Source organism: Euprymna scolopes, chromosome 46, assembly GCF_053919585.1.
Source record: "Euprymna scolopes isolate OS-2025 chromosome 46, ASM5391958v1, whole genome shotgun sequence".
NCBI classification, from domain to species: Eukaryota; Metazoa; Mollusca; class Cephalopoda; order Sepiida; family Sepiolidae; genus Euprymna; species Euprymna scolopes.
In genome coordinates this window covers 21010721-21082809 of record NC_136527.1, presented here as the reverse complement: position 1 = coordinate 21082809, position 72089 = coordinate 21010721, and the positions used below count along the sequence as shown (strand labels likewise).

Below are 72089 nucleotides of genomic sequence, written 5' to 3'. Positions count from 1 at the left end.
CTCTAGTTTTGACAAGCTTCTGGGCTTGACCTTTACTCCTCATCTTAAATGGAACACGTACATCAAATCTGTTGCCAAAGCCACTGGAAAAAATGGTCAGATCCTTCTATCGATTCAGTAAATATCTCACTGCTGATGCAATTCTTTATCTATACAAGAGCCGGGTACGTCCAAGGATGGAGTACTGTTGCCACATCTGGGCAGGAGCTGCTAGAAAGGACTTGTCCTGCCTAGATAGAGTTCAAAATAAACTTTGTAGCCCCGTAGGAGATGTCCTTTTCTCTTCGCTGCAACCTCTATCTCATAGAAGAGATGTTGCGAGTTTGTCTCTGCTTTATCGTAATTTTCATGGAAAGTGTTTGACTGAGCTTCAATCTATGGTCCCCCCTCTCCAAACTTTCACAAGAAACACTCGTCTAGCTAAAAACACTATCAATAATTTCCCCCACTCTTTATCTGTGCCTAAACCTAAACGTAGATTCCATGAACAAAGCTTCTTTCTTAGAACTGCACGCCTGTGGAATTGTCTTTCGTTTTCCTGCTTTCCAGCTGACTACAATATGGTTGTCTTCAAGTCCAACGTAAACAAGTTCTTGATGAGCCGTTCCACTTGTTAACAAATTTACCGAATTTCCACTACTAACGATTACTTTATTGTCCAACTGACTACTGTACACTCTTAACCCTTATCCTCGAGTGGTCTCTGGGCCTTGATAAGTGGTTATGCTTATGTAAAAAAAACGAAAAAAAAACAGAAAGATTTCTATGAAAGTATATTAAAATTAAAAAAGGTTAGATAGATTTCTGTGAGTCGTTCCATTTATAATTGTTTTTTTTTTTTTCAAAAAAAAAAAAACTTACAGCCATTGGATTATAAGTGGTTTGCCGTACTTATAGGCAAATGTGCACTGAACAGATACCATAATACTTAAAGTTAAATTCAAATTTTGATATATCTTTCTTAAATGAAATTGTTAGTTGAAATTGCAGAATTGTTACAAACACTCTCCCCATGTTAAGAATGGCTTTTTTTTTAAATAGAAAATGAACAAATGTAACTTTTTTTTCATTTATTTTAAACAAACATTCATAACCTATTAGGTCAAATATTTAATTTATATATTAATAATGTCAATAAAACTAAGTAAGACAATGTAGAAATAAACGATGTAAAAAAAAAAGCAGAAAGTATTAACAATTGTTTATTTGGATAATTTAAATGCAAAAAAAAAAACAATTGGGATGCTGAAAATGTACACAGTAAAACAATACGTTTTATTGTCACGTTGATTATTTATTTGTAACGCAAATTAAAAAAATATTTGCGAGTTGGTAGTGTAGAAGAAAATGTATGAACGTTTTTTAAGAAAGGTGTATTAAAAAATGGAGAGTAAATTTTTAAAAAAAGGAAGGCGGTGGGTAAATCGCCGTTGTAAAATGCTCTTATGGTTGTCAATGGGTTAAAGTAGATTTATTTGTAAGAAAATTCCGTTAAAATAACTTAAACATAATGCAGAAATAAATGATGTAAAAAAAAGCAGAAAGTATTAACAATTGTTTATTTGGTTGATTTAAATGTGAAAAAAAAACAATTGGGATACTGAAAACATACACAGTAAAACAATACGTTTTATTGTCGCATTGATTATTTGTTTATGTATGCATTTACAGAGGAAAATCAAATTTTAATAAGATCGATTGCGTTGTGACCATCTTGCCTATTTTGCAGACGAAGAAGGGAGGTGCCTTTAAACAAAATGAAAAAGGGATTTTAAAAAAAGACAAAGAAACTCTGTAAAGTAAGTTAAAAAAACTAAAATATTTATCTACATATTTTTTCTGTGCATGTTTCAAAATATTAAAAAAAAATGTTTTTTTTACATGGTAGTCACCACTTATCAAGGCCCGGAAGCCACTCAAGAATAAGGGTTATTGCGTGTACAGTAGTCAATGTGATAATATTTTTAGAAATAGAAAGTTATATTAGCATTTTTTGATTTCACATCAGCGGGGGTCACAAAAGGTTAGGTTTGACAGGTTCAACCTAGAGAGAATACACCTGAAATTAGGGGTGACAGGAATTGTGGTTGAGGCCTTCCGGTTGACACCCACATGGGGGAGGGTTGGTTTTGGGCAGCAGAGAATGCAGATGGGGAATCTCGGGTCTCCGACAATCAGGGTTCGAGATGATAGGCTTGCCTTGAAATAAAAAGATTGAAGCTTCAAATCCATCTTGTGTTCATTAATGCATCTGTCTGCAGCAGCAGTGTCCCCACGAGATGGCAAACCAGCGACCAGAAGATACCATCCGCTGGCCAAGGCAAGCAGGTATGTACGATTATACATTTGCACATACATGTCTTGGAACCGTCCAAGGCAAGAAACGGTGTAAGGATAGAACGCACACGCACACACACACACACACACATATAACAGTGAACTGCACGAAAGATACGTAAGAACATACACACGCCCATATATGCAAGTACACAGACTCTTAAAAGTACCCATAAAAGTAAACTTAAAAGTAAAAGTAACAAGAAATATTAATTTGAGCTGCCAAGGGGACAAAGGTCAAAAGATTTGACCTTTTTTTTTTTTTTTACATAGGCATCACCACATTATCAAGGCCAAGAGGCCACTCAAGGATAAGGGTTAAAGAGTATACAGTAGAAATTGGACAATATAGTAATCATTAGTAATGAAAATTTGTTAAATTTGATAACTTATATGGAACGGCTCATCAAGAACTTGTTTACGTTAGACTTGAACACAACCATATTGTAGTCAGCCGGAAAGCAGGAAAACGGAAGACAATTCCACAGGCGTGCAGTTCTAAGAAAGAAGCTTTGTTCATGGAATCTACGTTTAGGTTTAGGTACAGATAAAAAATGGGGGGGGGATTATTGATAGTGTTTACAGCTAGACGAGTGTTTCTTGTGAAAGTTTGGCAAGGGGGGACCATAGATTGAAGCTCAGTCGAACACTTTCCATGAAAATAACGATACATCAGAGACAAACTCGCAACATCTCTTCTGTGAGATAGAGGTTGCAGGGAAGAGAAAAGGACATCTCCTAGGAGGCTACGAAGTCTATTTTGAACTCTATCAAGGCAGGACAAGTCCTTTCTAGCAGCTCCTGCCCAGATGTGGCAACAGTACTCCATCCTTGGACATACCTGGCTTTTTGCGGTTTCTAGCAAACTAGTTGGCAAGGGTATTTAACCCATACCTAGAGGAGTTTGCTAGATGGCTGTTGGCACTTGGTGCTCATCCGCCCTTAAATAGGTTTTGTTTTCAGTCCTGCTAGGTTTCTAGTCACCCTCCTCAGAAAGTAAGCTTGATGAGGGGTGCCAGTTTAGTCGCTGAGAACCTGACCATGGACAGGTGGCACTGGTTTACATGCTACCAGTAGCATTTTCATGAATGACGTGACGGCATGATATATTTCCTATATTATTTTACAAATGAATAAACATAAAAATCAGACGAAGACAAATTCCAAGTTAGTGCTAAAAATGGCCGTATTTTTTTTTTTTTTACATGGAGGTCACCATTTATCGAGGCCTGGAAGCCACATGGGGATAAAGGTGATTGCGTGTACAGTAATCAAAGGGATAGTATCGTAGTAATCGTGAGTATTGGAGATTTGATAAAGTGTCTTACTTAAGGGGGCGATTCATCAGGAATTTGTTTTTTTTTTGTTTTTTTTACAAAGGCATCACCACATTATCAAGGCCCAGAGGCCACTCAAGGATAAGGGTTAAAGAGTGTACAGTAGAAATTGGACAATATAGTAATCATTAGTAATGAAAATTTGGTAAATTTAATAACTTATATGGAATGGCTCATCAAGAACTTATTTACTTTAGACTTGAACACAACCATATTGTAGTCAGCCGGAAAGCAGGAAAACGGAAGACAATTCCACAGGCGTGCAGTTCTAAGAAAGAAGCTTTGTTCATGGAATCTACGTTTAGGTTTAGGCACAGATAAAGAGTGGGGGGAAATTATTGATAGTGTTTTCAGCTAGACGAGTGTTTCTTGTGAAAGTTTGGCGAGGGGGGACCATAGATTGAAGCTCAGTTGAACACTTTCCATGAAAATAACGATACATCAGAGACAAACTCGCAACATCCCTTCTGTGAGATAGAGGTTGCAAGGAGGAGAAAAGGACATCTCCTAGGAGGCTACGAAGTCTATTTTGAACTCTATCAAGGCAGGACAAGTCCTTTCTAGCAGCTCCTGCCCAGATGTGGCAACAGTATTCCATCCTTGGACGTACCTGGCTCTTATATAGATAGAGAATAGCATCAGCAGTGAGATATCTACCGGATCGATAGAAAGATCCCACCATTTTTCCAGCGGCCTTGGCAAACAGATTTGATATACGTGTTCCATTTAAGATCAGGAGTAATGGTCAAGCCCAGAAGCTTGTCAAAACTTGTAGTCAGGTGGGAAACAGGTAAACGGAAGAGAGTTCCAAAGGCGTGCACTTCTAAGGACGAAGCTTTGTTCATGGAATCTAAATTTTGGTTTAGGCACAGATAACGAGTGGGGAAAATTACTGACAGTAATTTCAGCTAGACGGATATTTTTTGTGAAAGATTGGTGAGGGGGGGACCAGAGATTGGAGCTCAGATGAGCACTTTCCATCGAAATAATGATACAACAAAGACAGGCTCGCAACGTCTCTGTTTGACAAACTTTACGCAGTGATTAGAGTTTTTTCCCCCTGCCCCCCCCCTCTCCTCGTCCATGAAATCAACAAGATGGTGCAACACGATCAATCTCATTAACATTTGATTTTCCTCAGTAAAAAAAAAAACTGTTCGATCAAATGAAGTGATTTTTTTTTTATAATAACTTAATTTTATAACAGGTACGTACAATATAGTTTTTTTTTTCAATATTTTCATTTTTTAATGTCTTGATTAAACTAAACAAGTACCCTTATCGTAGCCTCGCCGTCGTCACGGCAAACGACAGCAAGATCTACTCAAACAGAATAATGGTGCGCAGATGTGCGCTCTCCAACTGTAAAACCCAGTTGTGCGCACAGCTGTATGGAGATCGTTCCAGCTACGCTTACATTTCCTTTCTACATGCACGCAAATTCTGTGAGCATAAAAACTAAGATTCTGTTTTTTCGCACCGACATAGTTGTAAGCACCCCACGTGACACAGGCCCTGACTTTTTGTCCAATCATTATTCGAAAATAAACACATTTTTGTAAATGTTTTTTTTTGACGGTTTCAGGTGTCGGTTGGGATCTTTAAAAAAAACTTATTACACCCCAAAAGAGTCAGTCGAGCCACATGTGGTAAACAAACAATGCCGATTCCGTCGACAGGACGTTAAACACGTGCGCACCCGATATCTAATTCTCCACGTCGAAATGGACTTTTTATCCTTTTCTTATTCTTTGCTAAAGTAAGCAATTCACTTTTATGTTAATTATTTCTAAAAATGACAGGTTATTTTTAACCAAGGATTTGACTTTTTTTTTTTACTTCATTTAATTTTATTACCAGGAACATTTTCTACTTCATTACATAAAGAACATTTTATTACCTCAACCTTGATCGCCTTTCGGGGCCCGTGGCGCAGTTGATAGAGACGTTGAATCTCTACGGTTCCAGATGAGCATTGTCTGAAGATAGCGGTTTCAATCCCACCCAAAGCGTGCCAGAGGTTAATTAGTCAAAATGTGGTGAGACGACAACAACTACGGATGGCAGTGATGGCTGAGAATGCAGTTAGGAGATTCGAAGTTCCTATCCGTCGCGGTTACCACCTGACGAAGGCCAGAGGAAGTTGGCCGAAACGTTGTGCACCAATAAAAAGATAAGATGAGACTAATAGTCCGAAATAAAATAAAAAACTAACATACACTGCTCATCTCAAAAATAAAAAATTCCAATAAGGAATAATATATATATACCAATCGGTACGGACCCGACTATGTAAGATCAGATAATAAATAAATGTGGATTTATAAGATCAAAGAATCCAACCTTGATCGCCCTTCGGGGCCCGTGGCGCAGTTGATAGAGACGTTGAATCTCTACGGTTCCAGATGAGCATTGTCTGAAGATAGCGGTTTCAATCCCACCCAAAGCGTGCCAGAGGTAATTGGTCAAAAATGTGGTGAGACGACAATAACTACGGATGGCAGTGATGGCTGAGAATGCAGTTAGGAGATTCGAAGTTCCTATCCGTCGCAGTTACCACCTGACGAAGGCCAGAGGAAGTTGGCCGAAACGTTGTGCACCAATAAAAAGATAAGATGAGACTAATAGTCCGAAATAAAATAAAAAACTAACATACACTGCTCATCTCAAAAATAAAAAATTCCAATAAGGAATAATATATATATACCAATCGGTACGGACCCGACTATGGAAGATCAGATAATAAATAAATGTGGATTTATAAGATCAAAGAATCCAACCTTGATCGCCCTTCGGGGCCCGTGGCGCAGTTGATAGAGACGTTGAATCTCTACGGTTCCAGATGAGCATTGTCTGAAGATAGCGGTTTCAATCCCACCCAAAGCGTGCCAGAGGTAATTGGTAAAAAATGTGGTGAGACGACAATAACTACGGATGGCAGTGATGGCTGAGAATGCAGTTAGGAGATTCGAAGTTCCTATCCGTCGCGGTTACCACCTGACGAAGGCCAGAGGAAGTTGGCCGAAACGTTGTGCACCAATAAAAAGATAAGATGAGACTAATAGTCCGAAATAAAATAAAAAACTAACATACACTGCTCATCTCAAAAATAAAAAATTCCAATAAGGAATAATATATATTTTATTACCTCAGTCGCAGAAAGAGACTCTCAATTAAGAAGAAACTTTCTGGTCTTCTCTTTCCACTTATTTACCATTTTGAGAAAATAAATTTTGTATAAAATTTATACTCCGCCTCGTCATCTTTGTTTTGGTTGTTCGACCCCATTTATACATTTTATTTTAATTTTTTTTAATTTCCAGGACGAACATCCACACCCATAGTCCTGCAACAAGTGATTTACCCCGGTGTGAGTTGTTCAATCAATCAAAATGGCTAGCAACAACACCAACTACAATCCCTCCATCAGTGTCGCTGTTCCCCTGATTTTTTTTTTTTTTTTTTTACACAGTGATCACCACTTATCAAGGCCCGGAAGCCACTCAGGGATAAGGGTTATTGCAAGTACATTACGTTAGTGAGGAGATTTGCTAAAATGTTTACTTAAGGGGGCGGTTCATTAGGAATTTGTTAACATTGGACTTGAAGACATCCAAGTTGTAGTCCGGAGGGAAGCATGCAGCCGGAACAGAGTTCCACAGGCGTGCAGTTCTAAGAAAGAAGCTTTGTTCATGGAATCTGCGTTTTGATTTAGGCACAGATATAGAGTGGGGGAAATTTTTCACAGTGGATTCAGCTAGACGGGTGTTTTTCGTGAAAGATTGGCGAGGGGGGACCAGAGATTGGAGTTCAGACGAGCATCTGCCATGGAAATAACGATAAAACAAGGACAGGCTCGCAACGTCTCTTCTGTGGGAGAGAGGTTGCAGGGTAGAGAAAAGGGCATCCCCCACTAAGCCACGAAGTCTATTTTGTACTCTGTCAAGGCAGGATAGGCTGTTTTTAGCAGCTCCTGCCCAGATATGGCAACAGTATTCCATCCTTGGACGTACTTGGCTTTTATATAGATAGAGAATTGCATCCGTAGTGAGATATCTTCTGGAGCGGTAGAAGGATCCCACCATCTTTCCAGCGACCTTATCAACAGACTTGATGTACGTGTTCCATTTCAGATCAGGAGTAAAGGTCAAACCCAGAAGCTTGTCAAAACACGGGGCCTCACCCAAACGAGAGCCATCCATCACAATTGATGCCAGATGGGGATCAGAGCGTTGATGATGTAAGGATAGCAGTTTGGTTTTGGATGCATTAAAGGTTACCAGCCACATCTTCCCCCACTGAACCACGCGCTCGAGATCAGAGGAGATAGAATCAGAGAGAACTTTGTCATTTACAGCCTTTGATGTGTTGCCGTAGATGGTCGTGTCATCAGCATAGATGTCAGCGAATGATTTAAGTATGTGTTTAGGGAGGTCATTGATGTAGATGCACTTACCAACGTTCAGTCAACGTGGTCCAAGCATTACCTCCCGCTGTTGTCGCCGAAGTGGCTGACACATTTGAACACGTCCCTGAATATGAACCGACACAGAGCTCTTGACTTTATATGAGACTATTAGAACGATACAAAAGTATGATGCAAGGGGAGTAATTCTTTACTTCTATGGGTAAAGTTGCCTCCCTTGTCCGAGTCTTAAACTTTAAATTCTTGCGACTTCTTGCACGATCAATGACCGGAAGCAGAGAGAGTGGAGCGAAAACAGAGTGACTTTCAAAATGAAGAAATGAATATTGTTCGCGTTTATCCCAGTTATCATACTTAAACTTCTAACCTTTCATGTACTACGTTTGAATTGTTGTTACCGACATTCATTTAAACTTTGACTTTTTCTACTTCATCTTATTTTATTACCTCAGCCGCAGGAACTTTTTCTACTTCGTTACATAAAGAACATTTTATTACCTCAGTCGCAGGAAGAGACTCTCAATTAAGAAGAAACTTTCTGGTCTTCTCTTTCCACTTATTTACCATTTTGAGAAAATAAATTTTGTATAAAATTTATTCTCCGCCTCGGTCATCTTTGCTTTGTTTGTTTGACTCCATCTTACATTTTATTTTTTTTTTTTTGAGTTTGCGGGACTTACATCGAAACCCACAGTCCCGCAACACGCATGCGCAATTTAAAAAAGAAAAGATTAAAACGGAACGAAATTTAAATTTCCGTTCCACCTTTTAACACAACTGTAAAACAAAGCTTGTTTTATCCAAGTGCTTGCAGTTCGTCAGAGCATTCACCATTAAAGTACTTGTAGAACAGGCAGAGGGATGCAACATTTTGTCGATGGGACAGAGGCTGAAGTTTAGATGACAGTTCAGGGTCTATCAGATTGGCGACTCTCTTTTGAACCTTGTCTAGGAGCGAGAGACAAATAGCAGATGCACCAGCCCAAATATGACAACAATACTCCATACATGGGCGAATGGTGGCCTTTTAGAGGTACAGGATACTTTCGGGCGTTAGTAGCTTTCTAGCACGGTAGAGAGAACCTACCTGTTTCACAGCGGTTCTGGCAATGCTCTCAATGTAATTTTTCCAACTCATGTTTCCTGTGGACGTTAGGCCGAGGAGTTTAAAAGATGTACTTTCAGATAAAGAGTCATTGGCCATTGCTATTGGTGGTAGAGAAGGTTTCTTTAAATTGTTGTAGACCCTTGAAAATTCAGAATGTTATTGCTATTGATGCCTACCCAGTTTTTATGATTTTAGGTTGAACTGAACAGTTAGAGCATTAATTGGAATACACCCTACTAAAGCCTGATTGCCATAGTTGGTGAATTTCAGAAATGCAATCTCGACGCGAGGACACTTTAGAAGAACGACATGCAATAAGATATGGTTTTAAACTTTGAAAAATGCCACAGAAACGTATGAAATATCTCAGACTGCTTTTAGATAATTTTCCATGGATTATTGCAATTTATTTATTGTTAATGGCGTTTGTCCCTTTTATGCTCTGTGGATTAACTAGCAGTGAAATTTCCATTCCACTTGATCTTGAGCACGTAGTACAATGGGGTAAGGAGTGGCTGGTTACTTTTAATGCATCTAAAACCAAGCTTCTCTCTTTACATCATCAACATTCTGATCCACATCTGGCATCAATTGAAATGAATGGCTCTCGTCTTCAGGAGGCCTCAAGTTTTGACAAGCTTCTTGGCTTGACCATTACTCCTGATCTTAAATGGAACACGTACATCAAATCTGTTGCCAAGGCCGCTGGAAAAATGGTGGGATCTTTCTATCGATCCGGTAGATATCTCACTGCTGATGCTATTCTCTATCTATATAAGAGCCAGGTACGTCCAAGGATAGAATACTGTTGCGACATATGGGCAGAAGCTGCTAGAAAGGACTTGTCCTGCCTTGATAGAGTTCAAAATAGACTTCGTAGCCTATTAGGAGATGTCCTTTTCTCTTCCTTGCAACCTCTATCTCACAGAAGAGATGTTGCGAGTTTGTCTCTGATGTATCGTTATTTTCATGGAAAGTGTTCGACTGAGCTTCAATCTATGGTCCCCCCTTGCCAAAGTTTCACAAGAAACACTCGTCTAGCTGTAAACACTATCAATAATCCCCCCCATTTTTTATCTGTACCTAAACCTAAACGTAGATTCCATGAACAAAGCTTCTTTCTTAGAACTGCACGCCTGTGGAATTGTCTTCCGTTTTCCTGCTTTCCGGCTGACTACAATATGGTTGTGTTCAAGTCTAACGTAAACAAGTTCTTGATGAGCCGTTCCATATAAGTTATCAAATTTACCAAATTTTCATTACTAATGATTACTATATTGTCCAATTTCTACTGTACACTCTTTAACCCTTATCCTTGAGTGGCCTCTTGGCCTTGATAATGTGGTGATGCCTATGTAAAAAAAAAAAAAAAAAAAAGCAACCGTAAAACAGAGCCTTCTCCGCATGTTTTATCTAATAAATATTTTAGTTTTTAAAGATTCTTATGCTCAAGAAATAAACGTTATTTGTTATTTATTTGTTATATTATTTGTTTTATCGTTATTTCCATGGCAGGTGCTCGTCTGAACTCCAATCTCTGGTCCCCCCTTGCCAATCTTTTACGAAAAACACTCGTCTAGCTGAAACCCCTGTCAGTAATTTTCCCTACTCTTTATCTGTGCCTAAATCAAAACGTAGATTCCATGAACAAAGCTTCTTTCTTAGAACTACACGCATGTGGAACTCTGTTCCGTCTGCCTGCTTTCCTCCTGACTACAACTTGGATATCTTCAAGTCCAACGTAAACAAATTTCTGATGAACCGCCCCCTTAGGTAGACACTCTAACATATCCACACTAACGTACTGTACTTACAATAACCCTTATCCATGAGTGGCTTCTGGGCCTTGATAAATTTGCCATGTTATTTGACCAAACAGAAATTGGAATTATCGCCCCCCCCCATCAATGGTGCTGTCCGTGTAATGTTATTGGAATTTATTTATGTTGCTCCTCCTGCTTAATGGCGCTTGTCCCTCTTAAGTCTCTGTGGATTGGCTAGCAGTGATATCCTACCCCCCACTCCCTTAGGGGTCACGTGTATTAACCTATAAAAAACCTTGGGAGATTTTGCGTCAGCCTCTTTTTCGACCCCAGCTGGAAATTGCCACCTCGGTGAGAAGCCCACAACGGCCGTCACTGAAAGCCACTGCACTTCTACTTCACATTATTGTCTTCTTTTCGGACATCCCAAGACGGCAGTGAGAAGTCAGCCAGTATTCATCCCCGTTTATATGACGAAGCAGAACTGTTAACCGTCCACACGAAAAGATCCGGAATTGAGGGGGAAGTGCATCTGTTATCCGAACTCAGATAAGTTCTAGCAAAGCACGTTTTCGCAAACCTTAATCATCTTCATCATTCTGCGCAATTGTCCGTTTTCTTCTCACACTAGCATTTCAGCTCGGCGTTGCCCGGGTGTTTGGAGGTGTATGTTGAGCAAAAAAAAAAAAGAAAAAAAAGCAGTCAATTTTTTTATCTTTGACCCCTACTATCGCCCCCTAACAATGGCGCCGTCCGTGTAATGTTATTGGAATTTATTTATGTTGCTCCTCCTGCTTAATGGCGCTTGCCCCTCTTAAGGTTCTGTGGATTGGCTAGCAGTGATCTCCTACCCCCCCACCCCCTTAGGGGTCACGTGTATTTGTTGTATAGCTGGGGTCATATTAAAGAGATGATGATAACATTCATGTTGGAGAGAGACGGTGGGCATATATATAACAATGATGCGGGAGACAGAGAGGAGAGACATTTATAACTATGAGAGAGATAGTGAGAATTCATTATTGAAGGATTGTGTATTCCTGTTCTTTTATGCAGAGTGTTACATGATAAGGGCTGTCCCCTGTTCATGTAAGTATGAAAATAGAGAGATTAGTTAAAATGAAAATAAGAGAAAGCAGAAATCGAACCCTGGACATAAGTTTTAAAGAACAATAGGTTTAAATGGAATGTCCAGTAAATTGTTAATTCGGATGAAATAAATAATAAATAAACTATTCAATTGTTAAAAGAATGTGGATAATAAAATATGGGTTAAATAAATTAGATATGTAGGTTGAATTCCTTTGCGGAAACAACACAAGAAAAAATAGGTTATTGGGAAATCAATGTCGGAAACATGCAAAGTCGCGCATGTTGAAACATGTGAATTTTGCTCACGTGGCCGGGATGCATGGATTTCTCAATATAGGAAGTGAGAGTTAGTTGGTCGGTGAGACAGTCAGGGGAGACGGTCAGGAGAGACAGTCAGGGGAGACGGTCAGTGAGAAAACTCAGAGACAGGTGGACGTCTGAAGCGAGACGTCACTTCAGAAACTAAAATGTGAAACTTTGAATTCTTAATGAGGAAATCACGACCGGTCGTAAAGAAATAAATTCATCATGTGTTTTGTGATAAAGCTAATATTTGTGTTTGTGATTTCTACAAAAAGGTAAATTGTATTGTTATTATATGTCTGTGTTATAAAATGTCATTACAACAACATCTCTCTCTCTAAGATACAACATCATATGTAATAAGACAAGAACTCTCACTAAGACTCATATCTTTACTAATAAGAACTCACGTAACATACGCGCACAAGTGGTATCGTCTAATACTCTCAATGAAACACCTATATAACAAGAGGAGAGAGGGGGAGGATCGTTACTCATGATGGAGAGAGACATTACTTGGAAGGGGGTTACATCCTCACCTAGTCACGCCTCCCAGTATACCCCTCATCGAAGAATCAATAAAAAATGTCAAACGGGAATTCAACTAAGAAAAGAAATATCTCGGACTAAATTCAGGAATTTAACAAAGTGAGATGTATCACGTATCTAAAGAGAATTAATAAGAAACCACAATGCATCAAGTGTTGTACCTATTTACTATGCCTCCCTACGGGACAGAGTTAGACACCAGGGTCGTTTTTTAACGTGGAGAAACGTGGAGAAAAGGTACAAAAATAAAAATTGTCTCAGTCGCGAATGATTTCTCCTCCACCGAAAGAGAACAAGAAAATGAAGTGCAGCATCTGAAGAACAGATACTACACTTTGATCCTGTCCATGGGGTTCATATATAACGGGACTAACGACGGTGATGAAGAAGAGAAGAAAGACATTAATATATATTACAGTTCTATGGATTCTTATAACATATATCAGGAGAAAGGGTGATTAGGTCTTTTAACACAGGAGGGGAGAGAATCATTACTCATGATGGAGGAGGGGACACATTACTTGGAAGGGAGGGGTTATACAAAGTTCATATTAAGATGATTACACAATGATGAGGGAGACAGAGAGAGGAGAGACATTTATAACTATGAGAGAGATAGTAAGAATTCATGATCGAAGAATTGTGTATTACTGTTCTTTTACACAGAGGAGAGAGGGGGAGGATCATTACTCATGATGGAGGAGGGGACACATTACATGGAAGGGAGTTATACAAAGTTCATATTAAGATGATTAACACATTACCTTCAATTGTTGAATGACGACACGAAGACAAACAGTTACAAAAACACAAAGATGTTCTTTATTTCATATGACCGGTCGAAATGATGATTGCCGTCAGGAATTCACATTCGTTTCTACATGGTTAAATGTTCTCCCTTCGCTTCTAAAGGGACCCTCCTCTGACTACCTTTGCTGACTGCTCGAACCTGTCTGCCCGACTGTCTCTGTCTGACTAATCTGCTAATCCTGGCTCCTATATTCCCTTTCTGCTATGATGTCATATGTATGGCTCTAAACGTGACCAAACTCACGTGACCAAACTCACGTGGCTTAAACGATGGAATACTGTTGCCATATCTGGGCAGGAGCTGCAAAAAACAGCCTATCTTGCCTTGACAGAGTACAAAATAGACTTTGTGGCTTAGTGGGGGATGCCCTTTTCTCTACCCTGCAACCTCTCTCCCATAGAAGAGACATTGCGAGCCTATCCTTGTTTTATCGTTATTTCCATGGCAGGTGCTTGTCTGAACTCCAATCTCTGGTCCCCCCTCGCCAATCTTTCACGAAAAACACCCGTCTAGCCGAATCCACTGTGAAAAATTTCCCCCACTCTTTATCTGTGCCTAGATCAAAACGTAGATTCCATGAACAAAGCTTCTTTCTTAGAACTGCACGCCTGTGGAACTCTGTTCCGTCTGCCTGCTTCCCACCGGACTACAACTTGGATGTCTTCAAGTCCAATGTTAACAAATTCCTAATGAACCGCCCCCTTAAGTAAACACTTCATCAAATCTCCACACTAACGTAATGTACGTACTTGCAATAACCCTTATCCCTGAGTGGCTTCCGGGCCTTGATAAGGCTCCTATATTGAGAAATTCCCTTTCTGCTATGATGTCATTTTATTTTTTTATTTATTTTTTTTTCTTCCTTTGAAGATTGTAATGCTGGGTATGGGGCAGCCAAACCAGCTGCCAACACTGCCCTGCTTTTTTATTGAAACCAACTGAGAGCTCTTTTTAGTATCCTCGCTGTTCCCTTAAGTGCAATTGTCATATGTATGGCGCCAAACGTGACCAAAATCACGTGGCTCAGCACATGTTCCCAAAACACACTTCTGCAGACAAAGAATTCTCACTAACCTATTTTTCAATATATTTTTAATTTGTATTATTCATGATTTCTTAGCTGACCTTTTTAATTCAGTTTTCATAAAAGAATGAACAATTAAATTCTTTTTACATACAAACAATATCTAAACTATTTTATATGGAATTTAACAATAGTAAAATTCTAACATTTCATTTTCTGAATCTATTTCTGAACCTTGCTTACCAGGTTCGAATCTCGGCTTATCCTTATCTCATTTTCCACTTATCTAAAGTTCTTATTTACAAGAGGGGACAGCCCTTTTTCCTGTAACATAAGGTGCATGTCTGAATTTTTAAGAATATCGGCCCAGTCGTTTTGGAATCTACAAGGAACGAACTCGCACACACAGTGCCTTTTTATATATAAGTAGATAGATTTGATCTCCACCCCCGTTGGTCCTGGATATTACCTGAAACTATATCCGATGGTGAGACCTCGCCTTGCGGGCCTTGGGGAGTGTGGAGCCACCCTTTACTTGCCATTGCTCCCAGGTCCACTCTGACTTGGAATGGTAGTACTGTTAGGGTCCCAACTATGGGTTGAATAGAAACCGACTTGAAAAAAACAAATATACTCCATTAAAAATACTTTTCTTCAAAATGACTAGATTCGGCATTAAGTAACCTGAAAAGGGTTGATATGCCATAAAACAACCCCCCCCCTTTAGTCGTTTGTTGGCTTCTCTGCTTAATCACATATGTTATGGGATAGATAGAACAGATAACTTTGTAGCTATTTTATATGGAATTTAACAATAGTAAAATTCTAACATTCCATCTTCTGAATCTATTTCTGAACCTTGCTTACCAGGTTCGAATCTCGGCTTATCTTTATCTCATTTTCCACTTATCTAATGTTCTTACTTACAAGAGGGGACAGCCCTTTTTCCTGTAACATAAGGTGCATGTGTGTGAAATTTTAAAAATATCGGACCAGTCGTTTTGGAATCTACAAGGAACGAACTCACACACACAGTGCTTTTTTATATATAAGTAGATAGATAGATTTGATCCCCCTCCCCTTTAGTCGTTTGTTGGCTTCTCTGCTTAATCACATATGTTATGGGATAGATAGAACAGATAAGGTTATTTAAATTTGTAGCTATTTGTCTATCTATCGATCTAGCTATCTGTCCATCTCTATCTAGAGAGGTAGACAGAGGTAGATATGATTTCATGAAAGCTGTCAAAATATAACTAAACTAGATCAGAGACAAGTTTATCAGAAGATCTTATCAGCTGACCGGAACTGTGTGCTAGTCACGTGGATCAGCTTAGCTGGAGATAAGTTGGAATTTTGGCATGGTGAACAGCGGGTGGGGTAAGAATTGTCTCCTACCCCCTTGGGAGGGGGGTGACGTGTCTTACAATGGAGACTGTTAAAGACCACAAGAACTCCCTTTTCATGTTCATCTGCGTCATCTTGAAAAGTGAACATAATAATAAAAAATTATCGTCTTGGAGTGAATGTCTTCTGCAAACAGAATTCTCAACTAACCTATTTTTTAACCTAACCTTTTTTTTTTTTACAATATATTTTTAATTTGTATTGTTCATTCTTTTTAGCTGAGCTTTTTAATTCAGTTTTCATAAAAGAATGAACAATTAAATTCTTTTTACAAACAAACAATATCTAAACTATTTTATATGGAATTTAACAATAGCGAAATTTTAACATTTCATTTTCTGAATCTATCTCTGAACCTTGCTTACCAGGTTCGAATCTCGGCTTATCCTTATCTCATTTTCCACTTATCTAAAGTTCTTACTTACAGGAAAAGGGGACAGCCCTTTTTTCTGTAACACATTAATCTACAAACACCTTGGGAGATTTTGCGTCAGCCTCTTTTTCGACCCAGCTGAAGATTGCCACTTTGGTGAGAAGCCCACGACGGCAGTCACTGAAAGTCACTCCACTTCTACTTCACGTTATCCATTGAACGTTGTCTTCTTCCCGGACATTCCAAGACGGCAGTGAGAAGTTAGCCAGTATTCCTCCCTGTTTATACAACGAACCAGAACTGTTAACCGTCCACATGAAAAGAGCCAGAATTGAGGGATGAGTCCATCCGTTATCTGAACTCAGATAGGTTCTAGCGAACCACGTTTTTGCAAACCCTTAATCATCTTCATCATTCTGTACAATAGTCCGTTTTCTTTTTTGCATTACATTTCATTTTATTCACCCAGTAAAATTGCTTAAATATCAAGGATGGAATACTGCTGCCATATCTGGGCAGGAGCTGCTAAAAACAGCCTATCCTGTTTTGACAGAGTACAAAATAGACTTTGTGGCTTAGTGGGGGATGCCCTTTTCTCTACCCTGCAACCTCTCTCCCACAGAAGAGACGTTGCGAGCCTATCCTTGTTTTATCGTTATTTCCATGGCAGGTGCTCGTCTGAACTCCAATCTCTGGTCCCCCCTCGCCAATCTTTCCTAAAAAAACACCCGTCTAGCTGAATCCACTGTGAAAAATTTCCCCCCACTCTTTATCTGTGCTCAAATCAAAACGTGGATTCCATGAACAAAGCTTCTTTCTTGGAACTGCACGCCTGTGGAACTCTGTTCCATCTGCCTGCTCCCCACCTAACTACAACTTGGACGTCTTCAAGTCCAACGTTAACAAATTCCTAATGAACCATCCTCTTAAGTAAACACTTCATTAAATCTCCACACTAACGTACTGTACTTGCAATAACCTTTATCCCTGAGTGGCTTCCGGGCCTTGATAAGTGGTGACCACCGTGTAAAAAAAAAAAAATCAATTGCTTGGTTGTTTTCCCTCCTTTCAAACTGATAAGAACTTTTCTGCCGATTTGTTGTTGCATTCTCGCGTGTGAGAATTGAACTTTATTTCAGGGAAAAATTAATCCCAACAATGCAGAAGTGCCGGCCACTAAACAGCGGTTTTCCTGATGACTAGACATTGGACAAAACATAGTAGATTCGAAACGTCATCTCTATATAAATAAAATGAACTCATGTTTTCCCGTCTGATTTTGACCTTAATAGGATTAAAAATCAAGATATTTCATGCAAATATAATATGCACAAACGGCAGAACAATATCTGAGGTGTGTTATAGGCTTATTATTTCTCAAATTCCTCGATAATCTTAGATTTCTATACTTTTTCTGCTGAGAAGTCACGGCCAAAATCGGTTAAGATCAATGGAAGTGGTAAAATATTTTCTCTCTAATAAATTCCTCCTCCGCCTGCCACCACTTAACACCGTTTGGGGATCGTTCACAAGGAACAGTTGAGAAGAGAACACCGGTTTGGCTTCGTAGTTCTTTCATGTGAAGTTATTTAAAATCACTAAACTAAGCTGCAGTGCTCTGTGGCATAGTGGTTAGCGTGCTGGACAATTCACATTATATTTTCACGTTCGCGCCGACCTACCGTAGTCGTTTTTTTTTTTTTCCTAAACAACTGGAATGGGCTTTTCTTGGTGGCCGAACTGTTAACGTTGCAGATGTTTTTTTTTTTTTTTTTTTTACACTTTATTTTCCTACTTTTACTCATGACTCCGGGTTTGATCCTTCCTACTTACCTACCATAACATTTTTTAAAACTCCCCCCCCCCGTCCCGGAAACAAACACTCGGCCAAAATTCACTGATGTAGAAAAGAGAAAAAAAAAAAGGTGCTCCTGCACTATTGGGACGAGATTTTGTAGTCGATAAATGGAGTTTTCAGATAAAAAAAATGGTTTCAATTTATTTTTTTTGTTAATCCTAATAATTTAGAAGTAGTAGCTTTCAAATTATGCAGTCGGGATTACCTGAATATTACTGAATTATAAAAAAAAAAAACAACTTTATTCGTGGTAGCAGGTTAAAAATTGCCGCCATCTTGTTTAAATCGAAACAGAAAATTACCTCCCTTTTTTTTTCTTTTTTTTTTGTTTTAAAATTCAATTTTCACCCCAAACAAGGCACAGTACAACTTTGAAATAGGGGGCTACTATCGGGGACATAATTTGCAGGGGTATTATGAAGGGAGATGAGTAGCAAGATGTTTGTTCACATTACACTTGAACTTCTGCATATCAGTACAGTTGGGAAAGCAGAATCCCGGAAGTGAGTTCCAAAGACTTGCACTTCTGGGGAAGGAACTATTGGAGTAAAAGGCTTTCTTACACCTAGGGATCTCTACTGTAAAGGGGGTGGGACTTAGTTGCTTGTCAGGTTTGTCGGGGGTAGTCACGTCGAGAATCCACTGTGAAAAATTTCCCCCACTCTATATCTGTGCCTAAATCAAAACGTGGATTCCATGAACAAGGCTTCTTTCTTAGAACTGCACGACTGTGGAACTCTGTTCCGTCTGCCTGCTTCCCACCTGACTACAACTTGGATGTGTTCAAGTCCAACGTTGACAAATTCCTAATGAACCGCCCCCTTAAGTAAACACTTCATCAAATCTCCACACTAACGTAATGTACGTACTTGCAATAACCCTTATCCCTGAGTGGCTTCCGGGCCTTGATAAGTGGTGATCACTGTGTAAAAAAAAAAAAAAAAGAAGAAGGTACAAGTGCTTGCAATTCGTCAGAGCATTCACCATTAAAGTATTTGTAGAACAGGCAGAGGGATGCAACATTTCGTTGATGGGACAGAGGCTGAAGCTTAGATGCCAGTTCAGGGCCTATCAGATTGGTGACTAGATAAATGGATAGTCCTTAATCCGCGGAGTTTCGAAGAAATACTCTCCTTCTCATCAGAGGGTAGGAATTAGTCTGAATCCACTGTGAAAAATCCCCCCCCCCCAAAAAAAGAAGAAGGTACAAGTGCTTGCAATTCGTCAGAGCATTCACCATTAAAGTATTTGTAGAACAGGCAGAGGGATGCAACATTTCGTCGATGGGACAGAGGCTGAAGCCTAGATGACAGTTCAAGACCTAACTCACCTGTGTCTTACAATCGTTTTCATCAAATTCTATTTTCTATTTTCTTTAATAAATAATTTTAAATAAAGAAACGAGTGTTTTCATGTGAAATTCAGTTTTACGATTTCCGAAATTTCGTCCCAATAGTGTAGAAGCGTGAAAAAAAACAACAACAAAAAAAATGAAAAAGAAAGAAAAAAGACAGTCATTAGTTAAAACGTATGTAGACTACGGAACGTGCTGAAATAATGTTATTATTTAGAAATCCATTCTTAACACGAAAGTGGGTGAGCTTTTTTTAAAAAACTGTTCAGATTTGTTTTACTACGACTATTTATTTTACACATTATTATTTAAAAAGCCATTCTTAACATGGGGAGGAGAGGGTGTTTTGTACACCTTATAATTGAATAAAAAAAACGGGTTTGTATTACTGTACACATAGATTCGAAAAAGTTGTCAAAAAACAAATAAATGTTATCAAAGTTAAGATCAGTTACTTCTCTACCTCACTGGATAAGCTTTTAGTGTTTTTATTTAATGTAAAATGTTTATTCGGTTCAAAAAAACATACAGTGTTTATCGATGTATTTGAAAAAGACAAATGGCGGCGAGCTCGCTGTCGAATACGTTAAGTTTGGGAAAATGGGTTCAAACTAAAAAACTATACAAATACTGTTAGAAACACACTCAATATATGTTACTGTGACGTAGGCTGGCATATATTTAGTGGCTTTTTCACAGTATTTTGTATAATTTTTTAGATTAAACTCATTTTCTCAAACTTAACGTATTCACCGGCGAGCTTGCCGCCGTTTGTCTTTTTCAAATATATCGATAAACACTGCATGTTTTTTTTAATCGAATAAACATTTTACATTGAATAAAAATGATAAAAAATTACCCAGTTAGGGAGAAAAGTAACTTATCTTGCGTTTGATAACATTTATTTGTTATATATTTGTTTTTTGACAATCATCCTATGTCACGGTAAAATATATTGATTCAGTTTCTAACAGTATTTTGTATAGTTTTTTAGCTCGAACACATTTTCTCAAACTTAACATATTAAACAGTGATCTCCCCGCCGTTCGTCTTTTTCAAATATATCGATAAACACTGCATGTTTTTCGAACTGATTAAACATTTTAAATTAAATAAAAATACTAAAAAAATTTCCAGTTAGGTAGAAAAGTAACTTATCTTGCCTTTGATAACATTTATTTGTTATATATTTGTTTTTTTAAGAAGTTTTTCGAATCTATATGCATAGCTGACTACAATATGGTTGTGTTCAAGTCTAACGTAAATAAGTTCTTGATGAGCCGTTCCATATAAGTTATCAAATTTATCAAATTTTCATTACTACTGATTAGTATATTGTCCAATTTCTACTGTACACTCTTTAACCCTTATCCTTGAGTGGCCTCTTGGCCTTGATAAGTGGTGATGCCTATGTAAAAAAAAAAAAAAGGTCAAATACTGTTAGAAACTCGCTCAATATATGTCACCGTGACACAGGCTGACATATATTCGGTGGATTTTTAACAGTATTTTGCATATGTTTTTATTTTTAACTCCTTTTCCCAAACTTACCGTGTCAAAGAGTCGGCCGTCATTTTAAATTTTCCAATACATCGGTAAACACTGTATGTTTTGTCGAGCTGAATAAACATGTTACATTAAATAAAAACACTAAAAACATATCCAGTTAGGTAGAAAAATAACTTATCTTGCTTTTGATAACATTTATTTGTTATATATTTGTTTTTTGACAACTTTTTGAATCTATGTGTGTAATAATACAAACCCGAACAGTTTTGTTTTAAAAGCTCACCCACTTCTGTTTGTATAAACTCAGTAACATGTATTAAGTGAGTTTCTAACAGCATTTGGTATAGTTTTTTAGTTTGAACTCATTTTCCAAAACTTAATGTATCCTACAGCGAGCTCGCCGCTATTTATCTTTTTCAAATAAACTGATAAATATTCTGTTTTTAGAACAGAATAAACATACTATATTCAATAAAAACACTAAAAACTTATCCAATTAGGTAGGAAAGTAACTTATCTTGCCTTTGATACCATTTATTTGTTATATATTTGTTTTTTGAAAACTTTTTCGAATCTATGCGTATAGTAGGTATTTTTTTTTTAAATTAGGTCCACCTCCACAATTTTCTTTTAAATTACGATTTCTTCAAGGTTTTCGACGATGTTGAATACGGAAATCGCATTGAAATTTTGCATAAATAAGTAGTTATCGAAATATAAAAAGTTGTATTATGCATTGTATTCTTTGGCGACCATCTTTGTTACGCGCATCATAGATTTGTTTATGGCCCGCGCGTACGCACGCAAAAAGATGGCCGCCAATGAATACAATGCATAATACAACTTTTTATATCTCGATAACTACATATTTCTGAAAAATTTGAATGCAATTTCCGTATTCAGCATGGTCGAAAACCTTTAAAAGTCGTCATTTAGAAGAACGAGGTGGAGGTGGACCTAATTTAAAACTTTACCCGTATAGTAATACAAACCCAACGTTCTATACTTTCACCTAATTATCTAATAAACACAAGATAACATGAAACTTGAATTTAACTTGAAAATCATATCTGCGCAAAATAAGACGGTCTGTATTCTGCAAAAAAATCAAATCAATACCATAATATTTCCAGCAGTCACGCGTACGTACGTACGAACGGAAGTATTGATCGTCTTCTATTGCATTGTGGGTAATAACGATTATTCCGATGTCCGCCATGACACCATCTTATTATCACGTCTTCTGAACATCCTACGATCTGCTCGACATATTATAAATAAACAAACGAAAAAAGTTAACCAAGTCATAGAAAGAGGTTTCATTGTAAATCCTTAATATCCTCGTGTTTTTTCCCCAACAAGAAAAGATTTCAACCACGAAATGTAAGTATAATTTCCCACTCTCCCCCCCCCCCCAACTCATTGTTTTTCTATTTTCATAAATTAATTTCCTGGCCATTCCGTTTTTTTGATAACGCGTTAATATTTTTTTTTTTAATCTAACGTCAAGTAGATAATCGTTTATTCGACGCTTCTACACTATTGGGACGAGATTTCTGAAATCGTAAAAACTGAATTTCACATGAAAACAATGGTGTCTACGTATTCTTCGTATTTTTTAGCTGATTATATCCCAAAATTACGAAATCGATAATTATTTATTACAGAAAATAAAAAATAGAATTTGATGAAAAACGGTCGTAAGACATAGGAGAGTTCAAAAAAGGGGAGGTAATTTGCCAGATTTGCCGATTAGTTGTATAAATATTCTCGAACCAGATAGGGACACTTAAAGGTCGACACCGGTATCTAGCAAAAGTTTTTTTTTTTTTTTTTTTTTCACAAATTTTAAATGGGTAAAATATAATCACATAATTATTGAAAATGTAATCATGTGATTAAATTTAATTAAAATTAACGGGTCTGTTTTACTGTACACATAGATTCGAAAAAGTTGTCACAAAACAAATATAGAACAAATAAATATTATCAAAGGCAAGATAAGTTACTCTTCTACCTAACTGGATATGTTTTTAGTGTTTATATTTAATGTAACATGTTTATTCAGCTCGAAAAACATACAGTGTTTACCGATGTATTGGAAAATTCAAAATGGCGCCCGACTCTCTCTTTGAGGCGGTAAGTTTGGGAGAATGAATTATAAATAAAGAACCAGACAAAATACTGTTAGAAACTCACTCAATATATGACATAGGCTGACATATATTCGGCGTGTTTTTAACAGTATTTTGACTGTTTTTTTGTAAATAATAACGTTATTATTTCAGCACGGATCAATAAGTGCACTAGTACCAAAAAACTAGGCACCGCCAAAACGGGGGGGGGGTCAGGTAAGTACTTTTTGACGGACCGTCTTTTTAAAAATCTACCAAACATCAGGTAATTATCCAATCAATACGAAATTTTCAGCGATTATTAAGAGAAGAATGAACTTTATAACAGTGTACTTATTTTTCATAAACGATATTTATATATATATATTTTTGCTTACAAAACCCTCCCTTGTTTTGAGAGGGTTCCAAATATGCTTAAAATAATCATCTGAAACTGAACAAAACATATTATGTTGTTGTAAGGGACGGGATTATAGATTAAAAAAAAATAAAAACTTGTTTGCATACCTTATTTTGATGTCTGAATATCAGAACTTCGATTGTGTTTAATTATCCCACTTTTGAGTTTTGAAGTGTGAAATTCGGAGAATATGTTAAGTAAAATAATTAATTTAAGTTAAGCAAAACAAAAAAATGTTTTTTAATATTTATACGAAAAAAGCCATTTTAAAATCTTTGATGAATAAATTAACAATTTCTTTTTAGCGAGCCGAATAATGCATGACCATTATTAAACAGGCCATGCTTTGAAGAATTGATACAAAAAAAAAAAAAAAAAATTCGATAAATATTGTGCCCTTTGTGTTAAAAATATCATTATTTTTTCAATCAAGTTTGGAAATGTTTGCCGCCTTTCGACTACGGTGGACCAAACACGCTGAAATAATTATTTTTATTCTGCTTTAAATTGCCCCCCCCTCCCCATTTTGGAGAGCCTGGTCCCCACACACATACACATTAAAAACCAAACTCATACAAATGGTCACCCATCTGGTACTGGCCAGCCTCAGCGTTAATAATACATTGAAATTTTTGTCACTGAAAAATAAGTTTTTTTTTGGCTTTTTGGTCTTCCGTAGTTTGCTTTTTATCAAGTACAAATGTAAACAGTAATCAAATCGACTCAAAGTAACTGGTTGCCTATATGAATGTGGAATTATTTGAAATCCAGGTACTTATATTATAATATTTTTGCATATTCTCATAGAAAATCACCCTAAATCTTAGTTAGACAAGAAATAAACAAATTAATTCTTTCAAAAACCTATTTTTTTTAACTAATTGTATATGTTTTTTGTGCAAAACAAAAAACGCCAATTGTTAACTTTTGGGGAAAATTTAACATTTTAAAATTTAATTAAAAATAGTAGAAAAAGTTTTACATTATTCTGCTTTCTATATGATAAAATTCAGGGTTTTATCTTTCTGGAAAAAAAAAGTTATTCAGAAATAATGGATTTTAATAAATGTAATTTCGTTTTAAAAAACAATAACAACTTGATTTTTCGGCCATTTTTGGCGGTGCCTTTTTAAACAAAAATAAAAAAAATTAAAAGAAAATTGTTTTTCTTTATTTTAAGTCATTTCTGTATGTGATTAAAGTAGGAAAAAATAACAACGTTCAATTTTTCGATTTTTCGGCCATTTTTTAATAAATGTAATTTCGTTTTAAAAAACAACAACTTGATTTTTCGGCCATTTTTGGCGGTGCCTACAAAAAACCATATACAAATAGTGCGGTACCATCTGCCATTGTATGCATCCGAGAACAAAATCTACTGTAAAATTAAACAAAAATTTTGTGCTTATGCATTTTTGGTACCACGCTATTTTTAAATATTTTTTTCAGGTTAAATTAAAATTTCACAATATTTTTTTTTCTTAATTGTAAGGTCGAAGCACAAAATAGTTACAAAAAACACCCTCCATGTTAAGAATGGCTTTCAAAATAATAACATTATTATTTTAGCACAGTACAAAAAAATACATAAGTACCCAAAATTTTATTTTTATTGTTCGATGTTTTTAATGTTAAATTATAAAATAAAATTTATTTAATCATTTTAAAACTTCACCTTGCATTATTCGTTAAACATGTTTTTTTTTTGTTTTTTATTGCATTTTCACCCCAAACAAGGCACGTTGCCACTTTGATGTAGGTGGCTATTATCAGGAACATAAGCTATAGGGGTGCTATGTAGGGAGTTGGGCAGCAAGATATTTGTTCACGTTACGCTTGAACCCCTGCATGTCAGTACAGTTGGGGAAGCAGGGACCCGGAAGGAGATTCCAAAGTCTAGTGGTTCTGGGGAAGAAACTACTGGAGTAGAAGGCTCTCTTACATCTAGGGATCTCCACTGTGAAGGGGTGGGATTTAGCTGCTTATTGGTTTTGTTGGGGGGTATTTGCATCGAGGGGGGTACAAGTGCTTGCAGTTCATCAGAGCATTCACCATTAAAATACTTGTAGAACAGGCAGAGGGATGCAACATTTCATCGATGGGACAGAGGCTGAAGTTTAGATTACAGATCAGGGCCTATCAGGTTGGCGACTCTCTTTTGAACCTTGTCTAGGAGCGAGAGACTAGTAGCAGATGCACCAGCTCAAATATGACAACAATACTCGATACATGGGCGAATGGTTGCCTTATAGAGGTACAGGATACTTTCGGACGTCAGTAGCTTTCTAGCACGGTAGAGAGAACCTACCTTCTTTGCAGCAGTCCTGGCAATACTCTCAATGTAATTTTTCCAACTCGTGTTTCCTGTGAACGTTAGGCCGAGGAGTTTAAAAGACATACTTTCAGATCATGAATCTCTGGCCATTACTATTGCTGGTAGAGAAGGTTTCTTGTAATTATTGGTTAATTCAAATTAAATTTAAATAACATGATGATCAATAATTATGCGATCATATTTTACGCATTTAAAGTTGGTGAAACGTTAAAAAACCTGCTCGATACCAGTGTTTGTCTTTTAAGAGTCCCTTTAAGTGATTACCTCGTTTGAGGATATTTATACAACTAAACGGCAAATCTGCCAGTAATTTTCTTCTTTGATTTAAACAAGACTAGTGAGGGGGGGGTACCCAGCATTGCCCGGGTGTTTGGAGGTGTGTGTGTGTTGCGAGGGGGGAGGTAGATCAAAACAACCCTGTTTAAAAAACAAAAAAAAAAAACGTGGCCGGGTGTTTGTAGGTGTAAAAGAAAAAAAAAAGTTTTAGTAGAAAGGTAGGATTGAACCCCGAACCTTTGACGCGGAGGTGGAAAGGAAATGGAAAAAAACCTGCAACCTAATCATCTCAACCACGGAAATGGATAAATTGATAACTGTGTTAAGTTGACATTTATAAAGCTAAATTAACAGATGCGAGAACGTTAAGTCGTGTGATGTTTGTTCTAGTTTTACGCTGGAAGCCAGTTTCTATTTTCCCCGCTATGCGGCGATCCAAAAATATCTTGAAAATAGCTTATAAAGTAGGGTAAATTAAAGATAGCTGCGACCAGAGTTCCTTAGTCGTAGATATTATTATTTAGACAGCATATAAAAAGTTTTAAGAAGGAGCGAGCCAACCGAAAATCACGCCAAAAAAAAAAGCCTTTTGTAGATATACACAAAAAGCAAACACACATACATACACACATTTTCGCTTTTATATATATAGATGGCGGCAATTTTTCACCTGCTAACATGATTAAAGTTGTTTTTTTTTTAATGATTAATATTCAGGTAATTTCGACTGCATAATTTGGAAGCTAGCATTTGTAACTTATTAGAATTGACAAAAAAAATCAGTTGAACCATCGTTTTTTATCTGAAAACTTTATTTATCGACTACAAAATCCTGTCCCAATTCTGTAGAAGTACCTTGTTTTGTTTTTTTTCTCTTTTTTTATTGTACGTGTCTCTGTGTTTCACTTTGAATATTTTTAGATACTTATGTTTTGTGAGAATTTTAAATTGTTTGACTTACCGAGGGTGGGGCGGTAGGGAAGAAAGGAATGCTGGTAGCTGTGGCCAACACGGCCGGTGGTCCGTTAAGCAAAGAAACTGGGTGCCTATTCCTTACAAGTTAAATAGATATTCCAGTCACACGTGAATCTCGCTGAAGAGGGTTTGGATATATAAAAGGAGTGGCCGCTCTACGGTTGTTGTTGTCTTTCAGACAGACTACACTTTGACCATCGTGAATCATCTGTTACTTTTACAAGGAAAGACTGCTTGTAAGCAACGTCGACATTTCATTGCAAGACTTTTTAAAATTTTTTTTATTACATTTTCACCTCAAACAAGGCAAATTGCCACTTTGGTGTAGGGGGCTACTATCAGGGGCAGCAACTACTGGGTACTATGTAGCGATTTGGGCAGCAAGATGTCGGTTCACATTACACTTGAACTTCTGCATGTCAGTACTGTTGGGGAAGCAGGGACCTGGAATGGAATTCCAGAGTCTAGCGGTTCTGGGGAAGAAACTATTGGAGTAAAAAGATCTTTTACATCTAGGGATCTCTACAGTGTGGGGGTGGGATTTAGCAGCCTGTCAGGTTTGTCGAGGGTGCTCACGTCGTGGGGGCACAAGTGATTGCAGTTTGTCAGAGCATTCACCACTAAAATACTTGTAGAAAAGGCAGAGGGATGCAACATTTCGTCAATGGGACAGCGGCTGAAGCTTAGATGCCAGTTCAGGGCCTATCAGATTTGTGACTCTCTTTTGAACCCTGAAGACTTCAAACATCTTTTCTTCCCCCCCCCCCACTCTTCGGTTAGCTAATTCCGACAGTTCACTTTATATGAACGAAATTGGGGTAATGTCACTAAATAAGGATTGTGGGTGATATGAGAAAAATTAGGCATTAAAAATGTTTTTTTTTATCTTTAACATTATTACATGAGGAGTCACGCGTGAATTTCGCTGAAGAGGGTTTGGATATATAAAAGGAGTGGCCGCTCTACGGTTGTTGTTGTCTTTCAGACAGACTACACTTCGACCATCGTGAATCATCTGTTACTTTTACAAGGAAAGACTGCTTGTAAGCAACGTCGACATTTCCTTGCAAGACTTCAAACGTCTTTTCTCCCTCCCCCTACTCTTCGGTTAGCTAATTCCGACAGTTCACTTTATATGAACGAAATTGGGGTAATGTCACTAAATAGGGATTGTGGGTGATATGAAAAAAATTAGTCATTAAAAATGTTTTTTATCTTAAACATTATTACATGAGGAGTCACGCGTGAATGTCGCTGAAGAGGGTTTGGATATATAAAAGGAGTGGCCGCTCTACGATTGTTGTTGTCTTTCAGACAGACTACACTTCGACCATCGTGAATCATCTGTTACTTTTACAAGGAAAGACTGCTTGTAAGCAACGTCGACATTTCCTTGCAAGACTTCAAACGTCTTTTCTCCCTCCCCCCTACTCTTCGGTTAGCTAATTCCGACAGTTCACTTTATATGAACGAAATTGGGGTAATGTCACTAAATAGGGATTGTGGGTGATATGAAAAAAATTGGGCATTAAAAATGTTTTTTTTTATCTTAAACATTATTACATGAGGAGTCACGCGTGAATTTCGCTGAAGAGGGTTTGGATATATAAAAGGAGTGGCCGCTCTACGGTTGTTGTTGTCTTTCAGACAGACTACACTTCGACCATCGTGAATCATCTGTTACTTTTACAAGGAAAGACTGCTTGTAAGCAACGTCGACATTTCCTTGCAAGACTTCAAACGTCTTTTCTCCCTCCCCCTACTCTTCGGTTAGCTAATTCCGACAGTTCACTTTATATGAACGAAATTGGGGTAATGTCACTAAATAGGGATTGTGGGTGATATGAAAAGAATTGGGCATTAAAAATGTTTTTTTTTATCTTAAACATTATTACATGAGGAGTCACGCGTGAATTTCGCTGAAGAGGGTTTGAATATATAAAAGGAGTGGCCGCTCTACGGTTGTTGTTGTCTTTCAGACAGACTACACTTCGACCATCGTGAATCATCTGTTACTTTTACAAGGAAAGACTGCTTGTAAGCAACGTCGACATTTCCTTGCAAGACTTCAAACGTCTTTTCTCCCTCCCCCTACTCTTCGGTTAGCTAATTCCGACAGTTCACTTTATATGAACGAAATTGGAGTAATGTCACTAAATAGGGTTTGTGGGTGATATGAAAAAAATTAGTCATTAAAAATGTTTTTTTATCTTAAACATTATTACATGAGGAGTCACGCGTGAATTTTGCTGAAGAGGGTTTGGATATATAAAAGGAGTGGCCGCTCTACGGTTGTTGTTGTCTTTCAGACAGACTACACTTTGACCATCGTGAATCATCTGTTACTTTTACAAGGAAAGACTGCTTGTAAGCAACGTCGACATTTCCTTGCAAGACTTCAAACGTCTTTTCTCCCTCCCCCCTACTCTTCGGTTAGCTAATTCCGACAGTTCACTTTATATGAACGAAATTGGAGTAATGTCACTAAATAGGGTTTGTGGGTGACATGAATAAAATTAGGCATTAAAAATGTTTTTTTATCTTAAACATTATTACATGAGGAGTCACGCGTGAATTTTGCTGAAGAGGGTTTGGATATATAAAAGGAGTGGCCGCTCTACGGTTGTTGTTGTCTTTCAGACAGACTACACTTTGACCATCGTGAATCATCTGTTACTTTTACAAGGAAAGACTGCTTGTAAGCAACGTCGACATTTCCTTGCAAGACTTCAAACGTCTTTTCTCCCTCCCCCCTACTCTTCGGTTAGCTAATTCCGACAGTTCACTTTATATGAACGAAATTGGAGTAATGTCACTAAATAGGGTTTGTGGGTGACATGAAAAAAATTAGGCATTAAAAATGTTTTTTTATCTTAAACATTATTACATGAGGAGTCACGCGTGAATTTTGCTGAAGAGGGTTTGGATATATAAAAGGAGTGGCCGCTCTACGGTTGTTGTTGTCTTTCAGACAGACTACACTTTGACCATCGTGAATCATCTGTTACTTTTACAAGGAAAGACTGCTTGTAAGCAACGTCGACATTTCCTTGCAAGACTTCAAACGTCTTTTCTCCCTCCCCCCTACTCTTCGGTTAGCTAATTCCGACAGTTCACTTTATATGAACGAAATTGGGGTAATGTCACTAAATAGGGTTTGTGGGTGACATGAAAAAAATTAGGCATTAAAAATGTTTTTTTATCTTAAACATTATTACATGAGTAAATAAATTTTTACATGAAATGACTCATTTTTAATGACTAATTTTTTTCATGTCACCCACAATCCCTATTTAGTGACATTACTCCAATTTCGTTCATATAAAGTGAACTGTCGGAATTAGCTAACCGAAGAGTAGGGGGGGGGGAGAAAAGACGTTTGAAGTCTTGCAAGGAAATGTCGACGTTGCTTACAAGCAGTCTTTCCTTGTAAAAGTAACAGATGATTCACGATGGTCGAAGTGTAGTCTGTCTGAAAGACAACAACAACCGTAGAGCGGCCACTCCTTTTATATATCCAAACCCTCTTCAGCGAAATTCACGCGTGACTCCTCATGTAATAATGTTTAAGATAAAAAAAAACATTTTTAATGCCCAATTTTTTTCATATCACCCACAATCCCTATTTAGTGACATTACCCCAATTTCGTTCATATAAAGTGAACTGTCGGAATTAGCTAACCGAAGAGTAGGGGGGGGGAGAAAAGACGTTTGAAGTCTTGCAAGGAAATGTCGACGTTGCTTACAAGCAGTCTTTCCTTGTAAAAGTAACAGATGATTCACGATGGTCGAAGTGTAGTCTGTCTGAAAGACAACAACAATCGTAGAGCGGCCACTCCTTTTATATATCCAAACCCTCTTCAGCGAAATTCACGCGTGACTCCTCATGTAATAATGTTTAAGATAAAAAAAAACATTTTTAATGCCCAATTTTTTTCATATCACCCACAATCCCTATTTAGTGACATTACCCCAATTTCGTTCATATAAAGTGAACTGTCGGAATTAGCTAACCGAAGAGTAGGGGGGAGGGAAGAAAAGATGTTTGAAGTCTTCAGGGTTCAAAAGAGAGTCGCAAATCTGATAGGCCCTGAACTGGCATCTAAGCTTCAGCCGCTGTCCCATCGACGAAATGTTGCATCTTTCGCCTTTTCTACAAGTATTTTAGTGGTGAATGCTCTGACAAACTGCAATCACTTGTGCCCCCACGACGTGTTAAAAATTCAATAATATTTGTCCACTCACGTAGGTTGGATGTGACAACATTTGCACAGAATCGACTAATGGGTTATAAAAACACCCCTATCGTCGGCAAGTGTGGTTGGTCTTTTTGTTTAGTCCAGTTATACGTTTCGTAGTTACTTTTACAAGGACGATCTGTTGTTTTAAGCAACGAGGCAATTCATTGCAACTCCAGTTAACCGAGAAAGAAGGCATGAAGGATTCACCACGCAAGGCAAGAGTTTCATTGTTTTTTCCTTCTACATAGCAAAAGGTTTGAAAATGCTTGGTCGACTGATTTTATAATAGTGTTTCTTTGTTGTTCACTCATGTGGGTTGGATGTGACAACATTTGCATAGAATCGACTAGTGGGTATAAAAACACCCCCTATCGTATATTGTTGGTTGGTCTGTTTGTTTTAGTCTAGCATCCTGTTTCATAGTTACTGTTACAAAGACGATCTGTCGTTGTAAGCAACGAGGCAATTCGTTGCAACTACTGTTGACCAAGAAAAGGCGTGAAAGGTTCACCACATAAGGTAAAGGTTTCATTGTTTTTTTCCTTCTATGTCGAGTTCTTATTTAACCGGTTGAGTTGTAGAAACGCCCCCCCCCCTTTTAGTCGGTTAAAATCCGACACTTTGCAATGAATCGCAAAAGAATAGACGACCCTGTTACTCGAAGGGGACTAGAGAGAAGACTGTGGTAGAATTCTGTGTGGCAGTCGTTCAAGCAAATGCTTGGTCGACTGATTTTATAATAGTGTTTGTTTTTTGTCCACTCATGTGGGTTGGATGTGACAACATTTGCATAGAATCGACTAGTGGGTTATAAAAACACCCCTATCGTCGGCAAGTGTGGTTGGTCTTTTTGTTTAGTCCAGTTATACGTTTCGTAGTTACTTTTACAAGGACGATCTACCATTGTAAGCAATGAGGCAATTCATTAAAACTCCAGTTAATCGAGAAAAGCTGTGAAGGATTCACCACGCAAGGCAAGAGTTTCATTGTTTTTTCTTCTACGTAGACTTCAGGTTTAACACGTTGAGTTGCAGAAATGCCTCCCCCCTCCCACTTTAGTCAGTTAAAAATCCGATAATATTTGATTTTTTGACCACTTTTTCGAATCAATGTGTATACATAGGTACAGGCAAAATGAATGCCGATGCTCAAAATGTATAAATATTTTGACCCCTCCCTTTACTTAAAAATTCACCAAAAATCAGGAAATTAACCAATTTTAATGAAATTTTCAGTATTTATCAAATAATGATCTCAGAATATAATGAACTAATTATTTTTATTTAAATCTTAGTGGAAATGTATTATTTTGTTTAAACAAAAAATACCTTTACTAAAGTTATGGTTTTCAGTAGTAAATAAAAAACGCAAAACTTTATTTTTGCTTTTTTATATTTAAATATTTGAAAGTGGTCGACTGATTTTATAATAGTGTTTGTTTGTTGTCCACTCACATAGGTTGGATGTGACAACATTTGCATAGAATCGACTAGTGGATTATAAAAACACCCCCTATCATCGGCAAGTGTTATTGGTCTTTTTGTTTAGTCCAGTTATACATTTCGTAGTTACTTTTACTAGGACGATCTGTCGTTGTAAGCAACGAGGTAATTCATTACAACTCCGGTTAATTGAGAAAAGCCGTGAAGGATTCACCATGCAAGGTAAGAGTTTCATTATTTTTTTTTTTCTTCTACGTCGAGTTCAGGTTTAAGATGTTGATTTACAGAAATGTCTGTCCCCCCCTCCCAATTTAGTCCGACTTTTCATTTCATAAGCATAAAGCATCCTTTTATACAACTTTTAAACGATTCTTATTTTAAATAATATTGTTTTGGCACTTCTGCATATCAGTGAGATGAGGCGAATGTGTGTATTTTAGTTTCAGTAGCTGCCGACAGGTGTCGCTTGTCAGCCAAAGAACAGAGGGTTGATAACTCTTTCTTTTCTAAAAGTGCATGCAGACTAAAATTGTATTTTTATACAATCTTTCTGTTCAAAAAAAAATTATTCTTAAACCTCTATAAATGTTTTATGTTTTTAAATTATATTTTCTTACATTTTTATACAACCTTATCGTAAAAAATAAATAAAAAACAAATAATTCTAAAAACAATCTATAAATGTTTTATGTTTTAAATTATATTTTGTTACATTTTTATACAATCTTACCATGAATAAAAAACAAATAAATAATTCTAAAAAGAATCTATAAATGTTTTATGTTTTTAAATTGTATGAAAATGTAACAAAATATAATCTTACCGTAAATAAAAACAAATAATTCTAAAAACAATCTATAAATGTTTTATGTTTTTAAATTATATTTTGTTACATTTTTATACAATCTTACCGTAAATAAAAACAAATAATTCTAAAAACAATCTATAAATGTTTTATATTTTTATCATATTTTTCATTTTATTTTCAATTATGAATCACTCATTGAAAAAAATTATATTAATACATTAAAATTATATTTTATATATGTTTTATTCAATAAATGTTTCAATTTTCATATTTTTTTGTTATTTATTTTGTTACTAGAGGGGGGGGGTACCCGATGTTGCACGAGTGTTTTTGGGTGTGTGTGGTCAATCGAGGGTTGGGGGTGTTAATGAAAATGTAAGAATAAGCGAAGTAAAAAAAAAACGTTAAAAAATCTGAAAACACGTGAAAAATGGCTTCAATAACCCTGCTTCAATATTAAAATTAAAAAAATAAAAAATAAAAAAGCATCTCACACCACGATTCGAACCCAAAACCTTTAGATAATGACCCAACGCTCTAACCAACTGAGCTAAGATGATGTCCACTAAATTGTTGCTTTCTCAAATATTTAAAACAAATCGGGTTACAATGTCATATGACGCATGCGTAGAAACGGAATCGTCATGAGAGGATGGTTTTTGCTGGCCAACCCCTGTAGAAAACTGATAATTTTAGGGTGAAAGAATTAACGTTTTTGGCCAATTTTTCAATATTTGTCGGGCGAAGGTTGGAAGTTTAAAATGATACCAATCTGGCAAGAATCCGTGACCCGTGTGGAAAGTTTTTGTGAGACATAAAAACACACAAACATACATACATACACACATTTTCGCTTTCATATATATAGATTATATATTTTTACATTATCGTAAACATTTGTTTATATTTGAGGTTCACATAATGGCCGCTAGATATCAGTTCACATTCTAAGAACAGGGGTCAATAACTCATCTCTGTTGCTAATATGTAACTGTCATGCAGAAGTGTGTATTTTTTTATAATTTAGAATGACATAATGGGCAGAAATCAGAAGCTCACAGTATTAATGCTGGAGTCTCTCAGGGGTCCATCCTGGGCCCAACTCTTTTCCTGATCTACATTAATGATCTTCCAAATCACATCCTTACATCATTCGTAGACACTTATGCTGATGACACTACTATCTATGGTAGCATATCTAAGACCGTAAACAACCAAGTTCTCTTTGATTCGCTCTCCTCTGATCTTGAGCAAGTGATACAATGGGGAAAGAGGTGGCTTGTTACTTTTAATGCATCTAAAACCAAGTTTTTATCTTTACATCATCAACGCTCTGATCCCCATCTGGCATCAATTGAAATGGATGGCTCTCGTCTTTGGGAGGCCTCATGTTTTGATATGCTTCTAGGCTTGACCTTTACTCCTGATCTTAAATGGAACACATACATTAAATCCGTTGCCAAGGCTGCTGGAAAAATGGTGGGATCCTTCTATTGATCCAGTAGATATCTCACTGTTGATGCAATTCTCTATCTATATAAGAGCCAGGTACGTCCAAGGATGAAGTACTGTTGCCACATTTGAGCAGGAGCTGCTAGAAAGGCCTTATCCTGCCTTGATAGAGTTCAAATCAAAATAGACTTTGTAGCCTGGTAGGAGATGTCCATTTCTCTTCCCTGCAACCTCCTTCTCACAGAAGAGATGTTGCGAGTTTGTCTCTGCTTTATTGTTATTTTCATGGCAAGTGCTCACATGAGCTCCAATCTATGGTAACACTCGTCTAGCTGAAAACTAGATTGGACCATAGATTGGAGCTCTGCTGAGCTCCAATCTATGGTCCCCCCTCACCAAACTTTAAAAAAAAACACCCGTCTAGCAGAAAACACTATCAATAATTCCCCCACTCTTTATCTGTGCCTAAACCTAAATGTAGATTCCATGAGCAAACTGCACACCTATGGAATTGTCTTCCGTTTTCCTGCTTTCCAGCTGACTACAATATGGTTGTCTTCAAGTCTAACGTAAACAAGTTTTTGATGAGCCGTTCCATATAAGTTAACAAATTTACCAAATTTCCATTACTAATGATAACTATATTGTCCAATTGACTACTGTACACTCTTTAACCCTTATCCCCGAGTAGCCTCTTGGCCTTGATAAGTGGTGATGCCTATGTAAAAAAAAAAAGAAATTATTTTTTGAAATCTATATATCTATAAAAACAGAGATATGTGTGCCACAGACGATTTCTGATTGGTTAATCCAATAATCACATCTCCTAAAAAACTGGTTCCTACGCTCTTACCTTTACCATAAAATATTATGGCTTTATTTATTGTCCATCTTGGAAGGGTTTAATTTTTTCATAACTTGTTATTTACAAATTAAAAAAATACGAAACTTATATACGAAACTAAACTACACGAAATCAAACGCTCCTACAAACTTATTAGTACTACTAGCAAACACGCGCACACACACACGTTCACTACCGTCACGTTGTTATGGCAACCAAACCCGCTGACTTACATAATCAGTAAACACACACAGTAAATGTGATTTTCTTCATTTTCTCATTTCACTCGTGGTCTTAAATTCATTTCGGGTTTGTATTACTGTACACATAGATTCGAATAAGTTGCCAAAAAACAAATATATAACAAATAAATGTTATCAAAAGCAAGATAAGTTACTTTTCTACCTAACTGGATATACATTATTTTCCCCATCCTTCTGTTCATCGTACATTTTTTACTCCCAAACTTAAACATGGTGGGTGCATGGAATTCATTTACCAATACAAAAGAAATGATAAGTAAATAAATCCATAAATAAATATTATAAAAGGTTTATTTTAATACTTGCAAGGATGCGGAGGAAAATGACTGAAGGGGGAGGGGAATAAAATAAAAACATTTTGGAAACAGATTAAGGTTGAAAGAATTGCTTTGCACAGAAAGAAATTAATGAAAAAAGAATAAAATTAAATTTCTTTTCCTTCTTGATTTTTTTTTTTAGTTTTTTATGAAAAAGGAAGTCAAAATTAAGACTATAAAAAAACAATTTTTATTAAGAGCGAACCTCAGTCGTCAGGTCTGTAAAAAAAAAAAAGACGTGGAATAATCAAGAAATGTTTTCTAATACAAATTTTTTTTACTTATGTGTTCATTTGTCTCTTTGAAGTTCGTTTGTTTAATATATCGGTTTGCAATATCACTTTGTCATTCTGTCAGACTCAAATGTTAAATCCATATATCTATAAAAGTGAAAGTGTGTGTGTGTGTGTCTGTGTACATTTCCCTACGAAATAACTCTGTCAATTTTTAGTCTACAGACTCGAAATTATACAGGGTACTGAGATTTGGAAAAATCTATGTGATCGGTTTTTAGCCAGAAATTTGGCGATTAAGGGGTCAAAGTTCAACGATTTGAGCTTTGAGAACTCTAGCAAACTTCTCCGACAATTTTGGGTCTACACCCTTGAAATTTTAGATATAGGTTCTGTGGACATGGATCTAACTTAATAACTTGATTTGAGGCCAAAACAATAAATTTTCAGGGGTCATAATAGGGGTCAAAGTTTAAAAAATTACCCCTTTTTTTGTTCAACACACACCTCCAAACACCCAGGCAACGCCGGGCACCCATGCTAGTTTTACATAAAAGAGTAAATTAGTCTACGGTACAGAATAGTTAACAAAGATGTTAAGAATTAGTTCCTAAATAATAATATCATTCAGAAACCCACTGAGAGATTTTAGTTATTCAAATTCAGGTCCATAACCTCCATAAATATTTTTATTTTAGTTTATTGTTTTTTTTTATTTCAATTTTTATGGGTAATTTCTCTTGTCAGGGGTGTAAGATTAAATTATGCTCAAGTATATGCACATCTATGTAAATAAATATATCCACTTATATTTATTGCCATCATGACAGGATGACCCGTTTTGACGATTTTTTCATGATTAAATGTGGGAAATGATAGAAAAAAAATCAATTTAATGGGTCAGCTGATCTATTAAATTGATATTTTTTTCATTAATAAAATTTTAAAAGGAAAAACAAAAAGAAATGATAGAAAAAAAATCAATTTAATGGGGAGGTCAGCTGACCGGTTTTGCCCTCACTTTTCATAAGTTGGATTGAGGGATTTACTTTTTGTTTTTCCTTTTAAAATTTTATTAATAAAATCCAGTGAAATGGGAGATGATATGTTTAAAATAAATTAGGAGGTGATACATAAAAAAAGCGATATCTGTGAAAGTGTCTGTTTGTGTGTCTGTCTGTGTACATTTCCCTATGCAATAACTCTGCCAATTTTCAGTCTACAGACTCAAAATTTGATATACAGGGTAGTGAGATTTGGTAAAATCTTTGTAATAGGTTTTCGGCAAGAAATTTGGCGGTTAAGGGGTCAAAGTTCAACGATTTGACCTTTGAGAACTCTATCAAACTCCTCTGCCAATTTTGGGTATAAACACTTGAAACTTTAGATATAGGTTCCTTGAACATGGATTTAACTTAAGAACTTGATTTGAGCCCAAAACAATAAATGTTAAGGGGTCATAATAGGGGTTAAAGTTTTAAAATATTGACCTCAGCAGTCTCTACCAAATTATTCAGACACTTTCTGGTCTAAACATTTGAAATTTTACATCTATATATATAAAAGCCAAACGTCTGTGTGTATGTATGTATGTTTGTTTGTAACGCTAAAACTTTTGAAAGACGGAACCAAACTTGACAAATTTGGTATCATATTGAAGCCCCATCACCCGGATGACAAATATCGAAATTTCACGTCAAACGGACCACTAGAAGTTGGTCAACTGATCAGTTATCTTCGAGGGGGGCCCCCAAAAAACCTGTCATTATCTATATATATAAAAGACAAATGTTTGTTTGTAACGCTAAAACTTGAGATGAAAGATTCCTCTCCCCTAAGAATAAAACATATGTTCAATATCTGCTTTTGTTTTTTCATTGTTTATACGGTCCCGAGCAACGCCGGGTAGCCCTGCTAGTTTTACATAAAGGGTATTCAGAAATAGGGCAAGCTTTTTAATCGGTGTAGGTCGAAAATTTGAGCTACCAATATATAAATGTATGTATGTTTGCATGTCTGCCTAAAACTTTTGACAGAGACGACGGATTTTCACAAGATTAGTATTATTTTGAAGCTCAACCTTTCTAACGACAAATATAAAAAAATTGGCTAAAACATTAATTTCTTTGTCCTAAACTGAGCACATTTCTAGAGGGAGGGGGTTGCTTTTTTGCCGATATTTTCAAAAGTCTTTTTGATTGTCTAGCCTTAATTTACACCTACGTCACTTCCAGCTTGACGGTGGTCATAACAGCAAAGACGTCACGTTTTTTTCACATTCTTTTCCTTCTTCACAGTACGGGTTCGAGCCTGCCTTCCTACTACCACTTTTTTTTTTTTTTTTTTTGCTCATCACACACCTCCAAATACCCGGGCAATGCCGGGCACCCATGCTAGTGATGTATATATAAAAAAAGGATACACTATATCTCTAAAATACTCAAAGGTGTTATCATACATTTCCGTATTTTAGACATATAGTGTATCCCATTTTTTTTAAAAATAGATTATATCTTTTTTTTTTTTAATGTACTATATCTTTTATTTTTTTTTAAATATTGCCTGCCATTTTTATTTTAAATGTATCACCTCCCATTTTATTTTAAACGTGTCACCTCCCATTTTATTTTAAACGTGTAACCTCCCATTTTATTTTAAAGGTGTCACCTCCCATTTTATTTTAAACGTGTCGTCTCCCATTTTATTTTAAACATATCGCCTCCCATTTTATTTTAAAGGTGTCGACTCCCGTTTTATTTTAAAGAGGTCGCCTCCCATTTTATTTTAAAGGGGTCGTCTCCCATTTTATTTTAAACATATCGCCTCCCATTTTATTTTAAACATATCGCCTCCCATTTTATTTTAAAGGTGTCTACTCCCATTTTATTTTAAAGGTGTCTACTCCCATTTTATTTTAAAGGTGTCGACTCCTGTTTTATTTTAAAGGTGTCGCTTCCCGTTTTATTTTAAAGGTGTCGCCTCCCGTTTTATTTTAAAGGTGTCGACTCCCGTTTTATTTTACAGGGGTCGCCTCCCGTTTTATTTAAAAGGTGTAGCCTCCCGTTTTATTTTAAAGGTGTCGACTCCCGTTTTATTTTAAAGGTGTCGACTCCCGTTTTATTTTAAAGGTGTCGCCTCCCGTTTTATTTTACAGGGGTCGCCTCCCGTTTTATTTTAAAGGTGTCGCCTCCCGTTTTATTTAAAAGGTGTCGACTCCCGTTTTATTTTAAAGGTGTCGACTCCCGTTTTATTTTAAAGGTGTCGACTCCCGTTTTATTTTAAAGGTGTCGACTCCTGTTTTATTTTACAGGGGTCGCCTCCCGTTTTATTTTAAAGGTGTCGCCTCCCGTTTTATTTTAAAGGTGTCGCCTCACATTTTATTTAAAAGGTGTCGCCTCCCATTTTATTTAAAAGGGGTCGCCACCCGTTTTATTTAAAAGGTGTCGCCTCCCATTTTATTTAAAAGGTGTCGCCTCCCATTTTATTTAAAAGGGGTCGCCTCCCGTTTTATTTAAAAGGGGTCGCCTCCCGTTTTATTTAAAAGAGGTCGCCTCCCGTTTTATTTAAAAGGGGTCGCCTCCCGTTTTATTTTAAAGGTGTCAACTCCCATTTTTTTGTAAACATGTCACCTATATCACATACTATACTATGTCACATATATATGTATAAGAATAAAATAAAAATACCAGCGATGGTTGACATTATTTTGTTTTGAAAAAAAGAAAAAACCGAATGTATTTATGAAATAATCAACGTTTTGTCCCTATTGCAGAGGACATCTTCAGGATATTAAAAGGAAAAATGCAAAAAAAAGAAAATGATCATAGACCATACGAAAATGAAAAGAAAATAGTGTTAGAATCCTACCCATATATCGGGAAGGATTACACGCACATATATTTTTCCTTCCCAACATTCGTTTTTTTCTTTTTTCAAAATATATATATATATATATATATAACTACTTCATTTATTCGCATAAATTTAATATACGAAGGTATAGATTTATGCGTAAACTTTAAGTATTTACTTCAAAAGTGCTCAATACGTAGGTAGAGCTAGTTAGTAATTTATAAAATATATATGGCGATTAAGCTACACTGAATATTCTGCGTTTCATCCAACTATAGGATTCGTCAGGCTTATGCGCATAAGCCTGACGAATCCTATAGCTGGATGAAACGCAGAATATTCAGTGTAGCTTAATCGCCATATATATTTTATAAATTACTATATATATATATATATATATATATATATATGTATAATCACACCAATCTTTTCTCTCCATTCCCCGCTACGATCTTCACACCCCCACCTCTGTTCTACTATATAAACCCCCTTCCCCTTCTAACTAATTCCTTGACCTTAAACGACCCTCTTTTCTTAACAGAAACCGAATCCTCAGAATTAACATCTTCTCATAAGAACTCAAATTTTTGTACATCACCATTCATGGCGAATTCTCTATTCAAAATTTGAAAAGGTGTTCAACCTTTTCAGTTTTTGTACCATACTTTTCTTGCCTGATGATATCTAATATGATTGAAACAGTCTGCACGTCGTAGCAAGATATGGCTGTTTACATAAATAAATATATATATATATATATATATATATATATATATATATACTGGCAGACCGTCCGGTGTTCCTATTTCTATTTACAGTGCCTCCCCACGGGACAGATTTAGACACAGGATCGTTTTTTAATGTGGAGAAAAGGAACAAAAATAAAAATTGTCTCAGTCGTGAAGGATTTCTCCTCTACTGACAGAGAACAAGAAATTGAAGTGTAGCATCTGAAGAACAGATACTATACTTTGACCGCCTGGTGTTACTCAGTCATAAAATATGCATAGATATTTTAATTTATTGAAATAAACTGAGACATACGCATGTGAGTATTATGTTTTTTCTAAGCAGTTCACTTTTTATGAGTTTCTGGACGTCACTGGTAGGAAAGCCAGGGGGATGCCTTTACTTAAATTAGTAAAAAGACAAACAAACATTGAAAAGAACAGGACGAAGGGAATTTTTCAAGTCGGTTAAAATACATGTAGAGATGATGTCCGTTCGAAAATCGAAAATATTATAATCTAGGAAGTATAAGGAAACTTGTCAATAAATATAACCTCATCAAGAACCCTGGCAAAAAAAGTCTTTCTCGGACATACAAAAACATGCGCGGCTCTTTTGTCTTTGATATATATATAGACTAGCAGGGGTGGCAAGCATTACCTGAGTGTTTGGAGGTGTGTACTGAGCTGAAAAAAAGTGGTAGTAGGCAGGGAGGCTTGAACCCGTGACGTGAAGGCGGAAAAGAAAGTAAAAGAAAACCTGACGTCTTACCGCTACTCCATGACGCGGCAGGAAGTGAAAACGTTCAAATTTATCGATGCCATTCAAAAAGTTGACTTGCAGAAATGAATAGTTACGTGAAGGAGTTCATGCATATTTAAATTTGAGTTCAGCACCATGCAAAACTACTAAATAGACATACACAGAAAATGACTAAGTTCAACATTTGCCCCCCCCCTTCCCCTATTTAGCCCCAAAAGTACTCAGAGACGTCAAATTCTGGTGAAAATGAACAAACGGTGCAATTTTAGGCCTTGACATATGTAAATTTGAGTTCTGCACCATGCAAAAAAGAAATGACTAAGTCCATCATTTGACCCCTCCACCCCATTTAGCCCCAAAAGTCCCCAAGGCCTTAACATATTCAAATTTGAGTTCAGCACCATGCAAAACTGCTAAATAGACATACATAGAAAATTTTGGACAAATATGGTAAAATAGTCCCAAAAATGGAGTGTTTTGATTAGCATAAGGCATTCCTAAGGGGGCAACCAGAGTTTTTCCAGAAAAAGGTTCTGTTACTTTTTTACTCATATCATGTTCAATGTTTGTGCAAAATTTTCAAAAATTCCAAGGCCCTAGTTATTGAGCAAATTGCGGAAAGACGGACGGACAGACAAACGTGAATTTACAGGTCTGCTCTCCTTATTCGTAAATTTGAGTTCTGCACCATGCAAAAAAAAAAAAAAAAAAAGAAATGACTAAGTCCATCATTCCCTTTCCCCCAATTAGCCACAAAAGTCCCCAAATCTTTAACATATTTAAATTTGAGTTCAGCACCATGCAAAACTACTAAATAGACATACACAGAAAATTTTGGACAAATATGGTAAACTAGTCCCAAAAATGAAATGTTTTTAATAGCCCTAAAAGAGCCCCTACGGTACACTCAAGAATTATCGTGAAGTATAGACAAACAAAATTATATAGAAATCAGTTAGTTACAATTTTTCAGAAAGTTTTATAAAAATCCAACGGAAACCAAAACTTAAGAATAATTCTTGGTAAAATTATTTATGACAAAAGTGAAAGTACAAATATATCTATATATTAATACGGTAGTGTGTGTGTATGTGTGTGTTATTTCCTGTGTCACCCTTACACCCAGGTCGTTTAATTGTTATGTACTACATGAGGAAAACTTGGAAACTTCCAATCAACAGTTGGATCGTTCTTTAGCCGACACTATGTCAAAATATGTGGGAGGAGTAAGGGTAAACCCCGCCCCTTACCCATATATAGAGACTCCGCCTATACTCCACAAGAGATCTCTTGCGTGTTTGCTTGGCTAAGTATACATAGATTGTAGTTAAAAAGCTATTAATCATACACATAAAAATCGTCTTCTACTTAATAAGATAAAGTCGTTTTTTCCTTATTTCGTTGGCTATTTAAAATCAAAACTTTTATATACTAATCTGTCCCATCCCACCAGCCACTTAGATATATTCGCCACCCGTGTTTCCATAAAATATGCAATCTATTTTATAAGCACAAATATGTCAATTTTAGCCGTTTAAACCTGAAAGGACCTCCTAGATATAAAAATATGCGATCAAATACAATTTATTAGATATAAACATTTATCTGCGACATATCATATATTTATTATAGGATAATTTAATTGCAAAGTGAAATGAACAACTAATGTCCATCTGCAATAAAATAGTATGAGCAGCTCAATTCTGTTACTTTTTTAGTCATATCATGTTTAATGTTTGTGCAAAATTTCAAAAAATTCCAAAGCATAGTTATTGAAAAAAGTGCGGACAGACGAGCGGACAACGGTGAATATACAGGTCCACGTTCAAATTTAGCGATGCCATTCAAAAAGTTGACTTGCAAAAATGAATAGTTAAGTGAAGGAGTTCATGTAGGTGCAGAAATGAACATCTGGCTGCAGGCCAGTTAAGCTTCCCGCTTTCTGTCGGTTTTATTATTTGTTTCCCCAAGATGGATTGACATCTTTGATTCGGTAAAATTTGGTAAAATTAGGTGAGAAGAGAATAAAAGCAAATTATAAAAAAAAAATAAAAAAAACATTATTGCATTATTCTTTTGTAAATTGTTGGTCCCCCGACAAAAGGAGGTTGGATCTGTAAATTCACCCTTGTCTGTTCGTCCATCTGCACTTTTCTCAATAACTACGCCTTGGAATTTAAAAAAAAATTTTGCACAAACATTAAGCATGATATGAGTAAAAAAGTAACGGATTTAACTAACTGATTTTTATGATAACTAAGTTCACCCCCCTCCCATTTAGCCCTAAAAGTCCCCAAGAAACGTCAAATCCTGGTGAAAATGAACAAGTGGTGTAGTTTTAGGCTTTTAACATATGTAAATTTGAGTTTTGCACCATGCAAAAAAAGAAATGACTAAGTCCATCATTTGCCCCCCCCCATTAAGACCCAAAAGTCCCCAAGGCCTTAACATATTTAAATTTGAGTTCAGCACCATGCAAAACTGCTAAATAGACATACACAGAAAATTTTGGACAAATATGGTAATGTTATATAGGGGGGTTCATTGAGAGAGTCTTATTGAGAGATAGTCTTAGGTAGAGAGTGATGCTTAGGAGTCTTATTACAGTGAGGGATGTTGTAAAACTCAGAGAGAGAAGTTGTATAAGTTGTTGTACGAGAGACTTAGAGAGATATTGTTCATGTTATAAGAGATTCTTATATATTAAAATGTTCATTCCTAAATTGTGTTGAATGGAAGAAGAAGAAAGCTCTTAGAGTGAAGGGATATAGTGTTCAGACAGACAGGAGAGATTCTTATATATTAAATGTTCATTCTTTGTTTGTGTAGATTAGAAGAAGAAGCTCTTGGAGTGATGACATAGTGTTCACTGTTCGGACATTGTGTAGACAAGATGATGTTGAGACGTGTATGTAAAGACATATATTAACACAAATACATAATACAATTGGACTTTACCTTTCTGTAGGAATCATAAGACACAAGACGAGCTTTACAAAAACATAATGGTTTATTCTTCACACGGCCGTGTTCCATCACCAAGAATTCAAAGTCTCACATTTTTCCTTGAAGTGACATCTCGCTTCCAGACGTCTGACTCCCTCTGAGTTTTCTCACTGACTGTCTTCTAACTCAAGTTTTTTTCTATTCCTAGAACTTTCTATTTTTCCGTGACGTTATACACATGTTAAAACATGTGCATTCTTTCACGTGTTATGGACATACGTGTCCAAAACTTTTCCTATTTCTACAAAAGGAATTTTAACCTATATTCAATATGTTAAAAACATTATCTTATAAGCTGCATTCTTTCAATTTAAAATTTCATAACAAACTTGAGAGTTAACATTCTTTCCTTAAAATATTTATCTATATTCTAAACAAATGTTTGTTTTACATTTTTAAATTCTCACATGTAATCTATTTCTAAACTAGATTACGAGGTTCGAATTTCGCCTATGCTCTTTCATTTTCATTTTAAACTAAATTCTCCATTTTTATACTTACATGAAAAGGGGACAGCCCTTATCATGTAACAGTAAAATAGTTCCAAAAATGGAGTGTTTTTATTAGCCCTAAGGGCCCCTGGGGCACACCCAGGAGTTTTTGCGAAGTATAGACAAACAAAATTATGTAGAAATCAGTTAGTTACAACTTTTCAGAAAGTTTTATAAAAATCCAAGACATCAATTTTTTTTATAAGCACAAATATGTCAATTTTAGCCGTTTTAACCCGAAAGGCACCCCTAGGGTGCAATAGGAGGTTTCCCGGAAAATCAATTCTGTTACTTTTTTACTCATATGATGTTTAATATTTGTGCAAAATTTCCAAAAAATTCCAAAGCATAGTTATTGAGAAAAGTGCGGACAGACGAGCGGACGAAGGTGAATATACAGGTCCACCCTCCTTTTGTCAGGGGACAAAAAACAATATAGTTTAAGTATTAGATATATATATATATATATATATATGTAATATATATATGTTGTGTCACGGGAAATGGATGTTTTTAAAATGCTCCTTGGTCTCTTTGAGTAAGGGATAGGGAGTGAGGAAGGTGATCTTGAAACCTGCTTAAGGTGCCGTTCAGTTTATTATTTGTTTATCGTTTATGTTAAATTTTGTTTTAGTTAAAAATTTCATAATGGCATAGTCTAGTAAATGTTTTTATGTACATTATAAAATTTTTATTGAAATATTCTGAGTTTTTTTTCCTTTAATTTCCCGTGACTCACCCTGTACGATAGTTAAGTCTGTAATCTATGATTATCGATGGAAAAAATTGAAAAAACACATTTGGGGTGTGGCACTCATGTCCTCCATTTTTTTTTCTTTTTTTTTTTTAATTTCTTTATGGATAAAAAGAATGGTTGGGCTAACAGAATCGAAACCATATTTCTGTATGCTGCATGGATTTTCCTTTTCAGATGAACCTGCACTAAATCGACTCATAAAATGTATAGCAATAATATACTGAATTTTCCCATAGCACAGAAATACTAAAAAAAATCTAGTTTACGTGCATAAATTTATATTCAATTATATTTTTTTTTATTAATTTCCGTTAACAATTTACTTTTTTACAGATAAAAAAAATGGCTGGCCTCATAGAAGGGAAACCATATTTCTGTATGCTGTGTGGATCTTCATTTTCGGACGAGGCTACACTGAATCAACACGTGTGTAAACACAAACCTTTTTCCTGCGACACCTGTGGGTCTTCGTTTGCTGTGAAATCAACGTTAATAAATCACCTGCGTGTACACAGTGGAGAGAAACCATTCCGATGTGAGGTTTGTGAATCTTCGTTTTCACAACGAGGTCACTTGACGCGTCACATGCGTATGCACACGGGCGAGAGACCATTTAGCTGCGAGGTGTGCGGATGTTCATTTCCCGTCAAGTATAATCTAACAAAACACATGCGGGTACATAGTGGCGAACGACCGTACTCATGCAGCGTTTGTGCGTTTTCATTTTCCGACAAATCAAGTTTAACGATTCACATGCGTATTCATACTGGCGAGCGTCCGTATACGTGCGAGATTTGCTCGTCTACATTTGTCATCAAATCACATTTGAATAAACACATGTCTGTCCACACCGGCGAGAAGCCATTTACCTGTGAAACGTGTGGATCTTCTTTTACTCGACAAGCGCATTTGAGGGATCATGTGCGTGTACACACCGGAGAGAAACCATATTCGTGTGGAATCTGCGGATCTTGTTTCTCTCATAAATTAAGTTTGAACATTCACATGCGTCTACACACTGGGGAAAATCCATTTCCCTGCGAAATATGTGGATCTTCGTTCTCCCAGCAATCCGCCTTAAAAAATCATATGCACATACACACCCAGAAGAAACCCTTTCCTTGTGATATTTGTGAGTCTTCGTTTGCTGTGAAATCACATTTGACTAAACACAAACGTATACACACTGCAAAACAGAAACAGGAATCTTAGGGAGATATCAATCATGCCAGTTATTATAGGTGCCATAGAGCTTATGAAGAAGAACCTGAAGTCCTACCTAACTAATATTCCTGGTGAACCAAGTGCAAAAAAGATCCCAACAATTGCACTTAAGGGAACAACGAGGATATTAAAAAGAGCTCTCGGTTGGTTTCAATAAAAAGCAGGGGAATGTTGGCAGCTGGTTTGGCTGCCTCATACCCAGCATTATAATCTTCAAAGGAAGAAAATGAAAAAAAAAACTAAATCATTCAGATATTGTAATGTTAATTAAATTTTTTTTAAATTTATTCACAGGAAAAATGGATATATACTAGTGATTGGACAATTTCAATATTTTTCCTGGTTCCACTTTTTATGGATCTCTAAATATTTAACTACAAAGGTGTTATTTATCCTAATTATTGTAAAAACACATGTTAACACGCTAAAGAACAAGGCTTGACATTACGATTTGTTCACGTGAAAAAAGTGGAAAAGTGCAGAAAGTCCAAAATAAAAGCAACAAGAAGAAAAAAATTAGAAATAAAACGTATCGTTCAAAATTTCTTAAGTTGAAACCTGCAATGGTTATCTTCCTTTATTGCTAAATATTCTATCGTGGCTACAGAGTTATAAACGAGCAGTACATTGCTGCATTACTCTGAATTAGTTGAGGAAACCTATATCCTCCTACCCTAGTTCATAACAATTTATCTTTTTTTATTTATTCTTGTATTTCTACAAATAATCAATTTTTTTTACTGTTCTTATAATTGACGTTTATTTTTTTATTTTCTGTTTAAACTGTACAACTGTCAAACACAAAATTTAATTAAAAGTAAAAACAGAAAACCAGAAAAACAAAAAATATTAAATTAGTGTTTTTATTTAATGTAAAATGTTTAATAAGTTCGAAAAACATGCAGTGTTTATCAGTATATTAAATAATTTTTTATTCATTCACAGGAATAATGGATATATACTAGTGATTGGACAATTCCAATATTTTTCCTGATTCTGATACAATTTCTGACTCCAATTCTTTACGGATCTCTAAATATTTAACAATAAAGTTGTTAATTTTTACTAATTTTTTCTGATTCCGATACAATTCCCGATTCCAATTCTTTAAAATTCTCTAGATATGTTTATTATTGTAAAAACACGTTAACAATAATAATATGGTTATTATTGTAAAAACACGTTAACAATAATAATATGGTTATTATTGTAAAAACACGTTAACAATAATAATATGGTTATTATTGTAAAAGCACGTTAACAATAATAATATGGTTATTATTGTAAAAGCACGTTAACAATAATAATATGGTTATTATTGTAAAAACACGTTAACAATAATAATATGTTTATTATTGTAAAAACACGTTAACAATGATAATATGGTTATTATTGTAAAAGCACGTTAACAATAATAATATGGTTATTATTGTAAAAACACGTTAACAATAATAATATGGTTATTATTGTAAAAGCACGTTAACAATAATAATATGGTTATTATTTTAAAAGCACGTTAACAATAATAATATGGTTATTATTGTAAAAACACATTAACAATAATAATATGGTTATCATTGTAAAAACACGTTAACAATAATAATATGGTTATTATTGTAAAAACACGTTAACAATAATAATATGGTTATTATTGTAAAAACACGTTAACAATAATAATATGGTTATTATTGTAAAAACACGTTAACAATAATAATATGGTTATTATTGTAAAAACACGTTAACAATAATAATATGGAACAAACTCAAAAGAACTAAACTCATTATTGATGTAATAGTCCGAAATGATTATGGCCTTCATAAAACTAAATTATTCCGATACAATTACTGATTCCGATTCTTAATAAATCTCTAAATGTTTAACTATAAAGTCGTTATTTTTCCCAATTATTGTAAAAACACATTTTAACACACTAAAGAACAAGGCTAGGGGAGGGAGAAGAAAAAGTTTTTAAATATAAATGTCGACAGACTATGTAAATGTGGACCTTAGTGTTCAGAGGGTCGATGGTGTCACACACACACACACATACATGTGTCAGACATTGTGTTTTTATACTTGTGAGCTAGTGCACCTCCTCAGTAATCACCAATGCGTGTGAGATGACGACATGGCCAGATTGATAAAGAAGATGAAAGAGGATTATAGAAACAAAATGCATAGCCAGCCGTGCTTTCATACTTTTCCCCCAACCTTTATTGACCGTAATTTTTTTCTCTAATTTAAAGCACCAGTGGGGCAGCCAAAGATAGGCAGGCAGGCAGGCATTTGCATTGTTGTAAATAATTTGCCTGCTAATGGGTGAATTATTTACTGCTTACAAATCGATTTTGCCTCAAAGTTTAACTACGTATACGGGAATTATGAATTTTTGTTTGTTTGTTTTGTTTTATTAAAAATATAATGTAAAATGTTTAATCAGTTCGAAAAACATGCAGTATATGTCAGTAAGCCTTCATAGAACTGAATGAAAAAAGAAATAACAAAATATTAGGACCTAAGTTATTCCGATATAATTACTGATTCCGATTCTTAATAAATCTCTAAATGTTTAACTATAAAGTCGTTATTTTTCCCAATTATTGTAAAAACACATTTTAACACACTAAAGAACAAGGCTTGAGGAGGGAGAAGAAAAATTTTTTTAAATATAGATGTTGACAGACTATGTAAATGTGGGCCTTAGTGTTCAGAGGGTCGATGGTGTCACACACACTTTGTTTAAGAAGAAAAATCTTTTTAAATATAGAGACGTATTACTATTCTTATATTTGACATTTTTATTTTTTGTTTAAACTGTACAACAGTAAAACACTAAATTTAATTAAAAGTAAAAAAAGAAAACCAGAAAAACAAAAGATATTAAATCAGTGTTTTTATTTAATGTAAAATGTTTAATCAGTTCGAAAAACATGCAGTATACGTCAGTAAGCCTTTTTTTGGATTTGGAAAATTGTGAGCAACAGCTCATGGTCTGTTTGCAACGTAAATTTTCTGCCATGTAATTTCGTTATGGCAAATATGATACTTAGTGCCTCCTTTTTGATCCGCGAATACTCTTGGCTAGATTGAAATAATCAACAATGCTCCCATTCATTCCAACCAGATGTAGTGAGCCTGTCCACAAAATTACCCACGGTTAAAACTGATATTGTTATGAGACAAACTGACTTTGGATGCCTCACTGATTAAACGCAATTGCATCCCAATTGACAATATAATGGAGATGTTTACCTTCTGTGTAGAAACTACATACTTTGTGATGGGATCTTATATATATCGGCAGGAATATATATATCCTTGTTTTATTGTTATTTCCATGGCAGGTGCTCGTCTGAACTCCAATCTCTGGTCCTCCCTCGACAATCTTTCACGAAAAACACCCGTCTAGCTGAATCCACTGTCAAATATTTCTCCCACTCTATATCTGTGCCTAAATCAAAACACGGATTCCATGAACAAAGCTTCTTTGTTAGAACTGCACACCTGTGGAACTCTGTTCCATCTGGCTGCTTCCCTCCGGACTACAACTTGGATGTCTTCAAGTCCAATGTTAACAAATTCCTAATGAACGGCCCCCTTAATTAAACACTTCATCAACTCTCCACACTAACGTAATGTACTTGCAATAATCCTTATCCCTGAGTGGCTTCCGGGCCTTGATAAGTGGTGATCACTGTGTAAAAAAAAACAGATGTAGTGAGTCTGTCCACAAAATTACCCACGGTTAAAACTGATAGTGCTATGGGACAAACTGACTTCAGATGCCTCATTGATTAAACGCAATTGCATCCAAATTGACAATATAATGGAGATGTTTACCGTCTGTGTAGAAACTACATACTTTGTGATGGGATCTTATATATATCGGCAGGAAGAAGGTCTAGTGATGGGATGACTATTGTCCCCAATACTGGCCCATGTATATGTAAAATACTTTGAGGAAATCGCATTAAGATCACTCAATATATGTTATTTATTACCAAAGAAAAGCAGAATAACAAAAAAATACTATGTAGAAATGTAGATTTTTTTTTTACACAGTGATCACCACTTATCAAGGCCCGGAAGCCACTCAAGGATAAGGGTTATTGCAAGTACATTACGTTAATGTGGAGATTTGATGAAGTGTTTACTTAAGGGGGCGGTTCATTAGGAATTTGTTAACATTGGACTTGAAGACATCCAAGTTATAGTCCGGTGGGAAGCAGGCAGACAGAACAGAGTTCCACAGGCGTGCAGTTCTAAGAAAGAAGATATTACGACCACGAAATTACATTTTCTTGTACTGATGAACAGGATTAATGTATATATACTAGTGATGGGATAATTTTATCACTTTTCCTGATTACGATACAATTCCCGATTCCGATTCTTTACGGACCTCTAAATGTTTAACAATAAAGTTGTTCCCAATTATTGTAAAAGCACAAAGAACAAGGCCGTGAAGACTGACGTTGTAATATGGAACAAACTCAAAATAACTAAACTCACTCAATGCTGCCAAGACTAAACTGGTTTCCTTCAATAATTACAAGAAACCTTCTCTGCCACCAATAGCAATGGCCAGTGACTCCCTGTCTGAGAGTACATCTTTCAAACTGCTTGGCCTAACGTTCACAGGAAACATGAGTTGGAACAATTATATTGAAAACATTGCCAGGGCCGCTGAGAAAAAGGTAGGCTCTCTCTACTGTGCTAGAAAACTACTGACACCTGAAAGTATCCTGTACCTCTATAAGGCCACCATTCGCCAATGTATTCAGTATTGTTGTCACATTTGGGCTGGTGCATCTGCTGCTAGTCTCTCGGTCCTAGACAAGGTTCAAAAGAGAGTCGCCAATCTGATAGGCCCTGAACTGGCATCTAGGCTTCAGCCTCTGTCCCATCGACGAAACGTTGCATCCCTCTGCCTGTTCTACAAGTATTTTAATGGTGAATGCTCTGACGAACTGCAGACACTTGTGCCCCCATGACGTAGACACCCTCGATAAACCCGACAGCCAGTTAAATCCCACCCCCACACAGTAGAGATCCGTGGATGTAAAAGATCTTTCTTCCCCAGAACCGCTAGACTCTGGAATTCCATTCCAGGTCCCTGCTTCCCCAACTGTACTGACATGCAGAAGTTCAAGTGTAATGTGAACCGACATCTTGCTGCCCAAATCCCAACATAGTACCCCAGTAGTTGCTGCCCCTGATAGTAGCCCCCTACAGCAAAGTGGCAATTTGCCTTGTTTGGGGTGAAAATGTAATAAAAAAAAATTTTTTTTTTAATTATTGATGTCATAATCCCTAATGACGATGACCTTAATAGAACTGAGAGCAAAAAAATAAAATATCAGGGCCTGATGACATAGCTTGACGTCATGAAGGCAGGGACTTGAGAACAATTGAAATAAATGTTTAAAAACGCAGGTGATTGAACGTCAATATGTGGTTTTCTAAGTCAAATATCATGCCGTAGCAGTAGTAGAGAAAATGAATTCACAGTGGGAATTTTGTAAGATAAAAGTCGCTGAAAGAAAAAATATTTACGTTGTTTCGTAAATCATAGATATTATAATCTAAGGAGTATATAAAAAGTTCTAAGACATTGTAACCTCCAGGAGAACTCGCTCCAAAAAAGCCTTTGCCAGACATACAGAAAAAAATGCACACACACACACACTAACACACATTTTGCCTTTTATATATATATAGGAATCTATATATTTAGTGGGGCAGGTTATCTCAATATTCCATAAGAATCTTTCACTTAGTTATACAAGCACCAAAATTAACACAAATGACGTTCAGAACACCTATAAATATAAATATATATATAAAAGCGAAAATGTATGTATGTGTGTTCGCTTTTTCTGTATGTCTACAAAAGGCTTCTTTCAGAGAAGCGGTCGGTCGCTTCACAACTTTTTAAAACTTTTTATATCACATATAAATCGTAATATCTCAGCGTTAACAACAAAGCTCACCTGTCTATTTAATTTGCTCGATTTCGGGAAGATAAATATTCAACATTTGTCGCTCGCTGCATGTGGGTTAGTCTTTTTCCTATAACATCTTGGGAAAATAAAAATCCTGCAGTCAAACTTGACCTCATTAAAATGGGCACCTGCCAAATCCAAGTAATTAAATTCAAACGTGTTTCCGTTAGCATGTCGCGGTGGGGTAATGGCCAACGTCGCACGTTTTATTTTTCACACTTTAATTTACAACTTTGCCTCAAGGGTTCGGGTTCGATCCACATGCTTACCTACCAAAACATTTTTTTTAACCCCACCCCACCCCCGGAGTTTCCACACACACCTCCAAACACCTGGGCAACGCTGGGTACCCCTCGCTAGTACATTATAAAAAAAGAGCCTTAGCCATCAGAAAATTCAAGATGGCTGCAGAAGCAAACCTGACAAATTTCAATTTTTGTGCTTGTATCACCAATCTGACCCAGTAATTAATACGAGAATGTGTGTTATTTTCTGTGTCACGCTTACATCTGGGTCGTTTAATTGTTATGTACTTTCATTTCTTGTCATAAATAATTTATCCAAGAATTCTTTATAAGTTTTGGTTTTGGTTTCAATTATAGCTGATGGCACTTAAGTCATCTATTTTCTGTATAAATAATTTTATCATAAATTCTTCATAAATTTTAGTTTTGGTTTCGATTATCGTTGAAACACTCAAGTTATATATATATATATATATATATATATATATATATATATAATTTCATAAGTTTTTATTTCAGTTTCGATTGAAGCTAATGCACCCAAGTCATAAAGATATATTTTTTCTTTTTGAAATCGCAACTTTACAATATATAAAAATCGATAGAACATTAACTCTATAATAAAATATACGAAATCTACAAGAATTAAAATATCATATTTAAGCATATTTTATAACCGGGCTTTGCCAGGTGTTCATGCTAGCTTAGATAAATACTTTTTCAGTTTTAACAAAAGAGCTACAATAATATCAGAGTGTTTCCATTTATGCTGAACATCTAGAGAATGCCAACATCAATATATTACATATGAATGAGTTCCCTGTGGAATTTCCACAGGTCCCGCTAGTAAGTCTTATGAATATATACTAGTGATGGGACGATTCCAATATTTTTTTCCAATTCCGATACAATTACTGATTCTGATTCCAATTTGTTACAAATCTGTAAATATTTAACTATGAAATTGTTATTTTACCCGATTACTGTGAAAACACGTTAAAACACTAAAAAAAAGGGCCATTAAGCCTGACATTGTAACATAAAACTAGCTCGAAAGAAGTGCGCTTGTTGTATATTGAGTTTCCATAGAACTGCGAAAATCTAGAAGTTGCAGAAGCTGTATTTAATCCAGCTATAAGAATTAAGAAAGAAATAGTACAGAGCATTGTAAGACCCTTCTAGGAGTTGTTGCAGAAATGTTGAACATTTTGAGTGAAATAGACATAGAGATGACCACAGATTTAACAAATATATCAAGGCCCGGAAGCCACTCAGGGATAAGGGTTATTGCATGTACAGTACATTAGTGTGGAGATAAAGTGTCTACTTAAGGGGGCGGTTCATCAGGAATTTGTTTACGTTGGACTTGAAGACATCCAGGTTGAAGTCAGGAGGGAAGCAGGCAGACGGAACAGAGTTCCACGGGCGTGCAGTTCTAAGAAAGAAGCTTTGTTTATGGAATATACATTTTTATTTAGGCACAGATAAAGAGTGGAGGAAATTTTTCACAGTGGATTCAGCTAGACGGGTGTTTTTCGTAAAAGATTAGCGAGAGGGGACCAGAGATTGAAGTTCAGACGAGCACCTACCATGGAAATAACGATAAAACAAAGATAGGCTCACAATGTTTTTTTTTAAAAAGATTTCATTTAAAAATGCAAATAAAACAATAAAAAATGTATGTTATAAAGATTCAATTAAAAATTTAAGTAAAACAATGGAAATATATTTTAGAAAGATTTGATTAAAAATCTGAATAAAACAATGGAAATTTAAAAAAAAAAAAAAAAAGATTTCATTTAAAAATGCAAATAAAACAATAAAAATGTATGTTATAAAGATTCAATTAAAAATTTAAATAAAACAATGGGAATATATTTTAGAAAGATTCAATTAAAAATTTAAATAAAACAATGGAAATTTAAAAAAAAAAAAAAAAGATTTCATTTAAAAATGCAAATAAAACAATAAAAATGTATGTTATAAAGATTCAATTAAAAATTTAAATAAAACAATGGAAATTTAAAAAAAAAAAAAAAGATTTCATTTAAAAATGCAAATAAAACAATAAAAATGTATGTTATAAAGATTCAATTAAAAATTTAAATAAAACAATGGGAATATATTTTAGAAAGATTTGATTAAAAAATGCAAATAAAAAACAATCTAAATGTATTTTAGAAAGATCTAGTTTAAAAATTTCTCTACCGTCTGCATATTGTACTAGAAAATGCTAGGGTTTAAAAAAAAAAAAAATTTTTTATTACATTTTCACCCCAAACAAGGCAAATTGCCACTTTGATGTAGGGGACTACTATCAGGACATAAGCTACAGGGTACAATGTGGAGAGTTGGGCAGCAAGATGTCGGTTCATGTTACATTTGAACTTCTGCATGTCAGTACAGTTGGGGAAGCAGGAACTCGGAAGGGAATTCCAAAGTCCAGCGGTTCTGGGGAAGAAACTACTGGAGTAGAAAGCTCTCTTACATCTAGGGATCTCAATTTTGAATGGGTAGGATTTTGCTCCTTGTCAGGTTTGTTGGGAGTATTTACGTCGAGGGAGTACAAGTGCTTGCAGTTCGTCGGAGCATTCACCGTTAAAATACTTGTAGAACAGGTAGAGGGATGCTACATTTCGTCGATGGGACAGGCTGAAGCTTGAATGACAGTTCAGAACCTATTAGGTTGGTGACTCTCTTTTGAACCTTGTCAAGGAGTGAGAGACAAGTAGCAGATGCACCAGCCCAAATATGACAACAATACTCCATACATGGGCGAATGCTGGCCTTATAGAGGTACAGGATACTTTCGGGCGTTAGTAGCTTTCTAGCACGGTAGAGAGAACCTACCTTTTTCGCAGCGATCCTGGCAATGCTCTCAATGTGATTTTTCCAAGTCGTGTTTCCTGTGAACGTTAGGCCGAGGAGTTGACTTTTATGAGCTTTACCTCGTCTACCAAGCGATCGTTCTTGGAGTAATATGCACGTCATATCAGAAACACAGTACCGGATTGAGAGAGCCAAGATTGAATCAAAGTTCCCGCTGAACTCTGTCGCTGAAAAGGTAGAAACCTTTAGTGTGGGGTGGCATTCGTGGCAGTACACAATAGGGATTGACTGGCGTATAATACGACAGGAAAAATTATCAATCGAACATCCGTTATTTGATGCAGCCAATTGAATGATCTTCTAAATAATGCCATTATATCTTTCACATTGGCCATTACCCTTAGGATTGCAGGGAGTTGTCCGGCTTATAGCTACTCTTCGCTCCTGTAGAAATTGTCGAAGCTGCTCAGACATGAAAAACCCTTTCAGTTAGAATGTATATAGGCAGGAACTCCAAAGACAGCGAATAGTGAACAGAGACATTGTATAATTGCAGTAGCCAATATGTTTGGACAAGGGAAGGCAAAAGGGAACTGTGAATATTTGTCGACAACAGTTATATATTGGTTCCTTGTTTAGCTTGATAGCGGTCCTTTAAAATCAAGATTGAGTCTTTCAAATGCTTTTTTTATTTTACACAGGCATCACCACATTATCAAGGCCAAGAGACCACTCAAGGATAAGGGTTAAAGAGTGTACAGTAGAAATTGGACAATATAGTAATCAATAGTAATGAAAATTCGGTAAATTTGATAACTTATATGGAACAGCTCATCAAGAACTTGTTTACGTTAGACTTGAACACAACCATATTGTTGTCAGCAGGAAAACGGAAGACAATTCCACAGGCGTGCAGTTCTAAGAAAGAAGCTTTGTTCATGGAATCTACATTTAGGTTTAGGTACAGATAAAGAGTGGGGGAAATTATTGATAGGGTTTTCAGCTAGACGAGTGTTTCTTGTGAAAGTTTGGCGAGGGGGGACCATAGACTGAAGCTCAGTCGAACACTTTCCATGAAAATAACGATACATCAGAGACAAACTCGCAACATAAAACGCCAGTTTTGGGTTTATAAAACGAAACCTTCATTTCAGCACATATTCAGCAGGAATTTGTAATTTTTTATTATTATGGCCATATACTGTGACGTCAATGTACGCAAATGTGCCTTCCAGTTTCTCATCCGTTATGATTTGCTTGACTATCCTTTAGAAGCTGGCTACCCCATTTGTAATGCTAAAAGGAATTGATATAGTCGATCATTTACTTCGAAAGCTGTGTATAGTTTGTCTCTAGGTTTACTGGCGATCTGATGATACACACTTTTCAAGTCCAGCTCGTCTGAACTCCAATCTCTGGTCCCCCCTCGCCAATCTTTTACAAAAAACACCCGTCTAGCTGAATCCACTGTCAAAAACTTTCCCAACTCTTTATCTGTACCTAAATCAAAATGTAGATTCCATGAACAAAGCTTCTTTCTTAGAACTGCATGCCTGTGGAACTCTGTTCCGTCTGCCTGCTTCCCTACTGACTACGACTTGGATGTCTTCAAGTCCAACGTAAACAAATTCCTGATGAACCGCCCCCTTAAGTTGACACTTTAAATATCCACACTAACGTAGTGTACTTACAATAACCCTTATCCCTGAGTGGCTTCCGGGCCTTGATAAGTGGTGACCACCTTGTAAAAAAAAAAAAAAAAAAAAAAAATATCCTGGGTAGTGGGAAGGCGTCCAAAAGAGTAAATCTATTTATGGTTTGGGAGTTTTTTTTGTTTTTTTTTTTAACAAGGTGGTCACCACTTATCAAGGCCCGGAAGCCACTCAGGGATAAGACTTATTGTGAGTACAGTACGTTAGTGTGGAGATTTAGAGTGTCTACTTAAGGGGGCGGTTCATCAGGAATTTGTTTACGTTGGACTTGAAGACATCCAAGTTGTAGTCAGGAGAGAAGCAGGCAGACGGAACAGAGTTCCACAGGCGTGCAGTTCTAAGAAAGAAGCTTTGTTCATGGAATCTACGTTTTGATTTCGGCATAGATATAGAGTGGGGAAAGTTTTTGATAGTGGATTCAGCTAGACGGGTGTTTTTTGTAAAAGATTGGCGAGGGGGGACCAGAGATTGAAGTTCAGACGAGCACCTGCCATGGAAATAACGATAAAACAAAGATCGGCTTGCAACGTCTCTTCTTTGGGAGAGAGGTTGCAGGGAAGAGAAAAGGGCATCCCCCACTAAGCCACAAAGTCTATTTTGTACTCTGTCAAGGTAGGATAGGCTGTTTTTAGCAGCTCCTGCCTAGATATGGCAGCAGTATTCCATCCTTGGTCGTACTTGGCTAATCTAGAACCATTCTCCTTTTATGGTTTTTTATAGTGGTTATAACTACCTGAGCCTTCCAGGGTCAATTATATCTTCCTCGATTAGTCTTTTCATTTCAGAGTCAATGAATTTTTTATCATTATAAGAAAAACGTCTGCTTCTCACTGCTATGGGTTTGCAGTTTTCAGTTAAGTTTTCGAAAAGTGACGGGTACTGGATTTTTTTGCTGTCGCCAATCCACAAATTTGACATTGAACCGTCAAACGGAATTTCAATCTGTGAATGTTGGTGCAAAAAATTGTGTCCCGGTATTATTTTGCAACAAAGGTTTTTCATTTCGGATAATTCCGTGGTTTTATAGGACAAGTCATTAAATAGTAAGTTCACCAAACAATAACCACTTACTTGTGCAAACAATGACGTGTTTGCCTTTGTTACTCGGCTTTGTTGGGTTTTACCAAACTTTTTTTTTTTTATTCAATTTTCACCCCAAACAAGGCACAGTGCCACTTTGAAGCAGGGGGCTACTATCAGGAACTTAATTAGCAGGGTCATTATGAAGGGAGATGAGTAGAAAGATGTTTGTTCACATTACACTTGAACTTCTGCATATCAGTACAGTTGGGAAAGCAGAATCTTGGAAGGGAGTTCCAAAAACCTGCAGTTCTGGGGAAGAAACTATTGAAGTAAAAGGCTTTCTTGCACCTAGGGATCTCTACTGTAAAAGGATGAGACTTAGTAGCTTGTCGAGTTTGTCGGAGGCAATTACGTCGGGGAGGTACAAGTGTTTGCAGTGATATTTGACTTAGAAAACCATATATTGACGTTCAATCACCTGCGTTTTTAAACATTTATTTCAATTGTTCCCAAGTCCCTGCCTTCATGACGTCAAGCTATGTCATCAGGCCCTGATATTTTATTTTTTTGCTCTCAAGGTCATCATCATTAGGGATTACGACATCAATAATTTTTTTTTTTATTACATTTTCACCCCAAACAAGGCACATTGCCACTTTGGTGTAGGGGGCTACTATCAGGGGCAGCAACTACTGGAGCACTATGTTGGGATTTGGGCAGCAAGATGTCGGTTCACATTACACTTGAACTTCTGCATGTCAGTACAGTTGGGGAAGCAGGGACCTGGAATGGAATTCCAGAGTCTAGCGGTTCTGGGGAAGAAACTACTGGAGTAGAAAGATCTTTTACATCCACGGATCTCTACTGTGTGGGGATGGGATTTAACTGCCTGTCGGGTTTGTCGAGGGTGTCTACGTCGTGGTGGCACAAGTGTCTGCAGTTCGTCAGAGCATTCACCATTAAAGTATTTGTAAAACAGGCAGAGGGATGCAACATCTCGTCGATGGGACAGAGGCTGAAGCCTAGATGACAGTTAAGGACCTATCAGGTTGGCGACTCTCTTTTGAACCCTGTCCAGGAACGAGAGATAAGCAGCAGATGCACCAGCCCAGATGTGACAACAGTACTCCATACATGGGCGAATGATGGCCTTATAGAGGTACAGGATACTGTCAGGCGTAAGTAGTTTTCTAGCACGGTAGAGGGAGCCAACCTTCCTTGCAGCAGCCTTGGCAATGCTCTCAATGCATCTATTCCAGTTCATATTCCCTGTAAACGTTAGGCCAAGGAGTTTAAAAGAAGTACTTCCAGGCAATGTGTTCTTGGCCATTGCTATTGGTGGTAGAGAAGGTTTCTTGTAGTTATTGAAGGAAACAAGCTTAGTCTTAGCAGCATTGAATTATTTCTTTGATAAAATTTTATGAGCTCCCAGCAAAGCATTCGTAGATCTCCCGTTAATTTTTACTTTTCCAGTAATTTTTTAAACGTATTTATAAAAAAGGATTAGGGGTGGGAAAGGATGTCATAGAGGTCACAACAAAGAATTCATGAAATGAACAACGTTGGAAGTTTGTAGATTCTGACTCCATATAATTAAAGACAGACACATATTGAAGGTTAAGTAACAAAATAAACTTATTAATTAACGTATTACACAAAACAAAAATAAACTATTACAATGTATCGATGTTAATTAATCCACACCAAAAAATAAATAAACTTGTTTTAAACGATGGTAAGGGAGAAGTATTCCCGCGTATAATTATTGCCATCAGGGAGCAATATGTGATGTGATTTTTCAATTTCATTAATTAACAAGTTTATTTCATTTCTGTTGTGGATTAATTAACATCGTTACATTGTAACAGGTTGTTTACTTTTGTTTTGTGTAATATATAGCCTCGGTATTTATAAAAAAAAGGATTAGCGGTGGGAAAGGATGCCATAGAGGTTACAACCAAGAATACATGAAATGAATGAATAACGTTGGAAGTATGTAGATTCTGACTCCATATAATTAAAGACAGACGAATATTGAAGGTTGAGAACCGGTTTTATTTACTACCAAAACCTTTATTAGAAGAAGCAAAGTGTTCGTAGGATGGAATGGGATTTAACGAAGAATGGATTGTCCGATATGGAGATATTTGACAGTTTGTATTACGGTGAAATGTTCGTAGAATGTTTGCAGATTTCGTATATATTATTATAGAGTTAATGTTCTATCGATTTTTTATAGTTCAAAATAGACTTCGTAGCCTCGTAGGAGATGTCCTTTTCTCTTCCTTGTAACCTCTATCTCACAGAAGAGATGTTGCGAGTTTGTCTCTGATGTATCGTTATTTTCATGGAAAGTGTTCGACTGAGCTTCAATCTATGGTCCCCCCTCGCCAAACTTTCACAAGAAACACTCGTCTAGCTGTTAACACTATCAATAATTCCCCCCCACTCTTTATCTGTGCCTAAACCTAAACGTAGATTCCATGAACAAAGCTTCTTTCTTAGAACTGCACGCCTGTGGAATTGTCTTCCGTTTTCCTGCTTTCCGGCTGACTACAATATGGTTGTGTTCAAGTCTAAAGTAAATAAGTTCTTGATGAGCCGTTCCATATAAGTAATCAAATTTACCAAATTTTCATTACTAATGATTACTATATTGTCCAATTTCTACTGTACACTCTTTAACCCTTATCCTTGAGTGGCCTCTTGGCCTTGATAATGTGGTGATGCCTATGTAAAATATATATATATATATATATATATATATATATATATATATATATATTATAAAGTTGGGATTTCAAAAATTAAAAAATATATATCCATATGACTTGGGTGCATTAGCTTGAATCAAAACCGAAATAAAAACTTATGAAAAAAATATATATAACTTGAGTTCCTTCAGTCATAATCGAAACCGAAACCAAAACTTAAGAAACATTCTTGGTAAAATTATTTATGACAAGAAATAGAAGAACATAACAATTAAACGACTCTGGTGTAAGCGTGACACACAAAGAAACACACACGCTATCGTATTAATATATAGACATACTTATTTTGTGCTTCCTTTTTAAAATTAAATATGTTTTTAACTCTTTTTTCAAAGTGTCCCCCCCCCGCCCTCGACACAAATGAATTATTGTACCATTTTTATTGTTATCTTTTTTTTTGTTGTTGTTTTTACACGTCAATAAAAAATGTTTTTAAAATTGGGAGTTAAGTAGGATGTCCCCCAGTATGAAAGGGTGAATGCGGTATTATGGTGAAAGATACTAGCTGGGAGAAACTTTTGATTTTGTTTAGTTTTGAGGTGACAAGGATGACCAACGAAACCCACAATCCCCCCTTTTGAGTTGGCCATGTGCCTAAGTTTTTTGTTCATTGTTGATTTTCAATGTATTTTTAACATGAATAAAGGATTTAATATCTCAAAGTGTAGTATCTGTTCCGGCAGATACTGCAAGCAAAGACCATGTGTAGGGGCAACACCACATATAAGACCTTGGCCAATGTAGGGGCAACCCTTCATAGCAATTGTCACTATCCAGCTCCCCTACTCCCTGGGGAGTTGGTCCCCATTTCCCCTTCACTCCTCACATTAAAAATCGGCCTTGTGCCTAATTTGCTCGGTCGGGGAGCAAATAAATACCCTGGAAGCAAAGACCATGTGTAGGGGTAACACCACATATAATACCTTGGCCAATGTAGGGGCAACCCTTCATACCAATTGTCACTATCCAGCTCCCCTACTCTTTTATAAAGACAATACTACACAATTATTAATATCTCACTTTTAATCACTTTTATCGACTTTTTTTTTACTGTTTATGTGTCACTTTTATCGACTTTTTCTTTTCTTTTTTTAATAGCATTTTCTTTTTAAATGACGACGTTTTTACTGTTTATGAATATTAAAAGAAAAATAATTACTAAACATTTATTAATAAAAAAAAATGGGTGCTAGTGCACTTATGATCCGCGCTATATTTTAAATCGTATTTCTAAGCTTAATTAAAGTGATTAAAAGTGAGATATTATTAATAAATGTGTAGTAATGTCTTTTATTTCAATATTCATAAACAGTAAAACAAAGTCGATAAAAATTCATGATCGTTTAGTTACTATGGCAACTAAGGGAGAAGTCAGTGTTTTTTTAGGGTGTTCGGCAGGGAACTCTAATCGCGACCAGTACAAAAAACTTTAACTACAACAGAACAATGACCAATAAAATTTGGTTTTGTAGGTTTTCGAGGTCGCTGACAACGAATCTGATATTCAAACCCGTCGCAAATTTATCATTTGCATGGTATTAACCTCTGAACCCTCGCACTATTTTGTGCCAACTAACTCAACTCCACCACCATCGTTTATGCTATTCTTACACGATGCGTTCGCACATGGACGCGCGTAATAAAGTGACTTGTCACATGCGCGGAAGAATTTTTTAGCAGACATTTGAAATAACAAGAAAGTTTTCAAAAACAAAAAAAAAAAAAAAAATTATTGGTCAGTGGTCTAGTTCACTTAATTTCATCAAGAAGTTTTCTTTTTTTTTTTTTTTGTATTTTGGTATTTTGGTACTTGTACAGTTTAACGAAGACATTAAAAAAATGAAAATATCGAAAAAAAAAAAGGTTATATTGTACGTATCCGTTTTGGACTGAAGATCTCTGAAAAAAAATTTCATTTAATTTGATCGAATATTTTTTTTTTTTTTTTTTTTTTTTTACAGCGGAAAAACACGTTCTTATGAGATCGCGTTGAAGTCAGCCATTTTGAAATTTGCTGAAGCTGGACAACATGCCACGGGGAGATAACTCAGTGTAAAGCGCCGACACTCCCTTCCCATCTTTAATTCTAGCTTTTCTTCCTAAAAATCGAAACTTTTGCTCGGTATCATAACTAATTGTTTTTTCGCTGTAAAAAAAAAAAAAAAAAAAAAAAAAAAAAATTACTTGATGAAATGAAGTGAAATTTTTTTCGGAGAACTTCATTTCATAACGGATACGTGAAATATAACCTTTTTTCGATATTTTCATTTTTAATCTTTTGACTAAACTGGACAAGTACCCTTTTTTTTTACAGCGAAAAAAAAAACAATTTGTTAGAGCAAAATGTGCAATTTTTTAGTAAGAAAAGCTAATATTAAAGATGGGGAGGGAGTGTCGGCGCTTTAAACTGAGTTATCTCCCCGTGGCGTGTTAAAAAAAATTAAAATCTGTCTACCTCCAACACGCTCTGATAAAAACATGTTTCCGCTCTAAAATAAAAACAAAAAAAAACTACTCGATCTAATAAAATGAAATTTTTTTTTTTAGATCTTCAGTCGAAAACGGATGCGTACAATATAACCGTTTTTTCGATATTTTCATTTTTTTAAATGTCTTGATTAAACTGTACAAATACCAAAATAAAAACACTTTAAGCGTTTTTGCAAGCGAAAAATTGCCGCCATATTGTTTAAATAGAAACGGAAAATTACCTCCCTTTTGAACTCTCCTGTATTTTATGATCGTTTTCATCAAATTCTTTTTATTATTATTTTCGTTAATAAACATGTTTCTACGTTATCGATTTTCGTAATTTTTGGATATAATCATCTTAAAAATACGAAGAATACGTAGATACCATTGTTTTCATGTGGAATTCAGTTTTACCATTCGCGAAATTTCGTCCCAATAGTGTAGAAGCACCGATTTCTTTTGGTTTACAATTTGGAGAGTGCATACATTTTCAGGATCAACTTGAAAATCTCAACAAATGAAATAAAAGCGTGATTTTAAGAAAGATTTTTAATATCGATTTTGAAAAAAAAAATGTTTTAAAGAAAAACAACAGTACTTGTCAGGTCGCAAATAGTAATATATCCAAAAATTACGAACATCCATCGAGTAGAAAATTATTTTTAGTTAAAAGTAATGTTTACAGAAAATTGGAAGAAATGACATTTTCCCTTAATGTGAACACCTTGAAGTTTGCGAATACAAGGGACAGGCTTATCTCCCTTTTCATCACTGTAATTGCTGACGTTTTGTTTTAGACGATAGCGAGAGATATTTCGGTACTTGTACAGTTTAGTCAAGACATTAAAAAAATGAAAATGTCGAAAAAAAGGTTATATTGTATATGTCCGTTATGGAATGAAGTTCTCAACAAACAAAAAAAATTTACTTAATTTCATCAAGTATTTTTTTTTTTTTTTTTTTTTTTTTTTTTTTTTTTACAGCGAAAAAAAACAATTTGTTATGATACCGAGCAAAAAGTTCGAAACCGAAATAAAAACTTGTGAAAAAATATATATATAACTTGAGTTCCTTCAGCCATAATCTTGGAAAGCTTGTATTAAAGATGGGGAGGGAGTGTTGGCGCTTTAACTGCAGTTATCTCCCTGTAGCGTGTTCTAAAATCCAAACAAAAACTGTTAAAAATCCAAGATGCCTTCCTTCAACGTGTTTTTCCGCTATAAAAAAAAAAAAAAAAACTCGATCAAATTTTTTCCGAAGATCTTCAGTCCCAAACGGATACGTACAATATAAACTTTTTTTTTTTTTTCAATATTTTCATTTTTTAATGTCTTGATTAAACTGTACAAGTACCGTTTTTTTATTTTTTTACTAAAAATAATAGCAGTTGTTCTACTCCATGGATTTTCATCATTTTTGGATATATTACTATTTTCGATGTGACAAGTAATAGGTGTGTCAGAAATTTCGTGAAAAATAGAGAATAATTCCGCCCCGTTTTTCCAAGCTTATAACTCCTCGAAAAATGTAATTCAAGCCCTATTTTTTTTTTTTTTTTTTTTTTTTCAATTAAAGGAGCAAGGTTTCATTAAAAACAAAAACAAAAGAAAAAACAAACAACGTGGTTAAAAAAAAAAGGTTTTAAACTTCGAACTTTACAGGTAAATTTCTAAAAAAACACTACTTTTTTTTTGTTTTAAATTTGAATATATTATTTATTGAACTTTTCTCTTCAATTTGTGATATATAAAACTTTGGTGAGTAAATTAATTATTTACTTTTTAATAGACACTTGAAAGTGGGGGGGGGCGTGAATTTAAAAAAAAAAAAACGTTTGTCTAAAATATTATATTCGGTTTATTGGAAAGAGCATAAAATTTCACATTGACCCTGAAAATATCGTAAAAATAGAATCAATAGAAAAATTTTGATAGATTTTTAAAGTTTAAAAATTGAAAAATATTGAGTTCGTAAAATTCATTACTGTTTTTTAAAAAAAAATAATATTTCTATTACTTTTAAAACAACTTTAATAGTTTATTTTGGAAGTATAATCCATAAAGAAAATAAACAACCCACTTTTAAAAGAGAAATTACGAGATTTTTATATTTTATTCGCAGTTTCGTGTTAGGGGTGTCAAAAATTCCTACAAAAATTCTAATACACCTACAGGGTGGTCAAAAAGTCAGGTAACATTTTTAAGAAAAACGATATTAATACACGTATATTTAAGTACCATACATTGAAATATAAAATGAAACAAACATGAAATATGTTTATTTTGTTAACTTAAATCTTTCTTCAAAATGTTTAGAATTGTTCCCCTTTTTATTCCTGATTGGCGTGCCATATTTCGTGATGATGTTTTGGGGGTTTCATCCACAATTGCCTGGACAGTAGCAATATTCTCATCAGACCGACCGGTTCTTGGTCTTCCTGACCGAGGTAAGTCAACAACAGAACCGGTTTCATCAAATTTCCTATTTAATTTAATTACATGCTTTCGTGTTACAGTAAAGCCAGGAAACAATGTAGAGAACTGGCGAGCAGTTTCAGCAGCATTTTTATTGTACTGAGTATACAATCTTACAATAGTAACCTTTTGCGGCGTTGTTAACTTTTGGGTGGCCATTATACCTGAAAGAAAGAAGAATATAAATGACACAACACATAGATTTAAAATTAAAGTTTATATATTACACTCAAATATTTAAACAAATAATATTAAACGAATAGAGATTATAATGGATCATATTGTTTTTTCTACATTTAACATGTTACCTGACTTTTTGACCACCCTGTAGACAAGCAAGTACTGTTGTTTTGGCTTAAAACCACGTTTAAAAAAATCGATCTGTCGATCTGTTACACATTTATTGAATTAAAATAAATATAAGAAAAACATAAAATAGGGATTAACTTTTTTTTTTAATTTTTTTTTTTTTTTTTTTACAAAGCCAAAATTCTGAAATTTTCGAATACATGTGTACCGTGTACCGACTCGTCACAGACATTAGAGTGGCTGGACGGACAAGGAGTGTTCCAGTTGAGCACGTGGTACAGAGGGGGAAGAAGTGGCTGGTTACTTTTAATGCATCTAAAACCAAACTCCTATCTTTACATCATCAACGTTGTGATTCCCATCTGGCATCAATTGAAATGGATGACTCTCGTCTTGGGGAGGCTCCATGTTTTAACAAGCTTGTGGGCTTGACTTTTATTCCTGATCTGAAATGGAACACGTACATCAAATCTGTTGCTAAGGTCGCTGGAAAAATGGTGGGATCCTTCTACCGCTCGTCTGAGCTCCAATCTTTGCTCCCCCCCTCTCGCCAATCTTTCACAAAAAAACACCCGTCTAGCTGAAACCACTGTCAATAATTTTCCCCACTCTTTATCTGTGCCTAAATCAAAACGTAGATTACACGAACAGAGCTACTTTCTTAGAAGTGCACGCCTGTGGAACTCTCTTCCGTTTGCCTGTTTCTCACCTGACTACAACTTAGATGTCTTCAAGTCTAACATAAACAAATTCCTGATAAACCGCTCCCTTAAGACACTTAGTAATCTCTAGTAATGGAGATTTGACTAAGATATTATCCCATAGATTACTGTACACGTAATAACCCTTATCCCCGAGAGGCCCCTGGGACTTGATAAGTGGTAACTACCATGTAAAAAAAAAATATATATATATATATACAGAGTGTCCGTAAAGTTACTATACAGTCTTATTGTTTTACAATACAATATCTTACTGGACTGTTAATATATTACAGGGGGTCTGTATAGTAACTTGTAAGACTGTATAGTAACTTTACGGACACCCTGTATATATGTATATCTGTTATATACTCCCACGCAAATTCTGCCGGTATAAAAACTAAAATTCCGTCTTTTTGTATCGACGTAGTTGAAAACAGCTCACGTGACAGACCTTGACCTTTCATCCAATTGGCATTCAAAGAAATCGAATTTCAAAAATATTTCCCTACTAGAGAACCGGTCTGTCACCTATAAAAAGCGCACTGCGCGCCAATCCCAGACAGTTAAAGTCAAGCCAGCATGCTGTAGTCACCACTGACTCTGTTGAGGTTCGATATTAGATCTGTTGAAAGTAAGCACGATAACTCTTATCATAGACAATTTTATGATTACCTCCCTTTTACGTTGTAATCCCATAATCCCTTTTTTCACTCCCCCGCTTCCTCTTCCTGTCCCAAATAAAAATATACTTCTCTTTATACCCGTCACGCACGTGTCTGTCTCCTTTCAAATCTTCGTTCCAGTTCCTGTTCTCTTTTCGCTGGAATGCAGCTGACAACAGGTTATGGGCCCAGGAGTGATAATGGAAGCCAATAGAACAGATTTTTATTTGACGGAGATGAAACTAAATACGAAATTTGGGAGACAAAATTTTTTTTTTTTTTTACATAGGCATCACCACATTATCAAGGCCAAGAGGCCACTACAAGGATAAGGGTTAAAGAGTGTACAGTAGAAATTGGTCATTATAGTAATCATTAGTAATGAAAATTTGGTAAATTTGATAACTTATATAGAACGGCTCATCAAGAACTTATTTACGTTAGACTTGAAGACAACCATATTGTAGTCAGCTGGAAAGCAGGAAAACGGAAGACAATTCCACAGGCGTGCAGTTCTAAGAAAGAAGCTTTGTTCATGGAATCTACGTTTAGGTTTAGGCACAGATAAAGAGTAGGGGGAATTATTGATAGTGTTTTCAGCTAGACGAGTGTTTCTTGTGAAAGTTTGGCGAGGGGGGACCATAGACTGAAGCTCAGTCGGACACTTTCCATGAAAATAACGATACATCAGAGACAAACTCGCAACATCTCTTCTGTGAGATAGAGGTTGCAGGGAAGAGAAAAGGACATCTCCTACGAGGCTACGAAGTCTATTTTGAACTCTATCAAGGCAGGACAAGTCCTTTCTAGCAGCTCCTGTCCAGATGTGGCAGCAGTATTCCATCCTTAGACGTACCTGGCTCTTATATAGATAGAGAATTGCATCAGCAGTGAGATATCTACCGGATCGATAGAAAGATCCCACCATTTTTCCAGCAGCCTTGGCAACAGATTTGATGTACGTGTTCCATTTAAGATCAGGAGTAATGGTCAAGCCAAGAAGCTTGTCAAAACTTGAGGCCTCCTGAAGACGAGAGCCATTCATTTCAATTGATGCCAGATGTGGATCAGAATGTTGATGATGTAAAGAGAGAAGCTTGGTTTTAGATGCATTAAAAGTAACCAGCCACTCCTTTCCCCATTGTACTACGTGCTCAAGATCAGAGGAGAGAGAATCGGAGAGAACTTGGTCGTTTATGTCATTTATGCATGCTCGGCTTAAAAGACGCCACGTATTTTGCTGCTGCCGAAACAACAAATCAGCCAATGATCAACGTTGATGAGCACAACCTAAGAAAATAACTGGTAGATGAAGAAAGAATGGGAAAACCCAAATTCTTACAACCACAACTGTCCGAGATAAAATTGCTAGCTCAAGCAAAGGTCAGAAGAAACAACCAAAAATGTCAGTAAAAAGCTTCTCCGCAACGAAAATCAAGCTTGGGGTAAGTTGGGCACTTCTACCAATGATTTTCAAATCAAAATCAGTTTCTGAACGACAAAAGTTTATCCTTAATAATGAGAGAAGCTACAGATAATGGGAGAAAAGCTCTCAAAATATTATGCGAATACTACGCAAGCAAAGGAAAACCAAGGGTAATCTCCTTGTACACCCAACTCACGTCTCTCAAAAAGAAAGGAGATCTGAAATGGAACACGTACATCAAGTCTGTTGCCAAGGTCGCTGGAAAGATGGTGGGATCCTTCTACCGCTCCAGAAGAAGTCTCACTACTGATACAATTCTCTATCTATATAAAAGCCAAGTACGTCCAAGGATGGAATACTGCTGCCATATCTGGGCAGGAGCTGCTAAAAACAGCCTATCCTGCCTTGACAGAGTACAAAATAGACTTCGTGGCTTAGTGAGGAATGCCCTTTTCTCTACCCTGCAACCTCTCTCCCACAAAAAACGTTGCGAGCCTATCCTTGTTTTATCGTTATTTCCATGGTAGGTGCTCGTCTGAACTCCAATCTCTGGTCCCCCCTCGCCAATCTTTCATGAAAAATACCCGTCTAGCCGAATCCACTGTGAAAAATTTCCCCCACTCTTTATCTATGCCTAAATCAAAACGTGGATTCCATGAACAAAGCTTCTTTCTTAGAACTGCACGCCTGTGGAACTCTGTTCCGTCTGCCTGCTTCCCACCTGACTACAACTTGGATGTGTTCAAGTCCAACATTAACAAATTCCTAATGAACCGCTCCCTTAAGTAAACACTTCATCAAATCTCCACACTAACGTACTGTACTTGCAATAGCCCTTATCCTTGAGTGGTTTCCGGGCCTTGATAAGTGGTGACCACTGTGTAAAAAAAAAAAAAAACAGAATACATGATAAGGACTGAGATAATTTTAACAGCTCTGAGAAATGCCGGGCAAAAAGTTGACGATGCCCTAATTATCGCTATGATATTAAAAGGACTACCAAGCTGCTACGACCCTAAACTGACACTAGTCTGCTCTCACATATCTTTGCTTTTGTAAAGAAAAAAAAAAAAAATAAATATGCTGAGAGCAGGGGGGGGAGTTGACCCTTTTATGATTACCTCCCTTTTCCGTTGTAATCCCATAATCCCTTTTTCCACTCCCCGCTTCCTCTTCCTGTCTCAAATAAAAATATACTTCTCTTTATACCCGTCACACGTGTGTTCGTGTCTGCCTTCAAATCTTTGTTCTAGTACCTTTTCTCTTTTCACTTAGATGCAACTCGCAACAAAACCACGCAAAAACACGTTCAGATTTCAAGCCATATTACTTGTCGCATACATACGCGCACACAAACATACGCGCCCACGTGCACACACGTACATATATTCACGTTCGCGTACATACACTCATGTGTATATACACACACGCTAACATACACACATGTACTCACACACTCGCACACAGATGGACGACGTCACTTCCTTTCAAAGGAAATCGACACATGCACAAAAGACCACCGGAAGCAACTATAAAAGCAAGAGGCAAGCTGTTTCCAACTCTTTTAGGACCAGCTTTCGAGCTGGTCGGTCTACGGACCGACCGTGTGCCTTTTCGGCATGCACGCACGTACCTCACACCACTTGCTACTATGTAGGGC

The 72089-nt window shown here is 36.0% G+C and overlaps 2 protein-coding genes across 2 annotated transcripts; one reads left to right on the top strand and one right to left on the bottom strand.

Moving 5' to 3' along the window:
- The first annotated feature begins 22438 nt into the window (after positions 1 to 22438).
- LOC145270597 (uncharacterized) lies at positions 22439 to 48617 on the top strand. Its single transcript, XM_080126226.1, has 2 exons — positions 22439 to 22634; positions 46903 to 48617. Exon 2 carries the CDS (start codon positions 46912 to 46914, stop codon positions 47779 to 47781), a length of 870 nt encoding a protein of 289 aa, XP_079982352.1. The 5' UTR covers positions 22439 to 22634; positions 46903 to 46911; the 3' UTR covers positions 47782 to 48617.
- Positions 48618 to 67139: 18522 nt separating this feature from the next.
- LOC145271253 (protein GVQW3-like) lies at positions 67140 to 67487 on the bottom strand. The gene has a single exon (XM_080126813.1). It carries the CDS (start codon positions 67485 to 67487, stop codon positions 67140 to 67142), a length of 348 nt encoding a protein of 115 aa, XP_079982939.1.
- Positions 67488 to 72089: the final 4602 nt, after the last annotated feature.

Bases quoted from the DNA above. Each gene is read 5' to 3' on its own strand.
- LOC145271253 (XM_080126813.1), bottom strand. From the start codon at position 67,487: ATGGCCACCCAAAAGTTAACAACGCCGCAAAAGGTTACTATTGTAAGA.
- LOC145270597 (XM_080126226.1), top strand. From the start codon at position 46,912: ATGGCTGGCCTCATAGAAGGGAAACCATATTTCTGTATGCTGTGTGGA.